The 72,089-nt window shown below is 38.1% G+C and overlaps 1 protein-coding gene and 1 pseudogene across 1 annotated transcript; both read right to left on the bottom strand.

Annotated features, from left to right (window-relative positions):
- Nucleotides 1–6,360: 6,360 nt before the first annotated feature.
- LOC131400340 (uncharacterized) lies at nucleotides 6,361–16,785 on the bottom strand (annotated as a pseudogene).
- A 7,262-nt stretch (nucleotides 16,786–24,047) lies between these two features.
- AGTR2 (angiotensin II receptor type 2) lies at nucleotides 24,048–46,435 on the bottom strand. Its single transcript, XM_058536560.1, has 4 exons — nucleotides 46,311–46,435; nucleotides 26,894–27,147; nucleotides 26,681–26,742; nucleotides 24,048–25,422 (listed from the first exon to the last, which is right to left on the bottom strand). Exon 4 carries the CDS (start codon nucleotides 25,385–25,387, stop codon nucleotides 24,299–24,301), a length of 1,089 nt encoding a protein of 362 aa, XP_058392543.1. The 5' UTR covers nucleotides 25,388–25,422; nucleotides 26,681–26,742; nucleotides 26,894–27,147; nucleotides 46,311–46,435; the 3' UTR covers nucleotides 24,048–24,298.
- Between the last annotated feature and the right edge of the window lie 25,654 nt (nucleotides 46,436–72,089).

Raw genomic sequence — 72,089 nt, 5'->3', positions numbered from 1 at the left:
GATCAGTTGATCATATACATGAGAATTTATTTCTGGGCTCTCTATTCTATTCCATTGGTCTGTATGTCTGTCTTTATGCCAATATCATACTGTTTTGATTATTGTAGCTTTGTAATATAATTTGAATTTAGGAAGTGTGAAGCCTCAGTTTTCTTCTTCTTTCTCAGGATTGTTTTGTCTATTTGAGGCCATTTGAGATTTTATATAAATTTTAGGATTTTTTAAAATATATCTGTAAAAACTGTGATTGTGGTTTTGATAGGGATTTTATTGAGTCTATAGATTGCTTTGGGTAGCATGAACATTTTAAAAGTATTAAGACTTCCAATCCATGAACATGGGGTATATTTCCATTTATTTATGTTTTCTTTAATTTTTTCAGCAATATTTTGTAGTTTTCTGGATACAGGTATTTCGTTATTTAAATTTATTCCTAGTACTTTGATAGTTTGATTATAATGTGTCTTGGAGTGGACCTCTTTGGTTTCATCCTACCTTGATCCTTTTAGCTTCTTGAATTTGAATGTCCATTTTCTTTCTCCGATTTGGGAAATATTCAGCCATCATTTCTCTAAATAAAATCTCTGTCCCTTTATCTCCCTCTTCTCCTTCTGGAACTCCCATAATGCAGATATCAATCTGCTTATGATGTCTCATAAATTCCTTAGGCTTTCTTCACTTATTCATTCTTTTTTACTCCTCTGATTTGCTCATTTCAAATGACTTCTCTTCAAAGTCACTGATTCTTCTCCTTGATCAAGTCTGCTATTGAACCCCTCTAGTGAATTTTTCAATTCATTTTTTGTATTACTCAGCTGCAGACTTGCTCTTTTTTTTTAATAGTTTCTATTTCTTTGTTGATATTCTCATTTTGATCATGCATTGTTCCCTGATTTGTTTAGTTGTTTGTATGTGTTCTTTTGTAGATTATTGAGCTTTTTTAAGAGAAGTATTTTGAATTCTCAGTCAGATAATTTATAGATCTCCGTTTCTTTGGGGTTGGTTTCTAGAGATTTGTTTTGTTCCATTGATTGGACCATCTTTCTTTGTTTCTTCAAGTGCCTTCTAATTTTTTATTGAGTTTTATGCATTTGAAAAAACAGCCACCTCTACCAGTCTTTACCTACTGGCTTCATACTGGGAAAGACTTTCAACTATCTGCCTGACTAGAAATTCTGAGAGGACTCTTAAATGTGCCCCCAAAAAGGCAAGACAGGTACCAGTCCCTCTGGCAGCTCTCTGAAAAGCTGGAATACAGATGCCCACTCCATTCTTTTCCCTCTCTCCTGTGAAAGAAACCACAAGTTGGATACCTTCTCTCGATTACACTAAGCCACACGAGTCTCTGTCTGTGGCTCTGTAGTCCCTCTAGTGCTACAGCAAGCCTCTGCTCTCCGTTGCTTTCAGCAGCCCCCGGGCATCCAAACTATGCCACTTCTGTTAGCACTCCAAGTCAAGTGAGAAAGAAACCAGTCCCTCAGGTAGCTCTCCAAAAAGCCAGAACATTGGACATATATCCCACTATTCTCTTCCTCTACCCCTGCCCCAAGAAAGAAGCCAGGAACCAAGCTGAGCTATGCCAGCTAAGGGGAGGGGTAATTGTGGTAATGTGAAGTGGTTCTTCTTACCCATTTCAAGCAACTGTTTTGACTTTACACTAGCTAAGGGTATTACAATTCCTTAACTGTTTTCTGAAGTTCTCCTAAAGGTATTTTGGTTCATATATTGTTGTTAAGTTGGTATCTCTGTGAGGGAATGAGTGCAAAAATGTCTTACTCCCCTATCTTGCTTGTATCACCACCATATTGATGTTTTTATAGACTATATTAAAGGTATGATTAATTTAGGGAGAAATTACATCATTATAATGAGTCTTTTATCTGAAAGCAAGGAATGCCTTTTCATTTATTCAATAACTATTCTTTTGTGGTCATCATTAATATTTTTAAATTGTCTTATATAAAGTTCATGAATATTCTTGTTAAATTTTTTCTTAGGCATTTAACTTTTGTTATCATTGTTTTTATTGTAAATGAGATTTGTTGTCCATTATATTTTAGCTGGTTGTTTATTTTACTTTATGGGAAGTTTATGGATTTTTGCATATTGATTCATTGCTCAGAACCCTTACTAAATTCTCTAATTATTGAGTCATTTGTTAAATTTCAGTAATTTCTAAGTACTCAGGTTTTTCCTCTTTTTTTCAGAGAAATCTGACCTGCATTAAACATTGAAACTCAAGTTTCTCTGAAGTTGTTAAGTTTTTATATGAGACCACTTAGAATCTAGTCTCCTAGCAAATTTCAAGTATATAATACAGTATTATTAACTATAGTCACCATGCTGTACATTGGATCCCTAAAACTTATTCATCTTATATTTGAAAGTTTGTACCCTTTGACCAACATCTCCCCTTTTCTCCTACCTCCCAGCCCCTGGTAATCACCATTCTTCTCCGTTTCTATGAGTTTGACGAGTTTTTTTTAGATTCCACATATAAAAGTAGATCATACAATATTTGTCTTTCTCTCTCTGGCTTATTTCACTTAATGTAATGGATGTGTTAATTAATTTGACTTCACAATGTATACTGATATCAAATCACCATGTTGTACACTTGAAATGTACACAATTTTTTTTGCCAATTATACCTCAATAAAGCTGGGAGAAAAAACACACTAAAGCTAATAGGTAGTCTTATTTATTTTTTTCTATGTTCTGTATTAATTGTTTCCTTGAGATGTTGGTTCTTAGTTTTTGTTGAGTTTAGTTCCTCTTTTTCATGACATTTCTTTTCCTCAAGTGTTTAGTCACTTCCTAATTGTTCGTATTTGTAGATGCAGCTCTAAATTAAATTAAACTAATTGCTAGAGTGTATTTCATGAGAACCCTTGTCCTTTTGTTCTACTAATACAAATTTCAATTGTACAAGCCAGCATTCCAATAGTTGTGATGTGGAGAAGAAAGGGTTTTGTACATCTGGCAGGCTTTCCTAAGGCATGTAAAAGTCATTTATTTTTCTACATGGGGGTGTCTCATCCACTTGGAACTTAAATATTACCTAGAGTAACCCTTCTCTGAAATTAACACTTATTCTGAAAGTTTTTCACATCTCAATGCCCTTTTAAAGAGCTATACTCATGGCATTAGCCTGTATGCAAATTCCTGATTCATTCTTTCTAAGAGCCAGGATTGGCGCAAGTGTTCTAATCTAAAATTAACTAGTAGACCCATTATCCATGAACCGTTTCTTCTAGTCTGAAATTCCTTTGACCTTGAGGTTATTTGGAGTTCTGGGGATAATCAACTTTTGTATGTCCACTTGTCCACCTCTTTGGGGTGGCTGGATGTGAAGCTACAATGTACTACATCACTTATTTATTTCCATCTACTTTATACTGTCCAGATATTCCTCTCTATGATGGCATGTCTCCTGGATTTCCAGGTGCAACAGATTTTATTTTTGTATTTCACTTGTCATTTCATTGGGATGTTGGGATAGAGAGTCTATAAATGGATGTGTTCAAGAAATAATCTGGAACTTGAAATTTTTTCATCTACCTTGCTATGCAAATACTTTGAAAAACACTGACTTATGGCCAGCATTGATCTCCAACAGGAACAGATTTTGGTGTTGTTCCAAGTAGTTAAAAGCAGTGGTCACTCATGTTGGCTGAAAAAGCATATAAACTTATAGGATGAGGTAAGCCAAAGCTTGGAGCATATAAATTTAAGAAAAGCTTTAAATTTGTGCATTTTGAGCAACATGCACTTTCCTAAACTTCTGGTCTGAATGTGAATTCATATATCCTTTGTGTTGGGCAGTGTAGCAAATTATTCAAAAAAAATAATAATAATCCAATCCCTTGGTATAGCAATTCTATTCTTAGAAATGTATCTTAGAGAACTAAACAGAGGAATATGTAAAATTTAGCTACAAGGATGTCAACCATAGTGTTATTTATTAAAATGAAAAAATTAGAAAGAATGTCCATTTAATAATTAGATATTTATTTTGTTTTTTCTTTAACCTTAATAGACTTTATTATTTAAAATATTTTTATATTCACAGAAAAATTGAGCAGAATATACAGAAAGTTCCCATATATATCCCCTGCACTCCTCCCCCAACACGCACAGGCTCCCCCACAATCAACATCCTTCACCAGAGTGGTACATTTGTTATAATTGATTAACCTATATTGATACAACGTTATCACTCAAAGTGCATAGTTTACATTAAGTTTCATTCTTGATGCTGTACATTCTATGAGTTTTGACAAATACATAATTTCATATATCCCACCTTTATAGTAGTTTTACTGCCCTAAAAAATCCTCTGTGCTCTGGCTATTCATCCCTTCCTCCCCACTAACTCCTGGCAACCACTGATCTGATACTGTCTCCTTTGGTTTGTGTTTTCCAGAATGTCATGTAGTTGGAATTATACAGTATGCAGGCTTTTCAAATTGGCTTCTTTCACTTAGTAATACAAATTTAAGTTTCCTCCATGTTTTTTCATGGCTTGATAACTCATTTCTTTTTAGCACTAAATAATATTCCATTGTCTGGATGTACCACAGTTTATTTATCCATTCACTTACTGAAGGACATCTTGGATGCTTCCAAGTTTGGACTATTATGAATAAAGCTGCAATAAACATCTGTGAGCATGCTTTTGTGAGGACATAAGTTTTCATTTCATTTGGGTAAACATCAAGGAGCACAATTGCTGGATCAGGTGGTAATGCCATGTTCAGTTTTGTGAGTATCTGCCAAATTGTCTTCCAAAGTAGCTACATCATATTGCATTCCCACCAGCAATAAATGAGAGTTCCTGTTGCTCTATATCCTCGACAACATTTGGTGTTGTCATTGTTTTGGATTTTCACCATTTTAATAGGTATGAAATTGTATCTCGTTGTTTTAATTTGCAATTTCATTTACAATTCCCTAATGACATATAAGTTGAGCATTTTTTATGTACTTACTTTCCATCTGTATATCTTCTTTAATGTCATATCTGTCCAGACATTTTGCCCATTTTTAATTGGGCTGTTCATTTTCTTATTTTTGAGTTTTAAGAGTTCTTTGTACATTTTGGATAACAGTCTTTTATCAGATATGTGTTTTTCAAATAGTTTCTCCTAGTCTGTGACTTGTCTTTGCAGTCTCTTGACAGTGTCTTTCACAGAGGATACTTGTTTAAAAAAAAGTTATAGCACTTCTGTGAGATAAAATACAACCATTTCAAACGATACTATAGAAGAATATTAGCATAAATGTGTCCTCACAGTGTCTTGAGTGAAGCACTCAGATATAATGTGTGTGTGTTTCTGTGTGTGTGTGTGTGTGTATTAGATGGATAGACAGATATAGATAGCTAGATAGATACATGTATTATTCAAGGTTCTCCAGAGAAACAGGACTAACAGGAGATGTATATACATATGTATCCTATAAGGAATATATATATATATATATGTATTATAAGGGATATATACATATATTATGAGGAATTGGCTCACATTATTATAGAGGCTAAGTCCCAAGATGTGCAATCGGCAAGCTCGAGACTCAGGAAAGCCAACATATAGTTCTAGTCTGAGTCCAAAGGCCTGAGAACCAGGAGAGCCAATGGTGTAAGTTCCAGTCCAAAAACTGGCAGCCTTGAGACACAAAAAGAGCTGATGTTTCAGTTCAAGTCTAAAGGCAGGAAAAGACCAATGTCCCAGCTCAAGCCAGTCAGGCAGGAAGAGTTTTTTCTTATTTGCATATGGATCAGATTTCTTGTTCTAGTTAGGACATCAACTGATTGGATGAGAACCACCCACATTAGAGAGAGCAATTTGCTTTACTCAGTCTATGATTCAAATGTCAATCACATCTGAAAATACCCTCGCAGACACACCCAAAATAATGTTTGATCAAATATCTGACTGCCTTGTGGCCCAGTCATGTTAGCGCATAAGATTAACTATCATAAGTCCACCCCTTGTCAACATGGCACCAATACAAATCTCCTTAAGCCATAATAAATCACCAAATAAAGACAATAACATGGTCATAATTCCACCTAACATGATATAACTATCCTGTGTACAACTGAAAACACACTAATCTCTTCTCCAGAAGAGGAGGTAAAGTCCTTGATTGTTGCTTACTCTTTTTCTTGATATTTCCTAACTTAAATACTATGATGTAAAATTAGCAATACTTAAATATTGTGACGTAAAGTCAATACATCTAATATTACATGACCAGGGAATAAAAGAAACAAAATGAAAAAAATATATATATACACACAAACAAATGTATTCACAACAAAATAAGGAAGAAATACTCATGACAATTATAGTCCTATGTATATAACTGGTCATGCAGTTGTAGTTGGTATTTATAACTACCTTCTCCTACTACCCATTCTGTACTCCCTTTGCCTTCAGCAAGCACCTCAACTGGTCATAGTTGTTTACCTGGTGGGTGACCTAAATTTTCATTCCTGAAAAGTCTGGGCCATTAGTATTCCTGCCTACATTGAGTTGTTGTAGTTTTCCATTGACCTTAATCGCTGTGGATGGTAATACTAAGAGAAACCCTAAGGGATCTCCTGTATTCCAGACATACTCTGCCTTACTCCACCATGGAATAGTAGTTCAAATTCCCTATGGCAATCAAGATCAATCACCCCAACCAGCACAGTAATTCCCTCCTTTGCCTCTTGATTCAGAGGCATGAGGAGCCCAAAGTTGACAAGTGGCAGTCTTAACTTCCAGTTCAATGGAATCATGGTTGTGTTTCTTATTGGAATCATTCTTCTCTTTGGAATTAAGACCTCTAGGCCAACAGAGCATACAGTCGTGGAAACAGGGAGCAAAAATTTTGGTAGAGAGTAACTAGGGATAATAACGAGTGGTGCCACTGCCATTTCCACCTATTTGTTCCTAAAACTGTGAATCCTGGGTATGAAAGAAACAGCACCATATATTGGATGCTGATTTAACGCATATCCAATCTTCTGGAGAACTTCACCCCCACTTTACAAGGTATGGCAACAAGCTGGTGCTATAACTGAGTCTTCAAAATGCCATTATACCATTCTATCAAGCTACCTGCTTCAGGATGGTGGGGAACATGGTAAGACCAGTGAATTCCATGATCATAGGCTCATTGCCTCATCTCTTTTGCTATGAAGGGAGTTCCTGGATCAGAAACAATGCTGGGTGGAATATCATGATGATGGATAAGACATTCTATAAGTCCATGGATGGTGGTTTTGGCAGAAGCATTTCAAGCAGGGAAGACAAATAGATATCCACAGTGTCTATTCCAATAAGAACAAAATATTGCCACTTCCATCATGGAAGGAGTCCAATATAATCAATCTACCCCTAGATTACCCCAGGGAACGGTGCCATATCAAGACTTAGCATTGGTCTCTGCTGCTAGCAGATTGGGCACTCGGCAGTGGCCTTAGACAGGTTGTCCTAGGTGAGTGAAAGTCCATGTTGCTGAGTGCATGAACAACCTCCATCCCTGTCACCATGGCTACACTGTCCATGAGCCCATTGGGCAATGACAGGGGTGGCTAAGGAAAGAGACTGACTGGTATCCACAGAAACGGTCATCCTATCCATTTGATTATTAAAATTCTCCTCTGCTGAGGTCATCCTTTGGTGAACATTCATATCAGACACAAATATTTTCATGTTTTTTGCCCATTCAGAGAGTTCTATCCACATACTTCTTTCCCAATTTTCCAATCGTGTTCCTTCTAAGTCCCTGACCATGCAGCCAAACTATCGGCCATAGACAGTGAATCGGTATGTAATCACACATTTGGGCATTTCTTCTTTTAAGCAAAGTGAACAACCAGGTGTACTACTTGAAGTTCTTCCCAATGGGAAGATTTCCCTCTACTGCTATCCTTCAGGAATGTCCCAGAGAAGGGCTACAGTGCTGCAGCTGTCCACTTTTGGGTGGTGCCTGCATATTGTGCCGAACCATCTGTAAATCAGGCCTGAATCTTCTCTTCCTCTGTCAACTGATTGTAGAGAACTCCCCATGATGCCATAGGTGCAGGCTGGGAGAGAGAAGGCTGTGTAACAAGAATGGGGACCAATGACATTTGGACCACTTATTCATGCAACTTACTTGTGCTTTCAGGGCCTGTTTGCGCATGATCATATATTTAACAATTCCAATTGATGATGGAGTGCTGCTGTGCACATCCAATTTTACTGCTTGGTGGGTCAGATAACATCCAGCTCAGGTCACACAGTAAATTTGTGGCCCATGGTTAAGCATTCAATCTTTATTAAGGTCCAGTAGCTGGTCAAGAGCTGTTTCTCAAAAGGAGCGAAGTTATATGCAGAGGATGACACGGCTTTGCTCCCAAATCCTAACGGCTTGTGCTGCACGATTGATTCTGCTGGATCACATGACTGAAGTGGCAGAGCACCTTGCCTGACAGCCCAGACCTATTGCAGAGCTTTGTCTTGTTCTGGGTCTCACTCAAAACTAGGAGTTTTTGAGGTCACTCAGTAAGTGGGCCAGAATAACACACCCAAATGAGGGATATGTTGCCTCCAAATCCAGTGAGGCCTACTAGAAATTGCGCCTCTGTTTTGGTTGTAGTGTTGGATTCCCAAGGGGAAGGGGAGGGAAATCCCAACTCACCAGGTCTCGGGATGACGCGGGCCCACAGACACAGAAGACCGAACTTGATGCAAACGCAAGAGGTTTATTGAGCGGAGCTCCGGGTCGACTCGTGTCCCTCGCAGGAGACAGAGGGGTCGACCCCGAGCCTTAGGGGGCAAGTTCTTTTATAGGATTTGGGAGCATAAAGCAGGAAAAGGTTGGCGCGGTTTTACATGATTGGTTAATTCAAAACATTCAGACAGTTACATTTTATGGCGCGAATTGCTACGGCGCGAAACAGCTATCAAGGTGCACACACATGTCCCCACCTGGCCCCCCTCCACCCCGACCCTCCCAAACTTATCCCTCTGTAGCACTCCCTTGTTCTCAATTTTCTCTGAACAGTTTAGGGTGAGTCTTCCACGAACAGAGTCAGTTGGGATCGATAGACTCTATTCATAGAAGACTCGCCCCAACTGCCCCTTAAGGTGTTAACATATTAAATTTTTAACATAATTTACATCCTTCATTTCCCACTTCTTCTTTTGTCCCTAGTTCTAATCTTAGAACTTAGTTTTCGGTGTCTACTATTAGTGGCTCATTGCGTGGGAGAGCTTGGTAATGGCGTTGGAGCATCATAGCATGTACTGCATTGACTCTTTTCCTTATGAAAGCAGTAATTCTATTGAAAACACACGGTCCAAAAACCAAAAGTAAACAAAGAATCAACAAGGGCCCTGCCAGGGAGGACAATAAGCTTGTCATCCAGGGGGACTTACTGAACCAGGATTCAAACCAGCTTTGTTGGGCTTCCCTACTTAGCTGCCTCATGTCTAATCTTTTCTTTAATTTTTGCATAGAATCTCGGACTACCCCGGTATGATCTGCATAGAAGCAACAGTCTTCTTTAAGGGCTGCACAAAGGCCCCCTTCTTTTAAAAACAGCAGATCTAATCCCCTTCTATTCTGGAGCACTACTTCAGATAGGGAGGTGAGGGATTCTTCTAACTTAAAGATGGACTGTTTTAAGAGTCTAAGATCTTCATCTATAGCATTGAAGGTCAGGCCATCATCGTACCGCTCTTTGTATAGTCTTATTCCCCAAGAATGGCCATTACCGGTCCAGGTTTTAACTGTAACTGAATGGTTAAGGGGTGGCACCAGGTGTTGCACTCTGGTACCTTGATCCATTCTGCATTCCCTTGGCTTCCTGTCTTCTGATGACTATAGTTCGCCTTAACCTCAATTAAATCCCAAGAGGAGGAGGGCTTCCAATAGGTGCTCCCACTAGTCTTACATCCCCAGTTTCTGCAGTAGAAATCCCCCTTGCCCCCGCACGTGGGGTTAAGTGAGCGAGCTCGGTGGTAGCCGGGGCACACATAAAAGGGCAATGCCCTTAACATACTCCGGCGGTCAGTGGTGCCATATCCTCCCCAGGGGTCCAACCCATGGCGTCCCTGAGGGGATGGGGAGGAAGGGGCCTTGCCGTTATCAGTGTACCCCTCTAGGTCCCAATTAGCGGGGGCGCCAATAGCTAGTTTACAAAGGTCAGGGTGTAAGTCCGGCCACCAAGTCCAAGGGGGGGCAGTTTTTTGGGTTGACCAGGTGATGTCTCCTACCTGGGAGACGACTTGCCACGTAAGCAGCTGGGGGGCGTGGGGGTTAGGATTGGATGACCTGCGCGTCGTTCCCACGGCGCAAACGCAGCTTAAGAGGGTTATCAGTCCTTTCCACCTTCCAGAGATCTGCTGCATTCTGGGGTGCCTTCTTCACGTGTGTAGCGTGAACCCAGGAAGTTATACCGTCCACCTTGACTGCTGTGGGTGTAGTGAGGAGCACCACGTAGGGCCCCTTCCAACGTGGCTCTAATGACCCCGTCCGATGTCGTCTCACAAGGACAGAGTCCCCAACCTGGAATTGGTGCGGGATGAGCAGATCACCAGGCTGGTAAGCCTCTTTTAGCTGGTTCCAGATGTCGCGCCTGACAGCCTCGAGTGCTTTCAAGCGGGCTGACAAAGGTATAGAAGGTACAATGTCAGGGTCATGTATCCCTATTTGTGCCAAAGGGGGAGGGGTTCCATAGAGGATCTCAAAGGGTGTAAGTTTTAAGGGTCCCTGTGGGGTGTTCCGGACGCGGAACAGGGCAAAGGGCAGGAGGGCTGTCCAGTCACTATCGCCGGTCTCTATGGACAATTTGGTTAGGGTCTCCTTAATTGTCCTATTCATCCTTTCTACCTGCCCTGAACTCTGGGGTCTATAAGCACAATGCAATTTCCAATTGATCCCCAGTTGACTGGCCAATCCCTGACTTACCTGGGCAACGAATGCAGGACCATTGTCAGATCCAATTACCTTTGGGATCCCGAATCTCGGGAAGATTTCTTCCAATATCTTCTTGGCTACTACAGAGGCAGTCTCTTTTCGGGTGGGGAAAGCCTCTACTCATCCCGAGAAGGTATCTACAAATACTAGGAGATATTTATTTCCATACCGGGCCGGTCTGATTTCAGTAAAGTCTATCTCCCAAAAGGCTCCTGGCCTATTTCCCCGGAGTCTGTGTCCCGTGCTGCATTTGGAAACTGCAGCGTTTGTGAGAGCGCAGGCTCTACAATTTTTATAAACTTCTTCAGCCGTTTTCTTCAAATCTGGTACCTGGTACGGGGAGGCCTGGATAATTTCAATTAGTTTCTGAGGGCTCAAGTGGGTTAGCCGATGTAAATGTGATAGGTATTCTCGCCCTTCTACAACGGAAAGGACCTTTTCTTCTTTAGTCAATTCCTCCCTAGAGGCGGTTTTGTTGGTTTTAGTTCCCTGGAGGGTCAGAACCATGGGTCCTAGTGCCGCCCGCTTGGCTTCTAGATCCGCCAAGCGGTTCCCTCGAGCTATGGGGTCGGTGCCTTTCTGATGTCCCGGGCAATGGATGATTGCCACCTTTTTGGGCAAGTGTATAGCCTCTAGGAGGCCCAAAATCTCCTCTTTATTTTTGATATCTTTTCCGGCTGAGGTAAGCAGCCCCCTTTGTTTATAAATAGCCCCATGGACATGGGCAGTAGCAAATGCATACCTGCTGTCTGTATATATATTTACAGTCTTGTTTTCAGCTAGCCTTAACGCCTGTGTCAGGGCGATAAGCTCAGCCTTCTGTGCAGAAGTCCCTTCCGGCAAGCTGCTTGCCCATAGAGTCTTTTTCCCGTCTACCACAGCAGCCCCAGCCATTCTCTTACCTTCTGCCAAAAAGCTGCTGCCATCGGTCCAAGATGTCGCCGCATTGGTGAACCGGCACTCTGTCGTCGGCTTCGGGCAGCAGCGTGGCTGGGTTTAGGATAGCCGGTGGGGCGAAGGTAATTCTTTCAGTTAGGAGCAGGCTTTGGTAGTGAGTCATCCGGGCGTTAGTCATCCATCGGTCTGGCGGTTGTCTGATAATGCTCGCTAAAGCATGGGGGGCTACTATGGTTATCTGTTGGCCCAGGGTCAACTTGTCTGCATCCTTTACCAGCTGGGCAGTGGCGGCAATTGCCCTTAAGCAGGAGGGCCACCCTCTGGCTACCGGATCCAATTTCTTTGATAGGTATGCGACTGGGCGCTTCCAGGGCCCAAGGGCTTGAGTCAGGACTCCCCTGGCTATTCCCTTTCTTTCATCTACATACAAGGTGAAGGGTTTAGTCAAATCAGGTAGGGCTAACGCGGGTGCCTCTAATAGTGCCCGCTTTAGAGTCTCGAAAGCCCTCTGGTGCTCTAGAGTCCAGACAAAGTTCCCATTCTCCTTAGTTAACGGGTACAGCGGAGCAGCCAGGGTAGCAAACCCAGGGATCCACAATCGGCAGAAGCCGGCTGTCCCCAAGAACTCTCTTACCTGGCGAGCGGAGGTTGGGGCCGGGATCTGGATCACAGTCTTTTTCCGTGCGTCGGTCAGCCACCTGTGGCCGTCCTTTAGTGTGTAGCCTAAATAGACTACTTTTTCCTGGCACAGCTGTGCCTTCTTCCTCGACGCCCGGTACCCCAACTCACCCAACTCGGCCAGGAGGCGCTTGGTCCCTTCTTCATAGTCTTCCGGGGTCTCCGCCGCCAACAGTAGATCATCTACATACTGTAAAAGAGTCACTTGAGGGTTTTTAACCCTATAGTCAGTCAAATCCCTGTGGAGGGCCTCATCGAACAGGGTGGGGGAGTTTTTAAACCCTTGAGGCAGTCTTGTCCAAGTCAGTTGTCCAGCGACCCCCATGTCAGGGTCGCGCCACTCGAAAGCAAAAAGTAATTGGCTCTTTGGGTGCAGCCGCAGACAGAAGAATGCATCTTTCAGGTCCAGGACAGTATACCATTTCCGTGATGGGGGGAGGGAGCTGAGTAGGTTATATGGGTTTGGCACAGTAGGGTGTAAGTCCTGCACTCTCTTGTTCACTTCCCTCAAATCCTGGACCGGCCTATAATCAGCAGTTCCAGGCTTTTTTACAGGCAGGAGAGGGGTGTTCCAAGGAGACCGGCAAGGAACCAGGCATTCCCTTGCCCAGTGTCCTCTCTCCTTACAATAGGCACATTGGTCCTTGTCTTAGGGCTGTCGTCTGCGCGAGCCTGGTCGTGGGGCGTTGCCCAGGTTCCCTGACTGCCTATGATCTGGCCCTGTCGCCTTTATCACTGCGGCCAGTATTTTGGTCAGTTTCTTCTCTTGTCTCTTATCTCTCTTATCTTCCCTCTCTTCAGCCTCCCTTCTCTCTCTCTCTCGCTTTTCCTCCTCACTCTCTCTTTTATGATACACCTTTTCAGCCTCCTTTACCACGTCCCGCAAGTCGTAGTCCTGCAGCCCCTCTAGCCTTTGTAATCTCCTTTTTATATCTGGGGCAGACTGTCCAATAAAGGCCATAATGACAGAGGCCTTTTGCCCTTCCGAGGATGGGTCGAAGGGCGTATACCTGCGGTAAGCCTCCATCAATCGTTCTAGGAAAACGGAGGGAGGTTCAGTGGGCCCCTGCTGGATCTCTCTTACCTTAGCCAAATTGGTGGGCCGCCTTGCGGCCCCTCGGAGACCCGCCACTAGAGCCCGGCGATAAACGGACAGCGCCTCCCTACCTTCAGCCGTGTTATAGTCCCAATTGGGCCGGTTGTGCGGAAACCCTTCTTCCGCTTCCGCTATCGTTGCCGGCTGCCCGTTGGTGCCTCGGATATTCTTTCTTGCTTCCTGTGTGATTCTTTCTCTCTCCTCCGTGGTGAAGAGTGCCTGTAAGAGCTGTTGACAGTCATCCCAAGTGGGCTGATGGGAAAACATTAGGGACTCTATCAGGGCGGTTAATCCGGCGGGGTTTTCTGAAAAGGGGGGATGGTTATTTTTCCAGTTATACAGGTCTGAGGAAGAGAAAGGCCAGTACTGGAGGGGTGACAGCTGGTTGGGCCCCGCAGGGGCTCCATACTCTCTTAGCGGGAGCGCCACCGTGGTATCAGGCCCGTCCGGAGTGGCTCCGTGGCGGCTTCGGGTTCCAGCAGAGGGACCCGAGCCAGTCGCCCTCCGTCCTGATTGCGATCCTGGAGCGGGGGAGGGGTAAGGGGGAGGCGAGAAAGGGGGCCATTCGGGAGGAGGCTCAATCTCAGGGTAGACCCCGGGGGGGGGGGGGGGGGGGCCGAAGGGGTCTCCGACTCCGCTGTTCGAGTTGATTTCGATTTTTGTCGTGTCTCCGCATCCTGCAGCGCCAGGACTCGGGGGCTTAGTTTTTCTGCTTTTACCCATGGCTTAACCCACGGGAGTGGGTTCTGCACCAGATCCTGCCACACTGTAATATATGGTCGTTGGTCAGGATGGGACCCCGGTCTCTCCTGGAAAACAATAGCCCTCACCGCGAGGATAATAGTTAGATTAAACGTCCCCTCAGGGGGCCAACCCACATTGAGGGAGGGCCACTCAGAGGTGCAAAAAGTCTGCCAGCGCCCTTTCTTTATTTCTACCAATAAGTCGTGCGCTCTCGCTCGCACTTCAGTCCAGTGGTCTAGGGTCAAGGAAAGGGGGGTCGTCACAGTCTGTCCCATCCCGTCAAAGGAAGTCCACGTAACGAACAAAAACAGAACAATAAACACTAAAGACACACTAAAACACAGACAACCCTGCCCGGAAGGCGTCTCTACAAGCCAGCCGAAGGCAGCTTCAGACGGGAGGGGTTTCCGAGTCCTCCCCGGGAAAAGGTATCGCTCCTTTTCCCACCTGGAAGGGGGGTTGGTCAGGCTTTCCTGACTCCCCTTATCCCTTGGGGCGTCCCCCAGGGTTGCAGCCTGCAGTCCCTAGCACGTCTGCCACTGCAGCCGCTCGGTCCTCACGGGCCGAAGCGGCGGCTGCCCGATACTGAAACCAAAACAATAAAACAATACTTTGCGGCGCCGCACACACTCACACACTCAGTCACTCAGGCCTACCTCCAAGGGGTCTTCGGAGTCTGGGGTTACCGCGTGGATCCCGGACGAGCCCCCAAATGTTGGATTCCCAAGGGGAAGGGGAGGGAAATCCCAACTCACCAGGTCTCGGGATGACGCGGGCCCACAGACACAGAAGACCGAACTTGATGCAAACGCAAGAGGTTTATTGAGCGGAGCTCCGGGTCGACTCGTGTCCCTCGCAGGAGACAGAGGGGTCGACCCCGAGCCTTAGGGGGCAAGTTCTTTTATAGGATTTGGGAGCATAAAGCGGGAAAAGGTTGGCGCGGTTTTACATGATTGGTTAATTCAAAACATTCAGACAGTTACATTTTATGGCGCGAATTGCTACGGCGCGAAACAGCTATCAAGGTGCACACACATGTCCCCACCTGGCCCCCCTCCACCCCGACCCTCCCAAACTTATCCCTCTGTAGCACTCCCTTGTTCTCAATTTTCTCTGAACAGTTTAGGGTGAGTCTTCCACGAACAGAGTCAGTTGGGATCGATAGACTCTATTCATAGAAGACTCGCCCCAACTGCCCCTTAAGGTGTTAACATATTAAATTTTTAACATAATTTACATCCTTCAGTAGGAGGGGTCAGATGCAGCAACTTATCTTTCACCTTAGAAGGAATATGTCTACATACCCCACAGCACTGGATCTCTAGAAATTTCACTGAAATAGAAGGTGTCTGAACTTTTGTTGGATTTATTTATCACCATCTGACATCCAAAAGTCTTACAAATAAGTTTAAACTAGTTGCCACTTCTTAATTACCAGGTCCAATCAGCATACTGTCATCAACATAATGGACCAGTGTGCTATCTTGTAGAATGAGAAGGTGATCAAGATCTCTATGAATGAAATTATGAGATAGAGTGGAGAATTAATATACCCCCGAGGTAGGGCAGTGAAAGTGTATTGCTGGCCTTGCCAGCTGAAAGGAAACTGTTCCTGGTGCTCTTTACTAAAAGGTATAGAGAAAAAAGCATTTGTCAGATCACTAGCTGCGTATCAGGTATTGTGCTGCATACTAGGGGATGTGTTAATTTGCTTAAGAAAGGAAACCTCATTTGGTATAGCAGGTCCAATTGGAGTCACCTCCTGGTTAAGCTTACAATAATCCACTGTCATTCTCCAAAATTCATCTGTTTTCTGCACAGGCTAAACATGTGAGTTGAATGAAGATGTGTTGGGAATCACCACCCTTGCTTCTTTCAGGTCTTTGATTGTAGCATTAATCTTTGCCATCCCCCCAGGAATGCAGTGTTGATTTGGTTTACTATTTTTCTAAGTAGAGGTAGTTCCAGTGGCTTCCACTTGGCCTTTCTCACCATAATAGCCCTCACTCCACAGATCAGGGAACCAATGTGAGGATTCTGCCAGCTTCTGAGTATGTCTATTCAAATTACGCATTCTGGAACTGGAGGAATAACCACAGGATGGGCTTGGGAACCCACTGGGCCTATTGTGAGACAGACCAGAGCTAAAACTCAACGGATCATCTGACCTCCATAAATCCCTACAGTGATAGACCACAGTGACTTTTTGGGTCTTGTGAAATTAGTGCCAGTTTAGAGCCAATGTCTATTAGTTCCTGAAAGGTCTGATTATTTACTTTTCCCCAATGCACAGTTACCCTGGTAAAAGACCATAGGTATTTTTAGGGAAGGCTGGGAGAAAGATTAATGGCAGAAATTTTTTGTAGTGTGCTGAGGTCTTCCCCCAAGGAACATGACCTCCCCTTCATTCTGGGTCTGTAAATTGGCTCAAGACTGGAATCAATGGCAGGCCATGACTGTTTTTATGATTCAGGTTAGACATTTGTTCACTTGAACTAGAACTTTTCGGCTTATGAAGATTAAGTAAGAATTTAGTAAGTTTCCTATCTATTTCACTTCTAGGAACACCATAATCAATTAGCCAATGCCATAGGTCTGTCAGTCAGACTATTCTGATTGCTGCTTTGACCCTGCTGTTCATTATGGTAACTATACCCACCTTGCCTTTGGCAGTTGAGTGCTGCCGCTTGGCCCCTGCCACCCCAGAATCCAATTACTCCCATTGCATTTAGGCTTCCCAATTTAAAATGCAGTTCCCACTGTAAGTTCTGGCCTATAGAGAAGAGTGAACACAGAGCTCTTCAAGGATGTCAGGGCTCACCTCATGTGTTTATTTCTTACCCAGGGTGGGTGAGTAGGTCTAAAACAACACTTTAAAATTCCAGTTTCTCTAAGCCTTTGAATCTCTTCCTCTGCATTAAATCAAGGCAGGTCTAGAATTTCTAACTTGCTCACTTTGGTCTACCTTTTGGTCCATGTTTCAGCCAACCGATCAAACAAACTGTTAGAGACTTTTCTAACTCCCCAAGCTGCAACATTAAACGCAGAGTCTCTGATTAGTGAGTACGTATCAATAAATGTGGCCTGATCCAACTTTATGTACTTTCCACTGTTATCCCACACCCTTAATACCCATTCCCACACGTTTCCCCCAAATTTCTGTCTGCATGAGTTAAAAAACTCAAGTAATTCTTTTGTAGTGTAGTGCATCTCCTCATGGGTCATACTTTGTGCATCACCTTTGGGCGCCTGCTGAAACTTGAATGTATTTACAGATCTAGAAGTAAAGATGGGTGATGAAGAGACTCAGAATTCAAAAGTATGACAACTACCTCAGGAGAGTCCATTACAATTTCCTCTGGCAATGCAAGATTAATCCCCTCAAATAGGGGTAGAGAGGCTACTACCACCAAGGATGAAAAAGCCTCTTCCGCTGGCAAGGAATAGTCATCAGAATTTAGGGGCTCAATGTCCTTAGCTTCATCAAGGTCTTCCCATACAGCCCCATTCCAACTTGCAGGATCTCATTCTTTTCTAATCAATGCCCTCACTTTAACCACAGACACCCTGTGGGGCTGGGAGTTCAATTTGCATTGTAATTCAGCCAATTGCAGGAAGCGATTATGCATTTGACTTTCAGCAACCTCAGCAGGGGATAAGGGTTTCATTCAGGGCCCAAATAGAAGCTTTCAGGTGATTTACGCAGCGCTCGAAATGGGAATTCCAATCTCTCAGCTCACCCTTTTCTTTCCCCACTTTGTCCAACAACATTAGGAACAACTAACCAATCTCATTATATTCATTACTTTGCCAAAAATTTTAGAAAGTGTTGTATACACAGTCACCCGGCTCCTTGCTTCTTATAAGTGGTTGATTAGGAATATCCATGGTGATATTATGTATATATACAGTGCTAGATCATGCCATGGACTATGACTGCTCTCTTTACTACTAGAAATAAAGTCATTAGCTTCTTTAACCAGATTAGAGAGCCAATTCCAGAAACCCCAGAACCAATTCCAAAAACCCATCCTTAAAATTCTATTCCTCTAGAACCAATCTCAGTCCCAAAATCTGTATTAATCTTCTGGGGCTGCCATAACAAAATATGATAGACTTGGTGATTTAAACAACACAAACTTATTTTCTCATAGTGCTGGAGGCTGGAAGTCTGAGATCAGGGTGCCATCATGGTCGAGTTCTAATGAGAACATTCTTCCTGGCTTGCAGATGGCCACCTTTTCACTGTGCACTCATACAACCTTTCCTTGGTGTGTGCATGTGGGGAGAGAGAGAGAGAGAGAAAGAGAGAGAGATCCTCCTCTTCTTATAAAGCCACCAGTTCTATGGGATTAGGACTCTATCCTTATGACCTCATTTAATCTTAATTACTTCCTAAATGCTGTATCTCCAAATACAGCCACATTCAGGGTTAGGGCTTGATAGGCTTTTAATATGATATTAGCATACCCAGTGAGACAATTGCAAATTATTATCCACATATATTTCAAATTTTTAAGACATCAAGAAACACAAGTAGATTTTTTTGTTATGGGAGTGATCATTTCAGCGGTAATGAATGTTGAGTAAGTAGGGATCCATTATTCAGAGAGAAGGCTATAACTGGAAATTTGGGACGTGGCAATGGTCTGAGGGTTTCATCTTTTCAGGCAAATGGAGCTGTGACAACTGAATCTCATTCATATTTGTACATAGAGCTTGGGATTTTTTGTGAATAGGCAGTTGGCGAATGGGCCTTCTGAGAGAAAGGGAATCAAGTACTAGACCCTTTTTCTAAGAAGTTCAAAGTTATCACGATATACGACGTTATGCACTTAAGTCTCACTTACTAACGTCATCAATCAAGAAGCACCGTTGGCCCCACTACCACCCTCTCCCCCATGCAAGGATATTCATTTTTGTTGAGAAGGAGTTTGAACTGTGACTCCAACTACACAGGATAGCTTCATTTAAGAAAGGACAGGACTGGTTCCTGGTATGGCATGCTCCTCCTGCTGGATTTCTCCTGATCCCTCCTGGGTCCATGGATATGCCAAAAGAAATAAAGATGTGTGTGAGACTTGGTCTGCTGTGCAGATATAGATGAGTGTAACACTATGGGAAGAGGCTTCCTTTTTCTTTCTCTTCCCTTAACAGATGGCTTGTGCATAGATCACTTAGAAACTCTTTAAAGTGGACAGGAGTCTGCACCAGGCTACTGAACCATCTGTTTTCATGTGGACCAATTGATAAATAATGTAGCAACAACAGCTGCAGAAAGTGGGCCAGTGGTCTTATCAGATTTTCCAATATTTTCCCCCCACTGGGCAAGGGTAATCAGGTGTAATATTTTGGCTTGCTTAAAGTCCTGAGTATTTGAGATTTGTCGTAGGAAAGGAGGACTCAACAAAGGAAAAAGAATATTTTCTAGTAAATCAAATGGGAGTTTGGGGTCAAAATATTTTTAATATTAAAAGATATGTACCACCGGGTGGTGAAAGATATATCCAATAGATAATAGATGAAAAGAGAAAGAACTATGGATACGGATAAAGAGATTAAAAAAGAGTATATATATGTATCTGTGTCTCTATTTATATCTATAATCTTACCCCAGGCTACTAACAGTGATTATCTCTGTGGCTGATTTTTATCTATATAGTTAGATTTTTTAACAATGAGAAAGCATTAATTCTTAATAAGAAACACGTATCAATTATTTCTAATTTTAAAAAGAATTCTCTCATCCCAGAAGGAAAAATTTTGAAAAGAAAGAATTTTCTTTCTGAAAATGTTAACCCTTTGTAGGTATGTTTGTGCAAGTGAGCATCAATGTCTAGAAAGCTAGTCAATTCTAGGCCACTGGTCTTTTGCAGGGGAAGTGATTATTTTTAATGATTGATAGCATATGAATTTCTGTTATTTTATGTGAATCATCATTGCTGATGTAGTTTATCTAGGAATTAACAAAATAATTGCTACATTTTTCTTATTACCACAATCCTTTCTTGTTTCAGTCACCTCAAGTATTAATTCAGCTTGTCAAGTTTGGATTTTTCTTCTGTTGATATGTGAGGCCACCAGACAGTTTCCCGCTCTCAGATTCCTGTGGGGCGGTGAGTGGGGGGAGTCAAAATAGAATGTGCTTTCCTTCAGATTGTCCTCTCATTTTGATATAGACTTCAAAAGTTCAGAAGGAAAGATTTTTCCAAAACATTCCATTTAATAGATCTAATTTAGGGATATAAAGTGTAGAAATAATAAATACCTTTCCAGAATAAAAATGCATATTCCTTCTGCAAACTGCAACAGATGAGTTTCTCTGCTAATCCTGTATAATCTTTTTTCACAGAGCTAAAGTTCATGACAACGTTTTTGTTCCTCAAAAGAAATGTTTGAGATGTCTGTCTTGCTTTGTGTATGGGGCAGAGGGGGCACCAAGGGGTAGTGGTTACTTCATGTAGCTCTGTACAGCATGGAGCACAAGAAAAGGGCAATGGGAATCAGGGAGAAAGCCTCATCCACCTGCCTCCTCTCTTTTTCTCCATAGGTGCAAATACACCACCTGCTCAGAGCTCTTTTATTGCTGTGGTCAGAGATGTGCCAGCAGTGAGGTTTGGAAGGAAGGCTGAAGAACTATGCAAGACCCTCTCTAAAATATTTGCGTGGTAGCCTAGGATTCATATTTAAACTACTAAATACTGCTGTTGGGATAACCCATATTATCTGTCAGAGCCAAATGTAAAGATTAGTAGAAACTCATTTGTGCCTCAGTTTCCTCATTTGTAAAACGAGAATAATTGAGCCATTGTGGGAATAAAATGAAATAATGCATATAAAATACTTAGTATATAGACTATAATGCTTACTTAACAGCAGCAATTGTTGTATTATTATGTGGTTCTTGGGCATTGTGTAGGTGAGGTGAAAAAAGGTGTGATCATGGAAAATAAAGGGGATTAGTTAATACCCAAAAATGTGGCCAAATCAGAAGAATACAGTTTCATTTGCTATCTGAGAAGCATACCTGGGATTTACATTTTCAAAGAGAAAAGAGGACATTTGTACCTCTGTACATTCCTGCAGTCAGAGTTCACATGTTCATGCACCATCTTCTCAAGTGACATTTTTTCTTAGTCCCAGGAAAGACCACTCTAATCCAAGCCTCAGAGAATCACTCAGGGCTCAATACTGGGCTCCTATAAAAGTGGAGGCCAAGGGCCGGCCTGGCAGCGTAGTTGTTGGGTTCACAAGCTCCACTTCGGCAGCCCGGGTTCGCAGGTTTGGATCACAGGCATGGACCTACACACTGCTCATCAAGCCATGCTGTGGTGGCATCCCACATACAAAACAGAGGAGGATTGGCACAGATGTTAGCCCAGGGCCAAGCTTCCTCACCAAAAAAAAAAAAAAAAATGGTGGAGGCCCAACTTAAAATCCCAAGTACTAGAGAAACAATTCTCTTCATTAAGGGAACTCCCAGGGTGCGGGGGGGTGGGGTAAGTATTATAATTAGTATAATAATAATTATTGTGGTAGAAGAATTGACATGAGCTGGATGTTGAAATCTGAATAGGTGTTCATCAATTGAATGAGAGACCCTGGGGGTTGAGGAGGGAGATTGGAGGGATGTTCAGGGAGACAGAGTTGTGTGAACAAAAGCAGAGAGGCGTAAAAGAGCATTAGGCCTTAAAAAAGCAGTAACTCTTTTTGTGATGCTTGAACACAGAGAGCAAGAGAGAGATGGCAGAGAGATACCGTATGATCTCCTTCATTAAGTAGTAGATAATAACAACAACAAACAAACACATAGAGACAGAGATTGGATTGGTGGTTACCAGAGGGGAAGGGAGGAGGGAGGAGGGCAAAAGGGATGATTCGGCACATGTGTGTGGTGATGGGTTGTAATTAGTATTTGGGTGGTGAACATGATGTTATCTATGCAGAAATAGAAGTATAATGATGTACACCTGAAATTTTTACAATGTTATAAACCAATGTTACTGCAATAAACAAAAAATTAAAAACAAAAAAATAAATAAAAGAAGAAAAAAATAAAAGAAAAAAGAAAAAGCCAGAGAGGCTGGGAAGGATCAGCTCTCCTACGGTCTTGCAGATTATGATAAGAAATCTGGACTTTCCTTTCATAATTAGTAGGAAATTACAGCTAAAGACTCAAGAGAAGGAGACTAGAAGAGTATAGCAAGAAGCCAGAGAAGGAATGATGGGAGCTGAAACTGAGAAGAGTCAGTGAGGATTGTAAGGAGGAACAGATACAAGAGAAGGTAAGGATCTATACTTAGAGGCAGTTAAAATAAAAAAGTAAACACACATGATCTTCCAATTAAAGATTTTATTTATATGAGATTTTAATAAAATTATTTAAAATATGAAGTCATAGTTGGTTATACATTTAGCTATTTGTTTTTATTGATAATAATAGATTACATGATATTAAGATTTTCCCAGAAAGTGGAGCGAGAGGATTCTTCAATCTATAGCCTTGGAACCTGGCAGAGACACTCAGCCTCCAAAACTTTATGTCCCCCTCAGAGGTCAGCACTGGTCTGGGAAGATCCTAGATAACCTGGTACTAACGGGGCTGGTGCAGAATGAAAGCTCTAACTTCTAAAACTAGGATTCATACTCTAAGTAAATTCTAGGTAACTCAATTTTGGGTACTCCTCTAACTTAGGAGTTCTGATAGTGTTGATAAAGAGATCTATAGACCAGAGATTGGTTTAAAAGAGTTTTACAGAATCCTATAAATTCTAGAACAAACAGCATCTATAGATATAGGTTAATGGTCTATATTTTCAAAGCCACATTGCAGTGCTCTGACAGGTAGGTTTTTTGCGTGACACCAAACTTGTCATTTGCTGATCTCTTTGTCCTCCTGGGGTATCAAAATTCTATTCTGGCATAACCTTTTCCTATGCCAATTAAAGGTTTATTACAAGTTAAAGAGTTATAGAAGCCACACAGATATTTTGGGAAGCAACCAGAACCAAAGCATCAATAATAAAAGTCAAGTAAACTTATTATATATCAAAGCACCACAAACGAAAGGTCAAGGATGTAAAAAGTGACCTTTACATTTTATAACACGACACAGTGTCTAGTAATTGTTTTCCAAAAATTATCGGAGAACATAGAAACCTTTAAACAATAGTTAAAATGGATAGAAAGTTTTAAAAAGTGCTTATTCAGAGTTTAGTGAACACTCAATATTTGTTAATTATAAATCTGTTACTATACATCTTACATTCAATAACTGTAAAAATAAGCTAAAATGTAGGCGTACATGTGCTGTTACCTATATTCCTAGCCCTACTCAACATGTAGCTATATCTTAAATATAAACCTATGCTCAAGTGAAATGTAAAAGGATTATTATTTATAATATTTTTTTAAAGTAGAAGGTATAAGACTAGAGCCTGAATAATCTGGTACCAATCTACTGTAGCAAACTTCACTTAGAAGTGCTCGTGTCTCTTTGCATGATGTCTTGTAAATAATGCAACAAGTTAAGAGACTGGCCTTGGTTCAAGAGGAAAGTCTGATGAAAATGGATATAAAAATCAACAAAAAGCATTTGTCAAGGAGAAATCTGAAACCCCAAATCATAATTCACAATTTGTTATTAATTATAATTTTAGATAAACCCCTGGTTATTTCTAGGTTATGAATATGCCTCCCCGATGACAGTCTTGTACTGATAGATCAGAAAAAAAAATAGGCAATTCCTGAAAGTCACCAGAGGATAAAACTTATAGTTACATTTGGTTTTCTGTTCTAGAAGAGTGAGAAAAGATTACATTAGGGGAAAAAAAACATTATTTTACTAAAGCCATTAAAAGATATTTCAAGGGGAGCTCAAACCAAGTTGCCATGTTGACAACATGCCATCCACTCTCATGTTTAAGACACAAAGGTCTCCATTTCTCTAAGGGAACTGCTTTTTCGGCATGACACTCTCTCTCTCTTGCCTTGGAGCCAAGTAATTGGAACTCTAAACATACGGCGGAGCTTCTGTTGGAACCGGTTTCCAACAAAACAATACAAAAAGGGATTAATGCAGCTGTTGGTGAATCCCAGGAGGATGGCAAAAGGAAGTGCCAGGTCAATGACTGCTATAACTTCACAGCTATTAATGACACCCATCCAGGCCAGAGCATCCAGGAAGGTCAGAACATGGAAGGGAAGCCAGCAAATGATGAACGCCAGAACAACAGCAGCTGCCATCTTGAGGACTTGGTCACGAGTTATTCTGTTCTTCCCATAGCTATTGGTCTTCAGTAAGTGTTTTCTGATTCCGAAATAGCACGTTGCTATGAATATTAAAGGAATAATAAAACCAAGGATATTTTTCATTAAGGCAATCCCAGCTGACCATTCAGCATATTTCTCAGGTGGGAAAGCCATAATGCAAGCATTCACTCCTAAATATTCAATGGTTCTGACATCTCGGAAATAAAACGTTGGCAATGAGGACAGACAGGCCATACACCAAACAAGGGGAACTATGTAAGATGCTTGCCAGGGATTTCTTCTCTGAGACAGAAAGGGATAGATGACAGACTGGTACCTATCAACACTCATACAGGTGATAAAAAAAATGCTTGCAAACATGTTTAGGGTCAGGAAAGAACCAAAAACTTTACACATCATAGGTCCAAAGAGCCAGTCATATCTGTAAGAATAATAGGTTGCCCAGAGAGGAAGAGTAGCCAGAAGCAGTAAGTCAGCCACAGCCAGATTGAAGATGTAAATGCTGGAAACCTTTTTAGGACCCTTTTGACAACAAAACAGTGTAACCACAACAGTATTGACAAGAAATCCAATCACAAAAATAATGTAGTAGAGAACAGGAATTGCATCTAAATGCTTATCTGATGGCTTATGTGAGCAGTTAAAGGTAGACTCATTGCCAGAGATGGTCACAAGTGCAAAATGAAGACTGCTGGTAATGTTTTTGCTGATGGTGGCAAGAGTGAAGTTGCCCTTCATGTTGAAATGTCAGGAGCTCCTAATTCTTACACCTTCTGTGAAAAAAAAAAATGGAACTCTCAGAAGACATCCAGAGTTTAGGACCTCATTGAGTCATTAGCATTTTGAAAGTTTGTCAAAAGCAAAAAAGGTGGGTGATTATAGAAAACATTATGAAACAGAACCTTGCCTTATGAGATAAGAATGAATTTTACTTCTTGAAGAAGAAAAGAGAATTTTCTCAGTAGTACCAACAAGTTAAGACATTTCAGCATCAGAGACTGAAAATTCTAAACAAAACTACATTTTGCCCATCTTTCTATCATATTTTCAAAAGGTTTAAAGAAAATTAATATATCAAAAGGTTAGCCAAGGTAGGACATATGTGAAACAAATAAGAATGAACCAAAAAATAAGAAAAGTTAATATTTCAAAAACACTTGAGCACATATCTCAGTCTGTATACTTTCTAGAAACCACCCTGCTGCCTGCTATTGCACAGAGAAATGCCTTATTCAAGTAACTAATTATACACAAATCATTACAGCTATGGAAAATATAAGTAACATAAGCTGTGGAAAAAATAAGTATACAAAAGACTGAAAGAGAATATGCAAAAGGAACATATTGGGATGGGGGATTATGGTTGGTTTTTACTAATTAAAAATAATTCCTTTAGTTCTACTTTTCCATTGTTTTCACAACAATAATATAATTAAGAGGAAGTTAGGGAATATGTGTGTATTTCTAAAAGCCCCCGTTCACATTTTAATAGAAACTATTAGTTTTAGACATAAATATTTAAGTTTAATCTATTTTAAAGAAAATCCATTTTCTTTTTCAATTAGGAAAAGAAAAAGAAAAAATAGCCAAATCTGATTTAGGGTCAAGTAGAAATAGTTTTCTTTGCGCAATGAAATAAGAATTGAACATCAACGATTAATCATCATATAACTGTATCATTTTTCCTTTGCTATCTTTTCAATTTAACACAACTAAGTAGTAACATTGCTACATGGCTCTCAAATGTTATAATTAATATTCAGGTTTTTGTGATACTGGTTTTTTTTTAGTAGCAGCATTATTTTAAAACAAAAGAAAATTAGCTGAAGATAAACACAGCAAGGGAAAGACTATTACTTTAGATAGTTTCAAAAATACATACAAATAAACTACTCAATGAAAAACATAATCACCAAAGAATCTCTTAATAAACAGCAAAGGTATCATTTTTGTCTAAAGCTCATTCTCTCATAATCTTGACCTAACAAATTAGCATGAAAGAATCTAAAATAAACCCACTTGAAGACTTACTGGTTGTTGGAGTTTAAAACTTAGTTATCATAAATCAGCTTGCCTAGTTTCTAAGTGCACCCCTGTAAGAGAAACAGCAGTTAAATAATTTAGGAGTTTTGCAAAATACAGTGTTAAAATACAGGAAAAGGGAAAGTTCATCCATTAAAAATATTTTTATTTAATGTATGTTCTACTTTCCAAATAGAGTATATATAAATTGTACAGACCTACCTTAAAAATTCAGGCTGAAGAATGCTTTTAATTCTGTGCTTATTTGTTCCCTTAGACTCAGGGACGTAATAGCACCAGATCTCTGGTTTCCTTCTTATATATTCGGTTTGTCCACTGGGAGCCTTCAACCTACATAATTCTAGGGCTGACTTATGAACACTTGCCAGCTTTCCAGAGGTTTTTTTTTTTTTGGCTGCAAAACATTAATCTGAAATTCTCACTGTCTCCAATCATAACAGCTCATTCAAATAAATCTAAAACAAAAAAAAAGAAGTTTCCACAAATGTGTTAGAGAATTTTGAACTCAGTGGCTTACTTTCAAAGAAGAATATAATAATTTGCAGAAGTTTTTCTTTCTTTTTCCCTAATACTGGCATTCTAAAACAAGTTAAGGAGTGTGGACTAGGGAATTTATTCTAGTAGCAGAGTCTTTGTCTGCAAACATCTTTTGCAACCTTCATTATTTTTAAAAATTTTGCCCCTACGTATTAAAGAACAGTAGCAATGTTACTTGTCTACAATTTCTAAAATTTCTTCCTTGCTTTAAGCAATTTTTGTTGGCTTGTTGCTGGAGGGGTGGTGATAGTAGGGATGTAATTTTCATGTCTTAGAAAAGAGGTATTAACATTTAGTGTCTCCTTTCATAGGTCTCTGTCATATTTCCAGTCTAAATACAAAGCATGCAAGGTAAAGAAGAATTAGGTAGCTACTGCAGCCTAGATCACTGTTGTTATTTCTTTTTGTGGGGGTTGGCGTGATCAACCTTACACAACCAGTCCAGTAGAAGCAAGAGTGACAAAAGGAAAAATGATAAGAACAGGTGATGGTAGTGATAACACTAGCTGACTATAAATGCTATGTGCCAAACACTGTGCTAAGAGCTTTATACTCAATAATGCAATAGAGAGGCAATAGAGCATACTGGTAGGTACATGGCCTGTGGGATCCAACTACCTGGCTTCACAAGATCGGCATACCACTTACTAATTCTATGACCTTGGACAAGATACTTTTTTCTTTGTGTCTCAGTTTTCTCATCTGAGAAATGGAGGTGATGTTAACTACCTACATCATGGAGTTATGAAATTTAAATGAGCTAATATATTTAAAGTGCTTAAAACTGTGCCTAGCACATGGTAGGTGCTATTATAAACTATTAATAGTACTTCCATTTTATAGATCAGGAAACTAGGGCTCACAGAGTTCATATAACTTTTCTGAGGTCACATAGCTATGAAACAAGGACATTTGAATTCAAAGTGAGGCAATCTAATGTCAGAGCCCATGCTCCTAACCTCCACACTATAGGAGGGAGCACTAGCTAGTCCTTTAATCTCACCCTTTGTCCTAGAAAAAGAAAACATGCAACATTTACAGCAAGTTATTGCTGACCATTCATAAGCTGTTACAAAAGCACTAAAGAAGGAGATAAGAGTTTAAAGGATTGTTATATGGGAGAAAATATTTTTCTTAATTTTGTTCCCAAAATGGAGACCACAAATAGGCGAAATGTGTGACTAGATAGTTTACTACAGTGACAGAAAACCAGAGAACACAGGACACTTAAATGGGTATAAGGATTCCAGTTATTTCTATGGATCATATTTTTCTGATAGCGGTAAGAGTGTGACTATCCATGCTGCGGGCTGCCGGTGGAGGAGGGCAGGCTCTGAGGAATTAGCTGGGGACCTAAGTCATGAGTCCAGCAGAAGGAAAGCAACGGAGAAGAAGCGAGGGTGGGTGACAGAAGACAAAATTACTAATGACATGAGACAAAACAGATGGCTTTCAACATTTGTCTGTTTCTCCATTAATATTGAAGTCAATCCTATAGCACACAGGCAGACTGGACCAGTAAAAAGAGGTGACCATTGCCTGAAAAATATAGTAGGATTCAAAGGTTTGCACACCACCATTTTAATGTTTCTTTTGGTAGACTGAGTTTGAACATTGAGAAAATGCTCCTAATATACATACACATCATTTTATTAAATCTCAAAATATTTGTTTCCTATGCTCTGGATAGATTCAGGTTGAGGCTCTGTCCAAATGATGGAAAACTGATGTTTGGGAAACAAATGAGCGGGCACATCTGGTTATCGGCAGGAGACTTGAAATGAGAACTGGTTTCACTCTTTGTTTAAGCCTGGTTTCTCCCTCCACTTCAGATGTTTGTTTTTGCCACATACAGGGGAATTTTCCAGGCCAGAACCTCCTGAGTGGTCACGATGGGTCAGATTCCCACCCTGCTCTATTTCTAGCCCCCTCTCATGCCCCTTGCAAAGAAACAGCCGGGAGGTGAGCTATAAAATTCTGAGAACAAACTGCAGGCTGGCCTCCGGGAGACCTAGCCTTGAACACCCCCAAGGAGCAAGGGACCTTGTCTAGAGCTTTTGTCCTTCATTACAGTAACTTCTGACGTAAATAAAGTTTAAAGAGGCACACATTTCCCAGAAGATTAAAAAGATATTTGCTCTGTTTCTTCATAATTTTAGGAGTAAAAATTTTCACAAGTCAAAGAAAAACTTTGTAACTGCAGGGAATTAAGGGAAAAAAGCAAAAAAAAAGAAAGAACAATAATATTGACACCACTTGAAGCAAGAAATAAAGCGTATTATTGATTCAGCAAAGGACTCCAAGTTAAGCCAACAATGTAAATACACTTGAGAGTCAAAGAAATGTCAGTCATGGGAAGCAGTACAACACAAAACAATTCACTCTCCTAGGGGCAGGGGGTAATTTTTCTGCTAAAAGATTGACTTAAAAAGCCTCAGGTCATTTGAATAAATTATGTAGCTCTTGAGGACAAGTGCAGCTTGGTTAGCAAAATTAAACAGTAGAAAATCACATTAAACTAAACTTTTTCTAATGAATACCTGTTATTTATTGTGAGATTACTTAACAGTAAAATTTAAAGGACCAGGTTAAAAAGAAAAAGGATGTCCTTAAGAGGAATTTCTCCTCTGCTAGAAGGATACGGGGTTCAGAAAAAATCTTATTTGTCTCTCTCACCCCCACTCACACACAGAAATGAGGTTTGAAGGAGAAAAGGAATTATTAAATGCAAAAATCTGAATATGCATGCCCTGGTTATAAAGGTGAGAATTAGAAGTGCAGATCATGGAATGATTAAAGATGTATGGGCTTTCCTTTTTAATTTAAGTTTTTCAGAGTCATTTTAATTTTCCCACACTCCAGCCTCCTCTCTGAGTCCCTCTGTCCAGACCACTAGCATTTCCACTTCTCCTGACTTCAACACACACCCACCCACACACACACACACAAATATACTTAACACCAATCTTTCTTCAATTCACTTACCCATAGGGAAGCCTTACTTTAATTGTCACTGGACTTTTCCAAACCTGGGAGTCCCTAAAAGGAGAATAGCTAAGAGATTACCCATTATTGATACCTCTTTGCAGATTCTTTTTGTGCCTCTCTTTAGTTTCCAATATAATGAGAATAGAAACTTCAGGATGAAAGCAAGTGAGAAAAAAATAAGGTCCTCTATTCAGAACTAGCAATCAGATTGATCATTTTGTAGAAACCAGCCTAAAAATTCAGTAAAATGGCCAACATGAGTGATTATTTGCAACAAATTAACAGTCTGCCTAGGCATCACATAGAGAGTGACTGAGAGGACTATTAAATCAATTAACAGGATGGAATCCATGTAGGGAAATAAATAGATGTCTGACTCAGTACATTCCTGAGACCAGTTGCTTCCAGCTGAATCTGGTCCCAAAAACATAAGGAGAAGGAAGAGTTCCAATTTCCCTTTGCCCCAAAGGCATCTGCAGGCCTGAGCATCATGCTCAGACCAGGATCTCACAGAAGGCACCCTAGTTCTACCAAATAGCATCTCACTGCTATGTATCCCAACCGGTAGAAAAGTAAAAAATTGAAAATTGTCTATATTTTTGTTTCACATTCAAAATATCAGCTAATTGATCTAACATTTTCCCCTACTTATCTGACTAAATTGATTATCTAGGGTATCGGCATATGCCACCCCAGAATCTGCCACTTTGGTGTAAAGATAATCAAGAAGAAGCAACTGCAAGAAAAACTCTCTGCCCTCCCCCTATTTGCCTAAAAGCAGGACACAAATTTGTAAAAGTGTCTCCCTTCCCTTTACCAGGAAGGACAAAACTCTTAATCTACATAACAAATCTTACTAAAAAATACTTATCTTCTATTAGTTTCCCCCGTATATTTGCCTCCCCACAGTTTGCCACTCTAAAAGCCCTAATCCCTCTTTTTTTTGTCTTGTCACTTTGCTACAAATTTATTGTTCTTTGTTAAGATGCTATACAAGCCCCTTTGAGTTACTCATCACTGAGTTCTCACATGTGTATACATGAAGCACATGTTGATAAACTCTGTTTTTTTCTACTTAATCTGTCTTTTGTCAGTTAATTTTACAGTCCCAGCCACTGAACCTAAGAGGGTAGAGGAATTTTTTCCTCTCCTACAATTAGCTTGGCTAAATTATCCCAAATGGTCAATTAATTAAATTGACCAAACCAACCAGTTGTCTTGGCAATATTTAAATACCACTGTTAGGTAATAAGGATGTTTTGAAAGAGATGTGCCAGGTTGGGTCTCTCATTGGCCAGTGGATCAACAAATTATTAAGTCTAGAGTTTGGTCCTCAGTCTTGAGGTCCAGAAACTGAACTTTCTCAAGATACCAAGGCTCTCAGCAATGGACTCATGCCAACAAAATACTCACAAAACTGATATACCACATTCATTGCTAATGTATTATTTTACAATAGGGATATACTACTTTCCAGTGGCGTAAAGCTTGTGTTCCTTATCTAAAGCACCCTCTCCATCTCCTTCCCAATATCAATAAAGAGAGGAAATCTGGCTTGGTGGCTACATAATCAGACCACGAAAGCTGGTAATTAACTGGGAGCATATTTCACTTCGGCTCTGGGAAATTCCATAGCAGAGATTATCATTCTAGAAGCCAAACTGATGAGTCCTCCAAACCATCCTTTCCACTAGTTTTGCCTCTATGAACCCTAATTTCTGGTAGCCACCCAATTCTATTAGTACATTATTTTAGATATTACTATTACTGATGAAGCTATAGTCAAGTCTCCGCTCCAGGCAGTCTAAAAAACATTCAAGCTCTTGTTTGATTAATTAGACAAACTCTCAAAGTTGGAGAATGGGGGTAGGGGGGAAGAAAAGTCTCACTTGTGTTTACAACAAAGAGAGGGAAAGAGGCAAAATAACATCTCTCCAAAACTGGCCATCAGTTCAGAGCAAATAATGAGAACGAATGGTTATTTGACTTTGTTCAAGGAGCTCATTTGCCCCAATCTCTCCCTCAGGCCCCTAAAAGGACAGAAAAACCACAAAACATTGTACAGCTTCAGATATATTTCGCTTTTGAGGTATAAAACAATTTAAGATTAGAAGATAGAACAAGATGACAGGAAGTTTGGGGGTGGGGTTCTGTGAGGATTCTAGGGTCTTTACTCCAAGGAAATGAAAAACAGGAGACTTACCATTGGAAATTCTGAGACTGCTTGAGCTTTTAGATATTTATCCTACAGCTATTTGGATTCATGGTGTTCAATATGGATTTGTAAAATTTATAACTGAATCCAGAATTTTTATTGTAAGTAATTTCCAACGTATCCCCCCCAAATAGTTCATGTTCAGATATCTAGAAGTTGATAAAATTCCTTACAATTATGTTATGGTATATTATTTCAGTATTAACACTCCTATTTTATATTAGTCCTATTATATATTGGTCACATGATTGAAATTATTCACCTTTTATTTTTTTAAATTGAAATATAATTCACATACAATAAAACATACCCTTTTAAAATGGATAGTTTAGTGGGTTTTGGTAGATTCACAAAGTTGTGCAACTACAACCACTATATAAGTCTAGAACATTTCATCACCTCTAAAAGAAACCTAACACCCATTAGCAGTCATTCCCCATTCCTGTCTCTCCCCAGCATCTATTCTCCTTATATTTTAAGCTTAAAAGATGATCTGTAGGGGCCCGCCCAGTGGTGTAGCGGTTAATTTCGCACGCTCTGCTTTGGTGGCCCAGGGTTTGCGAAGGCCCGGATCCCGGGGGCGGACCAACGCACCACTTGTCAAGCCACACTGTGGCGGCGTCTCATATAAAGTAGTGGAAGATGGGCAGGGATGTTAGCCCAGGGCCAGTTTTCCTCAGCAAAATGAGGAGGATTGGCAACAGATGTTAGCTCAGGGCTAATCTTCCTCACAAAACAAAACAGAAAAAGAGATTATCTGTAGCCTAGAAATTCCAAAAGACATTGTCTAGAGAAAAACATAACAAATCAATACATAAATGAACGAACTTTAAGAACGACATTGTATTAGTATTTTCATTGTGCTTTAGTTATTTTCAGTGGCATGAATCTGTGGCCCCACAGGTTGCAGTAAGCTAAACATTCATTCAGTGAACATTTAGTGCTGTTAGTGTAAGTCTACTTCCCCCTAACTGTATACATTCTTGTTATTTGTACTAAACTCCTAGTCAGAAGGTTTCTTTGGCAAAAGAATAAATGTCATGTAAATAGCCTCCAGGGTTTATTTCCATCTCAAGGTCCCCAACCTTTCTGCGAAGAGAAGTAACTCTTCATTTCCCCAGACATGAAGTCCCCCGGGGGTTGTTGGGGAGGTGCTGACGTTAAAGAATGTGAACAGAGTACAGGAGAGGGCACCAGGCACTGTGCTGGGCCCTCAACACACATTTCACGTATACTTTGCAACAATCCCGAGAGACAGTTAGCATCCTAGTTTTATAAATTAGGAGACGAAGCACAAAGGTTAAATAACTTGCCCGAGGTCAAACAGCTAGTCAATTATAGAACTGAGGCTCAAATCCCAGCCATTATTTCCACTATCATTCTATTACATATGAGGCACAAGATGAATTAATTTCCCCAATTCAAGAGGGACTTCTAAGCATTCTGGAAATCTCTGGCTTAAAGTCAATCTGAAAAATAATTTAAAAGATTAGCAGCATAACTCAGCAAATGAGAATAATTGGTAAATATAATAGACTTAGAGCAAATCTCACAGGTGAAATGTTGTAAAAAGAAGATTTTTCTTTACTGACTCTTATCTGAAAGGTAAATGCCTGCAGCTAAAATGAAGTCAATACGGTGAAAAGAGCTTGAATCGCAGCAGTTTAGGTCTTTGTTATAATTTAATTGACTGTTCAAATCTTTCTGGAGTACTGAGAAAGCTTTTCAAAGAAATCTAAAACTGTATAAATATATAAAATAAAAAAAAATGCACACATAACTTGTCCTACACTTTCAAAATAAATTTTTTTATCAGATTGTAAATTTCTAAAAATCTTTATTTTTCCCCTTGAAATTTTGCTAAATTTCTGAGAAGCTCCAGCCCCTACAGGCACTCCTATGTAAAACTTAGAATGAATAATAGAGTTAAAGAGAGATGTGAGCTCCATTAAGTATCCAGCTAGCTAACCTAATAATGCCTTCCCACTGCACAAGACAGCAAACGCTAGGCAGGAAAGGACAGTAGAAGAGATGGGTGAGGAGGATCCAAGTTCATTGCTTCAGTCGTCAAAAAGTAAATCTTTGAAAATAATTAATTGATTTGGGCCAGTAGGTTAATTATGGCAGTTCTGTCCTTGTTTGGAAGTTGAAGCATAGAAGCTAGAGGAGAATGGTGCTCCTCTCTCCGGGTAGGAAGTACATGGAGAATGAAGGAATGAAAGGATTATCCCCTTCACCAGCCACTTGAGCAAAATCTGGTGAGTACTGGAAAAGTTGGGTTCAACTCTTCATAATGCTATCCTTCTGTGTGCTCATGTAGGATACTATTAACATTATCCACACTGTCTTTATAGCCTGACCTTCATTGAGGCACTCATTTTTTAAACAAACATTTTCTCAAGGCCTGCCACGTACCAGGCCTTGGGCCAGGTGCTGAAAATACAGAGATAAATAAAACCTTCCCCCTGGTTTCCAGGAGCTTCCAGTCTAATTTATTTCAAAGAATAAAATTTTCATAACAATTTCTTCTTTCTCTTTTTGACTTTGTTCATATGAGCAAGGGGTAGTTCTTAAGATAAGAAGAAGAGCAGAGGAAAGAAAAATGAGGTTCATCCATCCTCTAGAGTGTTTTCTACTAGCAGAGAGGAATGAAAGCATTATCTTTCAGAATCCATAGTAGACTGGTGGCTATTGGGAGACTGATGTTGGTAATATGTTGCCAGTTTGTCACTGGCAGAGTTCTCTCTCTCTCGTGCTCTCTCTCTCTCATCCCCTTTCTTCTCCTTGCCCTTCCCCTCCCTCTCTCTCATTTCTCTTTCAGCAATTCATCTTCACATTTTGTCCTTGTTACTGTTTTTGTAACTTGTGTTGGGTAGACTGAAATGACAAACATATTTTTCAACGTGTTACATATTCAAAGTGATAAGCATGCCACAGCCATTATTGGTCTCAAGGACCAGACAGTACAAATAAACAACATACGGAGCATGTGGACAGATCAAGGCATTAATGTGGTTGATTGTCACCGACACTGACCTAGAAGGAACAGTACAGTTGTGCTATAGGTTTATAGGAACTTAGGTTATATTACCACTCCAAATGGACTTAAACATCCAACTGCTGATGAGTCTACGTTCAAAGATTAAAAATAAAATGAATAAACAGCGTTTTGAAATATGTTACACCAAGTACACGTTAAAAGATTTTGAATGTATCGATCTATTTTCACCCATATTTAGTCATATAGCACAGTAGTTAAAAACACAAGCCCTGGAGTCAGATGGTCTGGTCTCTGTTCTACCATTTACTAGCTGTGTGACCTTGCATATGTCACTTCATATCTCTGAATTCCAGTCTTCTTGTCTGGGTTATTGTAAAGATTAAATGAGATAACGCATATAAAGCATTTAGTATGGAACCTGGAATATATAGCATATTCAATTAACATTTGCCATTTGTATTGAACCACTGTTATTACTTGCCAAAAGCAAGTAAGCCAAATAAATCAGTCATGCACTATATTATTCTGTGTTGCTTTATACCAAAACAAGATAAATACAGCTTTGCATAAGATACATGGCTGCATAAATAAAATATTTTCTAAAGAATAAGTGATTCTTGTTCATGTTTCTGCAAATGTAAAATGGAGAGAATAACAGTACCTCCTCATAGGTAGTTGTGAGAATTGTGTGAAATAATGTGTATATAGAGTACACAGAGCAGGCACTAAGTAAGTGGTAGCATCTATACACCTTGTTGCTGTTGTTGCTGCTGTTGTTCTTTTTATGAGAATGCTTAAAATTAATAACTATTATTATTATTAAACATGATCACTGTTATTAATAATTATCTAAAACTGCCTAAACTGTTCTGTCATGTTCTTTGACTTCTAAACAAGGTAATGAACGAAAGTATAGCCTAGTAATGACTAATGAAAAATTTAGAATGAAAGACACAGCTTATGTAGACAATAATAAATAAATGTCAGATCATGTCACCCCTCTACTGAAAACTCTGCAGTGGCTTGTCTTATCTTAAGAAGGCTTACTAGGCCTTACATGATATCGCCCCCAACCTTACATGCATCGCCCCCAACCCACATACACACCACCATCAGCACTACTTCTAAGACCTCAGCTCCTACCTCTTTCTTCCAGTTTACTCCACTCCAGTCACACTGGCTTCCTTGGTATGCCTCCTATTCCCCAAGCACACTCTGCCTTCAAGGCCTTCACAAATGCTTTCCCTACTATGTGAAATTCTCTTTCCCCAGATAGCCACATGACCTACTCTCTCACTTCTTTCAGATCTCTGCTTAAATGTCATCTTATTAAAGAAGCTTTTCCATCCCTCCTTAACTGAAATACCCCCCATACCCTGCTTTATCTTACATCATAGCCCTTATCACCATCTGACATAGCATTCACACACACACACACACATACACACACACATACACATATGTATATAGTTATATTTTGTTTACTGACTTTCTTCTCATACAAGAAAGTGATTCTTATTAACAGGAACTTTGCCTCTTTGGTTCACTAATGTATCCTTAGGTTCTAGAGCCAAATCTGACACAATATAGGAGCTCAATAAATATTTGTTGAATCAACAACTGTCGCTTAAACAAATTTGTCCTTTAATTGGAAGTGCTCTTTTTGAGTTTGAAACAAAGGACCAGAAGGAAAATTCTCATATCAGTTACACCTAGATTTCTGACAACTCTTTATTCAAAAATGTATCCCAAATATGGATTTTTTTAAACTGCTATGGATCTAAAGATTTCTTTCCTACTCGTTTTCATTGCTGTTGTTGTTCCTAGGTTCAAAATAATGCCACTTGTTATGGCAAACATTTGTCAGCATTGTGCTTTGATATATTAACATTTCAAAGTCTATCTAGATTCATGTAATTGAAACGCAATCTGAAGCTCTCCTTTGCTAAATAAATTCATCAGCTGTAGGACATAGATTTATTTGTACTACTCAATTTTTAGAAAATTTCATACCAATTACAATAGTAAAACTGGATTTTAATTATTCAACTACTAATAAAAGAAATAAAACCTTATGTTATGAACTGTTTGGCAAAATTCCTAATTATTCTTATTGGCTAAGGAAAATTGCTTAATATCTATGTCCCAAGGCAGCATCTAACCAAATCATTTCTCAACTACAATATTTATTTCATCTGATGTTGAATATAAAAGCCAAGGATCTCCATCAACTCACTTACTCATTCAAAAAGCATTTCTTGGGCATCTATTTTTACGTGTTAGACACTGTGCCAAGCTCTAGAGTATGACACAAAAATGACCAAGAAGATCTCAGCCCTTAGAAGAAAGTCTAAATTGATTAAGGAAGATTAATACAAATATCAGCATTCAACATGCATGCAAAGTGTGGAAGGAACACTAACTCTGTTCGAGCAAAGCTTTCAAAGAGGGAACAGCTTTGAGCCAGGTCATGAAGAATTGGTAGAAAATCAGTCAGGCAGAAAAAAAGGAAGAAGGGAATTAAAAAGAAGGATGCAAAGGCGGGGAGGTACAAACTGAGATGGACTTTCAAAGGAATGAGAAGACATTTGGTAGAACAGAGTTTAGGCCACTGTTTCTCAAACTGAGATCTATCAACTGCTTTGCGTGTAAAAATCTCCAATTCCTAGAGGCCACTGCTGGACTTCAAGGGATATGACCCAAGAATCTGCAGTTTTTGTGAGCTTCTGACCTAATTCTGATGCACACTAAATGTAAGGACCAGATGTATGGCACGGGTTATGGTTAGAGGAAAGACAAGGATGTAGGAGTAGAGAACAATAAACTGGACGATATGTCAAAGCATTATTATAAAGGGCATTTATAACCCTACTATGGAGTTTAGATTTAATCTACTCATGATGGGGAAATTTTAGGCAGAAAATTAGCACAATTAGGTCCTTTTTTAATGATCAGACAACAAAGGGCAAAATGAGTGGGTGTGAAAGAAATTAGAGCTATGCAAACATATTAGGATGTTTTGCATAAAATTCCACACTCTGTGCTCCTCACCAACCTCAAATATGACTTGAAATTCATCATAAAAGAAGAGTTTAAAAAAACCTATGGTCATGGCATGTACAGAATTTGTTGTTTGGTTTGAAGGAAAGGCTGGTTAGGTTAATAATCCACTTGCTGTCACTTCCTAAAAATGTCTGACATTTTCTCCTGTTATGCTGCAATCTGTAGAAAAGCAGTGTTGATCTGTGGAAATAAACTGATTTTAGTTATGCATTTGGATTTATTTTGTGACTGTAACTGACCAGAAATAACTTCTGATTTACATTTTTTATTGATGACTCTTTAAGGCTAATCACTTTAACAGGCTCTCTCAAATCTCCTCATCATTGTTCTGAATTACCTCAAGTTTAGCATATTTCTAACCAATGTCCACTTGTAAGTAACTTTCATTCCTCCCAAATTTCTGAAGCTTCATGTTTTCTGCCCGTGTGAAGGTACCTCTGTGAAGTTTGAGAGAAAGTTTACTTTTCCTCTCTAGGTTGATCCAGTTCTACTGGCTAACGTCCTCAGACTTTGCATTTATGACGTTCCTTTTAAAAAGTATTGTTCAGGGTAATGTTACTCAGTAAAAGAGGTAACTATCATGGTTACTTCTATTCACACAAACACATGCAAATTTTTTTCATTATGCTAATTAATTGATATATTATTACTACTGCTAATAATAATTGTGTTAATAATAGCTACTATTTCTTCAGTACTTACTGTGTGCTAGGAACTGTACTAAGCAAGCACGTTACAAGCACCATTGTCTGTCATTTAACCCTGATAATAACACTTTGAGGTAGGAACTATTACGAGTCCCACTTTACAGTAAACTGAAATAACTTGACCAATGTCACTCAGTTGATAAGTGACAAACACAGGATTGGCATTCAGGTCTGCTTGCCTCAAGAAATGACATTCTTTTTTTTTTAATTTTATTTATTTATTTTTCCCCCAAAGCCCTAGTAGATAGTTGTATGTCATAGCTGCACATCCCTCTAGCTGCTGTATGTGGGACGCGGCCCCAGCATGGCCGCAGAAGCGATGCGTCGGTGCGCGCCTGGGATCTGAACCCGGGCCGCCAGCAGCAGAGTGCACGCACTTAACCGCTAAGCCACGGGGCCAGCTCAAGAAATGACATTCTTGACCCCCATGCTCCACCATCCTGGCTCAGTTTAACTGTATGCAGTTTCCTTTATGGATATATTACTATGATAATAAGTCATTGCCATACTTCTTCCATTCAATTGTTCTAAGGCATCAAAAGATCTTGTAATCCTGACTTCCAAAAGTCTAGGGATTAGGGATTTCCAGTGAGACTACCTTGGCCTGTTATGAATTATTCAAAAATATATGCAAACTTTAATTTCCTGTAAGTGTCCTAAATTACTTCATGTATCTGTTCTTTCTCTAGGGATACCCTATGTCAAAAGTAAAACCCTGTTCCCCTCCTCCATTAAATCACTGCTGACATGGAGAGTTCTCTAACAGAACCATAGTCCAAGCTGATAGCATCTCAGAATTCAAGATATTAGGGAAAGAGATAGTAGGTTTTGGATGCCAGTCTTAGCTATAGGGATTTTGAGCATCCACTTTTCCTCATCATAATAGTAATAGTAAAAGTACTTTACGTTAACGTTTTTCAAGTTCTGTCGCATCTGTTATCTTATTCAATACTCACAAAAACAAAGTGGGCAAGATAGAAATTATCTTGATTTTTACACAGAAATTAACACTTAAGAGAAGTTAAGTGATTTGGTCAAGGTCTTATGGCTAGCAAGTCTCCTGCCCCTATTCCAGTGTTCATCCAGCCTCTTTAGTATTTCTGCACAATGTAATTTTTTTACAAAGAATATGATAGACAATTCACACAAAGGGAAATAATAATAATAGATATTATTCATTAAATCAGTCCTCAAGTTAGGTTTTTTACATGTCACATATATGACCATCAAAAACTCTTGCACATAACGTGTTATTATACACATTTTTCAGCTGAGATACCAAAGCTAGAAGTGGCAGAGCTGAAATTTAAAACCAGACCTGTTTGGCCCCAAAGCCCGTGGTCTTTCCACTAAGTGAAAAGAGTAAATGAACACACAAGAAAGTATTTGTACCCCCTAATAATCAAATAAATGCCAATTAAGGCAAGGTTGGATTTCCATTTTTTCAGCTTACTATTATAGTCAAAAAAATAACACTCCAAACTGATGAGATTCCATTAATCAACGGGATTAATAACTGCAACACTTTTGGAAAGCAATATGACCATACTTAGCAAAATTCAATTATTCCACTCTTAATAATGTATCCCAGAGAACTAATTCATCAAAAACAAGAATATATACATGAAGAAGGCCACTTTAGCATAATATATAATAACAAAAACTGGAAACTACTAACAATGTTTCAATATGATATTACTATTACAATATTGATCTAATGAAATATTATTACTAAAAAGCTATGTAGGGAATAAGAAAATGTTTAAGTATTTTGTTAAAATAGTATAACACAAAATTGGGTCTACTAAGTAACCACCTGAAAAAATAATACTAAATCAAGTTGGTTCCCTAATTCTCAACTTATACCAACACAAATTCCAGATGAATGAAAAATTTAAACATAAAAAGCAAAAATATAGGGCCGGCTCCATGGCTTAGCAGTTAAGTGCGCGCGCTCTGATGCTTGCGGCCCGGGTTCGGATCCCAGGCACGCCCCAAGGCACCACTTCTCTGTCCAACCCAAGGCCGAGTCCCATGTACAGCAACTAGAAGGATGTGAACCTATGACATACAGCTATCTACTGGGGCTTTGGGGGGAAAAAAATGAATAAATAAAATCTTTAAAAAAAAAAAAAAGCAAAAATATAAAAACAATAAAGAAAAGTCTTTCTAAGCATAATGCAAAATCCAGAAGCCATCAAATGAAAAACTAATAAATTTAACTACATAAATGTTTTTAAAATTCTGCATGCCAAGAAAATACTGTTAAAAAGTCAAAAGAAAATTACACACTGGAAAAACGGATATATGCAATACACATGACAAAGAGTTAATTTCCTTAATATATAAAGAGCTCCTGTAAATCAATAAGAAAAAGCTAAACAAACCAATAGAAACATGGGGGAAAGACACGAACAGAGAGTTCACAGAAAAAGAAAAAATAAATGGCAATTAAACAAATAAAAAATGGTCAAATTCTTTTATTATTAGAGAATCACACATCAAAATTATAACAAGATAGCATTTCTCAACTATAATGTTTGAGATTTTTTAAATGTTTGATAATATACCACATTGGTGAGAATGTACAGAATTGGGCACTCACATTCAATGTTGGTAAGAGTCTAAATTGGTGTAATTTCTATAGAGGAAGAATTAGCAATGATGTCTACATCCTTTGCACCAACAAGTTATCCTATAGATCTATTTGCATATATTTGCAAACAAGCACGTACAAGGATATTCATTATAGCATTGTTTATAGCAAAAAATTGAAAAGAATCTAAGTACTTATCTATAGGGGAGAGTTAAATGATAAGATAGAGTCGGCCCTCTGTATCCACAGATGTGGAACCTGCAGATATGGAGGGCCGACTAAAGAACTTGAGCATCCACAGATTTTGGTACCTGCAGGGGTCCTGGAACCAATCCCCCACAGATACTGAGGACAACTGTATTCATATGATAGAATGCTACACACCTATTAAAAAGCACAAAGAAGTGCTGTATTGTGATATGAAACAATTTCCAAGACAAATTATTAACTGAAAAATACATGGTGCAGATACTGCTGGTTTCTGGTTCAGCATGTAAGGAGCTTGGAAGTTGTCACTTCATTCCAACCACAAGTAAAAAGCTGAATAAACTGAAAAATCAACAACTTTTCTTAAATCTGTCAGAGAAGTGAGGGCAAATCACTGCCCCCAAAATTGGAGAGACAGACAGGTAGATACAGAGAATCACAACTTACTGGCGCAGGAACCCACAAGCAGAAACCCTCATGGGAACTGGTACAAGGGGTAGGAACACTTAAACTATAATTGATGAATTGCTGGAGGCTTAGTGTGGATACCTCCGACAGTTAAAAACCCCAGGGAGGGCCAAGTCATAGGGAGGTCACCACACTTGTGTGAGTTTAACCTCTAAGAGTTCTACCAGGTTCTCACAGTGAATATAACAGAAAAATCCCCTTGTGTTTCCTTCGGGGAAAGGGGAAATATAACCACTATAAAATACATCAGAGCATTTTGTTCTTTTTAACAAGGCCTGCCCTTAAGAGAAACTATTTTACCAGAGCCTAAACTCATGGGATTTTATCAGGGCCTAACTGACCCAGAGGAAGGGAAATACCCAACTCCAGCACCTTCTAGCCATCCTGTCCCACCTAAGGAGAAGATAAAACTGAGAAACATAAAGTTCACAGCCCAGGAGCACTGACTCACTAAAAGACTGAGACCTAATCATAGAACTACAGAATGCTTTCTCTTCTCACCACACCTTACCACCACATCACTAAAAGTCTGTTTATCAGAGTTCCTTTTGCACAGTATATTATGCCCAGCTTTCAACAAAAGATTACAAGGCATACTAAAAGGCAAAAAAAACATAGTTTGAAGAGACAGAGTAAACATCAGAACTAGACTCAGATATGGCAGGGATGTTGAAATTATTAGACTGGGAATTTGAAACAACTATGATTAATATGCTAAGGGCCCTAATGCAAAATGTAGACAACATGAAAGAATAGATGGGTAATGCAAGCATAAAGATGGAAATTCTAAGAAAGAACCAAAAAGAAACACTAGAGATCAAAAACACTGTAACAGAAATGAAGAATGCCTTTGATGAGTTCATTAGTAGAGTGAACACAGCTGAGGAAAGAATTTCTGAGATTGAGGATGTGTCAACAGAAACTTCCAAAACGAAAAAGGAAAGAGAAAAAATACTGAAAAAAAAACCCAGAACAGGGTCCAGCCTGGTGGCATAGTGGTTAAGTTCACACGGTCTGCTTCGGTGGCCTGGGGTTTCTGGGTTTGGATCCCAGGCGTGGACCTACATACGGCTCATCAAGCCACATTGTGGCGTCATCCCACATACAAAATAGAGGAAGATGGGCACAGATGTTAGCTCAGGGCTAATCTCCCTCAGCAAAAAGAGGAAGATTGGCAATGGATGTTAGCTCAGGGCCAATCTTCCTCACCAAAAAAAAAAAAAAAACCCAGAACATAATATCCAAGAACAGTGGGACAACTACAAAAGGTGAAACTTATACATAATGGGAATACCAGAAGGAGAAGAAAGAGAGAAAGAAACAGAAGAAATATTTGAAGAAATAAGGACTGAGAATTTCCCCCAAATTAATGTCAGACACCAAACCACAGAGCCAGGAAGCTCAGAGAACACCAAGCAGGATAAACGCAAAGAAAAACCTACATCTTGGCATATCATGCAGCCAGCCCTGGTGGTCTAGTGGTTAAGATTCAGTGCTCTCACTGCCATGCCCATGTTTGTTTCCTGTTCAGGGAACCACAATCATCCATCTGTCTGTTGGTTATCATACTGTGGTGGCCGCGTGTTGCTGTGATGCTATGCCACAGGTATTTCAAATACCAGCAGGGTCACCCATGGCAGAAAGGTTTCAGTGGAGCTTCCAGACTAAGACAGATGAGAAAGAAGGACCTGGCCACCCACTTCCAAAAATGTTGGCCATGAAAACCCTATGAATAGAGCAAAGCATTGTTTAATATACTGCTGGAAGTGAGAGGAAGGCACAAAAAAACACAGATAGGATTCTGCTGTCCTGTACACAGGGTCGCTAGGAGTCGGAATTGACCAGACAGCACTTAAAAATATCAAGAGGCATATCATATTCAAACTTAGGAAAATCAAAGATAAAGAAAAAATCTTGAAAGAAGTCAGAGGGAAAAATCCGTTATCTATAGAGAAACAAAAATAATAATTACATCTGACTACTCCTCAGAACTATAGGAACGAGAAGAGAGTGGAGAGAAATAAAATGTTGGGAGAAAAAAAACACCCAACCTAGAATTCTGTACCCTGAGAGATTATTCTTCAAAAGTGAAAGAGAAATAAGGACTTTCTCAGGCAAACAAAAATTGAGGGAATTTTCTGCCAGTAAACCTACTTTGCAACAAATGTTAAAAGAAGTTTTTCAGAGAGAAGGAAAATGATATAAGTCAAAAACTCAAATCTACATAAAGATAGGAAGAGCATTAAAGAAGGAATAAATGAAGATAAAACAAAAACTTTTATTTTTCTTATTCTTAATTGATCTAACAGATAACAGCTTGTTCAAAGTAATAATAGCAACAATGTATTCAATTATGTATGCTTAGTACATATATGTATATATACATATGCTTATGTATGCTTGTGTATCATGAAATGAATGACAGCAATGATACAAGGGATGAGAAGGAGAAATTAGGATTTGTTTGTTATTACAAAGTGCTTGTACTACCTATGAAGCAGTATAATCTTATTTGAAGGTGGACTTGGATGCGTTGTAAATATATACTGCAAACTCTAGGGCAACCACTAAAAATAGTAAAGAAAGAAGTATAACTGATATGCTAAGAAAGGAGGGAAAATTGAATCATACAAAATGCTCGATTAAAACCACAAAGGCAGAAAAAGAGTGGAAGACAAAAATAGGAACAAAGAACAAGGGCAAATAATAGAAAAAAATAAAAAATATGGCAGATATTAATCCAACCATATTAATAATTTACATGCTATATAATTCATCCATTGAAAGGGCACAAGTCAATGTTTTGGGGTATATTATATTATTAATTTTTAAAATTTTGGTAAAATATATATAACATAAAATTTTGCAGTTTTAAAAATACGTGGTGCAGAAAATACATGTATTATGCTCCAATTAGTGTAAAAAGTAGATATTTATACAGAAATGCTTTTAAAAGCATAGAATGTCTCTGAGAGAAATTGCAACAATAATTGCCTCTAAGACGTGGCACTGGGGGATAGAGGGAGAAGTATGGAAAGGAAAATAATTTCCTGTATATTCTATTGTACCATTTTCATGGTTTACCATGTTAATATATTATCTAATCAAAAAAACAAAAAATTAGAAAAAAATGAATTTCTCAAGTGTATTAAATATGTGGCATTTTTTCATTGTTCTCCCTTTTCACAGTAATGCCAAAATCAGTAATCATTCAGGGTACTCTTTCCCACTGAGAACTCTGATGAAACTTCAGAATCCTTCTCAACACAGTGTTCCAGGCTTTCCCTACCATTGAACCAGAGCAATCCCCCAAAATATAACTGCAATTATGTAAAGAGATGTACACACTGAAAATATGTTACATTAGAGATCACTCTATATACAAGATTTTCCAGGCAACTTGGCTATTACATTAAACAATGTATCTTTTTTGTGTGTGTGTGAGGAGGATCGGCCCTGAGCTAACATCTGCCAATCCTCCTCTTTTTGCTGAGGAAGACTGGCCGTGGGCTAACATCCATGCTCATCTTCCTCCACTTTGTATGGGACGCTGCCACAGCATGGCTTAACAAGCGGTGCGTCCATGCGCGCCCGGGATCCGAACCGGCGAAACCCGGGCCGCCGCAGCGGAGGGGGCGCACTTAACCACTTGCGCCATGGGGCCAGCCCCCAACAATGTATCTTTTAAATGGTACTTTCCCAGAAAATATGATTAAAACAAAGATGAATAAATATGCTAAATATGAACCATGTTGCTATAACTTCTGATTGTATGTTTACACTTCTCCACCAGATTAAAGATAAGAAAAACAGCATTTAAGGACTTATATACTTACCCATCTGTGGGCTATTCCAAACTATGCACCATTTTAACATATTCTGGCAGGTTATCTAACAATACTGCAACATTTTTAAAGCAGTCCGACTGCCAAGTCTCACAGTGTGGAATCCAGATGTGGAAGGTATTTGGAAGCGTGTATTTCTTCTAGGCAAATCCAGGATCAGTCCACGTGAAAGAATTCCAACCTCCTCACCCCTGGAGTGTAGGCTAGTAACCATGACTGGTAAGCATTGCTGATGGCTCTGAAACAAGAATGATTCTATCTTGCATTTGCCTCTAGCCAAAAACTTGCAGAGAGCTTTTCTTGGCAGAAAGTCATTTCCAACCTGAGTCATATGCTCAAGTCCATGGTATTTCTTTATCAAAGCCAGTAGCGGTTTTAGTTTTGCAATCTCCAACACGCACACACACATCCAAGTGCACACACACACACACATACACACACACCCTCCATTGCTCTAACCCCACCTTCTCTTTAGGAGAAGCAGAGAGGGAGTACTTTCTCAGATTTCATGGGCTAGAGTTGAAATTTTCTTGACATAATTTTAATTTAAACTGCCAGTATTATCCTCAGAAGGAAAAACCCCATAGCATAATTCAACGATAGGCGTGGTCTTACAACAACACGTGTGGCTTCAGTTTCCTGATCTGCAAAATGAAATAATTTCATTGGACAATCTCTTTTGATCCTGTCTAGTTCAGACATTCCTAAATAAGAAGGATCATTTAAATATAAATAGCTTTACATGAAGAATAGGAGCAATATTCACCCCCTCACGCCCGCCCCCCCTTAACAATTATACTTTGAGGCTGGGATGGAAGGGCTAAGCTGGGTCGTATTTCATCTCTTAAGGTCTTTAAATTCCAAGATTCTATTGGCACTCTGAGCATCAGTCTGTAAACGAATGTATCTGCATTTTTTTTTTGGAACACTGAAAACAAACAACTCATTGGAGTTAAACATGTCAGTCTTTGCTCTATTAAACAAAACATGAATAGAAATCTAAGGTATTTATATTACTAGTGGTAAACACCAAAGCTGTCTGCTGACAGGAGTGTATCGGTACATTCCTAATAAAATCAGAGCTTTACCATGAGATAATCCCAAAATTTCTATCCCTGCCTCATCCAGATCAGGATATACCTGCCAACCTTTGGCCTCCTTCCAAGTCAGATCAATATCAGCTGTCCCAGGGCCACCTACACCCAGAGAATAATATAAAATAGTATAGAGAACAAATCATTTGTCTGATGGGATCAAAATTCACAAATCCTATTTATTATGTGAGGCAGTAAAATGGCTTTAAAGGAAGAAAGAGGAGGTTCGGTTTCCAGATCTACCACTTATTAGCTGCATCATCCTAGATAAGGTATCTAATCGCTCTAAGTTTCAATTTCCTCATTAATTCAATGGGCATAACAATACCTCATTCTTAAGGCAACACTGAAGGCACTCAAGAAATAGTAGCTATCATAACAGTCAATGTCTCCTTCTAGACTCTAGACCACACATCTTGTCCTACCTTAGCAAGTCTCCTGGTTCCATTCAGGCATTTCTCTTTCTCTCTCTCTGTCTGTCTCTCTGTCTGTCTCTCTCTATCTCTGTGTGTATGCCTCTCTCTTCCCCTCTCTCACTGGTATTTGAGTTTTGCAACCTACCCAGCCAGGGAATATTTTGTAGATCACTTCTACTTAGCTAAATCATGAAGCCTAACCCTTTCTGGCTAGTCCACGGCCCAGACTGACGCAATAGAGAAGTTCAAAACTGTCCATTGTACTATTTCTTCCATTTGAGATGACTGTATGTTATTTTATTTTCAATCACTATTATGAATGCTGGCCCTTAAGTAACGTGAAAATTGACCACTCAGAACACAAACATTTATGGAAGAAACCTAAGAATGGACAGGGCATTTATCCTAATGACTCAGCCTATCAGTTGTGCCAATGGAAAGCAGATCTGATGCCTAGAACAAAGATTAAAACTTACAAGTTGTGTGTGAGAAAACATCTGCCTTCCCTCCAGCATCAACTTCTCTTGTGGCAAAAGAGGTATTTATAGACCTGAATTCTATAGTTTTATTTGGAATTGTAGACTTCGGTTTTGGAAAGTTGGAAGGATATGAGTGGTGAGCTTTGAAAGTGCAAGCTTTGTACAGAGGAGAAAACAACCCTCCTCTAATATCTTGCTTACCTCGAAGAATCTCTGGACAACTTCTAAAAATCAATTGAATACAGCAAACCCTTATTGTTAGAAATAAGCATAAAGACGATGACAGATTTTAAAATGAACATGATGCAGAATCTATCTGACAACTACACTTTCTCTCTGTGACTCTGCCATTGCTTTATAAAGAAAATGCTGGAAGGTTGGTGGGGGACTCTATTTTAGTTCACAGGGGGATAGTTAACATATCTAAACCTCTAAGTAAGCTGGATAATCTGCAGCTATAAATTTTTTTAATATTTTCTGGATATAATTCCATTGTGACATATATGTATTGCATATATTTTGCTCCTGGTCTTTGACTGACCATTTCATTCTCTTAATAGTACCTTTCAAAAAGCAGAGATTTGCTGTTCTTATTAATGTGTTGAAATTATTGTTGGAGTCCAACTTACCTTTTTTTCCTGGCCCTGGCTAAAGGTTTTTATATTCTAAGATATATTTGCCTAACCCATGGTTACAAAGATCTTTTTTATGTTTTCTTATAAAATTTTTATAATTTTATCTTTTACTTTTATGTCTATATTCCATTTTGTGTTGGTTTGGTGTGTGTTGTGAAGCAAGGATAGCAGTAAATTTTTTCCTAACAGATATCCAGTTGGTTCAGCACAATTGTTACAGACTGTCCATTCCTCATTGAGTTACATTAGCACATTTGTATAAAATCAATTGGACTGTACATCTTGTTCTATTTCTAAAGTCTCTATAATGTATTTTTACAATAAGTGCTGTAACTTGGAGATGTAAATTCTCCAATGCTCTTCTTTTTCAAAATTCTTTTGGGTACTGTGAGGCCCTGGCATTTCCACATAAGATTTGCAATCATCTTGTTAATTCCTACAAAAAATGTTTCCTGGGATTTTGTGTTGAATCTATAGGTCAATTTGAGGAGCATTAACATCTCAACCAAACTGACTCTTCTATATATGAACATACTATATATTTCCATTATTTAGATTTTTTAAAATAATTTATTTCAATAATGTTTTGTAGTTTTCAGTATACAGATCTGGAACATATTTTTTTGAATTTGTCTTACATATATCATGGTTTTTGATGCTATTATAAATGGTTATTTGAAATTTCATTTTTCAATTATTTGTTTCAAGTGTATAGAAATACAATTGATTTTTGTGTGTTGATTTTGTATACAACATTCTTGCTAAATTTATTTATGATTTCCAGTAGAGTTTTAAAAAAAAATTCTATGCGAGATTCTATGTCTACAATCCTGTTTTCTGTAAGTAATAAGAGTATACATTTTTGTTTTTAATTTTATGCCTTTTATTTGTTTTTCTTGCCTTATTGCACTGGCTGTGACATCAAGTACAATACTAAATAGGTGTGTTGAGAGCACATATACTTATCTTGTTCTCAGTCTTAAGGGGAAACCATTCAGTCTTTCAGGATAAGGCAAAATGCTAGCTAAAGTGTTTGGGGTTTGGGTTTTTTTGGGGGGGGCCTTATTTTGTTTATATATGCTTTTTATCATGTTGAGGAAGATGATTTCTATTCCTAAATAACTAAGAGTATTTATCATAAATATGTGCTGAATTTTGTTGTGTTTTTTCTGCACCTTTTCTGAACATAATGTTTTTATTCTTTATTGTCATATGGTGGACTGAATTGACTTTTTTTTTTCTAGTGAGGAAGATTAGCCCTGAGCTAACATCTGTGCTCATCTTCCTCTACCTTATATGTGGGATGCCTGCCACAGCATGGCTTGATAAGCAGTGCATAGGAAGATTAGCCCCGAGCTAACAGCTGTGCCCATCTCCCTCTATTTTATATGTGGGACGCCTGCCACAGCATGGCTTGACAAGTGGTGCATAGGTCTATTCCCAGGATCCGAACCTGTGAATCCTGGGCCACCAAAGCAGAGCACACGAACTTAACCACTACGCCACTGGGTCGGCCCCTGAATTGATTTTTTATTCTTGTAAAATACACATAACATAAAATTTACCATTTTAAACATTTTTAATTGTACAGTTCAATGACATTAAGTACATTCACATTGTTGTGCAACCATCACCACTATCCATATCCAGAATTTTTTATCTTCACAAGCTGAAATTCTGTTCCCATTAAAGCATTAACTGCCCACTCCTCCCTCCACTTAGTCCCTAGCAATCACTATTCTACCTCCTGTCACTATGAATTTGACTACTCTAGGTACCTCATATATAGAATCACACAATATTTGTCCTTTTGTGTCTGGCTTGTTTCACATAGCAAAATATCTTCAAGGTTTATTCATTTTGTGCCATTTGTCAAAATTTCCTTTCCTTTTTAAAGCTAATTAATATTCCATTGTATGTATATACCACATTTGCTTATCCATTCATCCACTGATGGACATTTGTGTTGTTTCCACCTTCTCGCTATTGTGAATAATGTTACTATGAATGTGCATGTACAAATATCTGTTCAAATCTCTGCTATTAATTCTTTTGGGTGTATACTCAGAAGTGAAATTGCTTGATCATATGGTAATTCTATTTTTAATTTTTTGAGGAACCACAATACTGTTTTCCGATAGCTGCACCATTTTACAGTCCCACCAACAATGCACAAGCATTCTAATTTCTCCTCATCCTTACCAACACTTGTTATTTTCTGTTTTTATGACAATAGCCATCCTAATGGGTGTGAAGTTGTGTCTCATTGTGGTTTCGATTTTCATTTCCCTGATGATTAGTGATGTTGAGCATCTTTTCATGGACTTGTTGGCCATCTGTATATCTTCTTTGAAGAAATGACTACTCAATTCTTTTGCCCACTTTTAAATTGAGTTGTTTGGCTTTTTGTTGTTTAGTTGAAGAACTTCTTTATATACTGCGGCTATTAATCCCGTATCAGACATATGATTTGCAAATACTTTCTCCCATTCCTTGGGTTGTCTTTTCATTTTGTTGATAATGTCCTTTGATGCACAAAAGTTCTTAATTTTGATAAAGTCCAACTTATCTATTGTTTGTTCTGTTTGTGTGCTTTTGGTGTCATATCCAAGAAATCATTACCAAATCCAACATCATAAAGTATTTCCCTATATTTTCTTCAAAGAGTTCTATAGTTTTAACTGTTACATTTGGGTCTTCAATTTTTGTATATGGTAGAAGGTAAGGATCCAAATTCATTCTTTTTCATATAATAACCAGTTTCTCCATCACCATTTATTGAAAAGATTGTCCTTTCCTCATTGTATGGTTGTGGAATTTTTATCAAAAATCATTTGAGCATATATGTGAGGGTTTATTTCGAGGCTCTTTATTCTATTCCATTGGTCTGCCTGTCTGTCTTTATGCTGGTATCACACCGTTTTGATTATTATAGCTATGTAGTATGTTTTGAGATCAGGAAGTGTGAGACTTCCAACTTTGTTCTTTTTCAAGATTGTTTTGGCTATTCAGGCTCCTTTGAGATTCCATATAAATTTTAAGATGGATTTTTCCATTTCTGCAAAAAAACTATCATTGTGATTTTGATAGGGATTGCGTTGTATCTGTAGAGCGCTTTGGGTGCTGTTGATATCTTAACAACAGGAAGTCTTCCAATACATGAACACAGGATGTCTTTTCACTTATTTGTGTCTTCTTTAATTTTTTCCAGCAATTTTACACTGAAATTATTACATTATATTACACTGAAATTATACATTTCACTGTACAAGTCTTTTACCTCCTTGGTTAAGTTTATTCCTAAATATTTGATTTTCAGATGCTACTGTAAGTGGAATTGTTTTCTAAATTTCCTGTTCAGATTACTCATTGTTCATGTATAGAAATGCAGCTAATTTTTGCATGTTGATTTTGTATCCTCAATAAATCTCAAGGTTTATTAGGTCTAAGTTTTTTTGTATTTGGAATCTTTAGGGTTTTCTATATATAAGATCATGTTATTTGTTAACAGACAGAATTTTATTACTTCATTTCCAAATTGGATTCCTTTTATTTCTATTTTTTGCTCTGGCTAGAACCTCCAATACAATGTTGAAAAGAAGTGGAAGCAAGCATCTTTGCCTTCTTCCTGATCTTAGAGGAAAAGTTTTCAATCTTTCACCATTGAGTATGATGTTGGCTGTGGGGTTTTTTATATATAGCCTTTATTATGTTGAGGTATTTTCCATCTATTCCTGGTTTGTTGAGTTTTTTATTACTATTATTATTATGAAAGGGTGTTAAATTTTGTCAAATGCTTTTCCTGTGTTGATTGAGATGACCATGTGGTTTTTTCCTTCATTCTATTAATGTGATGTATCACATTGATTGATTCTTGTATGTTGAACCATCCTTGCATTCTACGAATAAATACCACTTGGTCATTGTGTATAATCCTTTAAATATGCTGTTGAATTTGGTTTGCTAGTCTATTGTTGAGGATTTTTGCATCAATGTTCAGAAGGGATATTGATCTGTAGTTTTCTTTTCTTGTAGTGTCTTTGTCTGGTTTTGATATCAGGATAATGCTGGCCTCACAGAATGAGTTAGGAAGTGTTCCCTCTTCTTTGAATTATAGAAACTTTTAAGAAGGATTGGTGTTAATTCTTCTTTAAATATTTGGTAGAATTAACTAGTGAAGCCACTAGTCAAGGGCTTTTCCTCTGGGGACATTTTTGATTCCTGATTCATCTCTTTACTAGTTACAGATCTATTCTTATTTTCTATTTCTTCATGATTCAGTCTTGGTGGGTTGTGTGTTTCTAGGGAATTTCCATGTCCTCTAGGTTACTCAATTTGTTGGTATACCTTTGTTTATAGCACTCTCTTATAATCCTTTTTATTTCTGAAAATCATTAGTAATGTTCTCTCTTTCATTTCTGATTTTAGTTAATTTGAGTATTTTCTTTTTTTGTCATTTTAGCTAAAAGTTCACCAATTTTGTTGATCTTTTCAAAGAACCAACCCTTGGTTTCATTTACTTTCACAGTGTTTGTCTATTCACTATCTTATTTGTCTCTGCTCTGAATTTTATTATTTCCCTCCTTCTGCAAGCTTTGGGTTTAGTTTGTTCTCTTTTTCTTGTTCCTTGAGGTGTAAAGTTGGGTTACTAATTTGAGATCTTTCTTCTTTTTTAATGTTAGCATTTACAGTTATAAATTTTCTTCGAAATTTACTACATTTGCTTTTACTACCTTCCATGAGTTTGGGTATGTCGTGTTTTCATTTTCACTTTTCTCAAGATATTTTCTAATTTCCCTTGTGATTTCTTCTTGGACCCATTGGTTGTTTAAGAATTAAATTGATTACCTTTCTAATGAAAAACTAACCTAGAATTCTTGGAGTAAATCCCACTTGACTATGATGCATTATCTTTATATATAGCTAGATTCTATTTGATAATATTCTGTAAGAACTTTTGCACCTATATTCATGAGATATATTGTTCTGAGGTTTCATTTCTTTTAATGTCTTTGATTTTTTTCTTAGTTATTTTTATGCATTTTCAATTGAGGTATAATTGACCTACAATAAATGCACATATCTAAATTATACAAATTGGTACATTGTAATATATATATATATATGTGTAAAACCACCACCACAATCATGACAGTGAATATATCCATTACCTGTAAATGTTTCCTTATTCACTTCTGTGATCACACCTTCTTGCCTTTCCCAGTCCCTCTCATCCTCAAGCTACCACTGATCTGTTTTCTATTACTATAGATTAGTTTGCATTTTCTATAATTTTATATCAATGGAATCATACAATATCTACTTTCTCATCTGGCTTCTTTTGCTCAGCATATGTGCTTAGATGTTCATCCATATTATTGCATATATTGATAGTGCATTCCTTTTTTATGGACAAATAATATTGCATTGAATTTCTATACCACAAACTATATGTTCATTCCCTGTTCATGGACAATTGGGCTGTTTCTGGCTTCTGGCTATTAAAAATAACACTGCTATAAACATTAGTCTACACATTTTTGTGTGGATATGTGTTTTTGTTCCCCTTGAATTGGAATAGTTGGATCATATGGTAGGTATATGATTAGCGTTTTAAGAACTGCCAAGCAATTTTCCAAAATGGTTGTACCATTTTACATTCTGACAAGCAGTATTTGAGAATTCCTGTTTCTCTTTATCTTCACCACTTGATATGATCAGCCATGCTAATAGGTGTGCAGTGATAGCTCATTTTGGTTTTAATTTGCATTTCCCCAATGAGTAATGATGTTGAGCACCTTTCCATATGCTTGTCATTCGTATATATTCTTTAGTGACATATCTGTTCAAATGTTTGACTCTTTTTTAAATTAGATTGCTCATTTTCTTATTACTGTGTTTTGAAGGTTCTTTATATATTCTGAATATATTCAGCCAAAGACTCTGGGAGACCACCAATGGAGATTCTGAGAACTCATTTTCTGGATGGCTCCTTTTTCTCCAGTACTCTGCCTTGAAAGTTATAGTCACATCAACATCCCCAAACTCCAATCTCTGTCTCTTCAACTCAGCAAGATGCTTTGCTATGTTTGGGAGCTCCTCCACACACAGAGTGCAGAAATACCTCCAGGCAAAAAGACAGGGAAATTGCAGGGCCCACCTTGTTTGTTTCCCTTCTCTCAAGATTCACTGTCCTGTACTGCATATTTCCCAATATATGAAAATGATTAATTCATATAGCTTGTCTAGTTTTCTAGTTGTTTACAGTGGAAGGACAAGTCTGCTACCAGAGTCTGCGTCATAGCCAGAAATGTAAGTGTGTTCCACTTATTTTCTTTTATTCTTTTCCTCTATTACCACTTTATCTTCAAGGTAAAATTTTCAGCTACTGCTTTAAGCTTTTGTGTCTTTCCGAATTTCCATCAGTCCATGGGGTCTTTGCATGATATCTAAGTAATTTCACTCTTACCTCCTTGCCTCCTCCCTCACCTCTGTCCCCTCTAGAATTATTTTCCCACTTTTTTATATAAATAATTTTCCCAGTGCATTCAGATATATAGTATAAGAGTTTTCTGCAATTGTACAATTACAGATCAGGTGGGGTTTTTTCCCCTTTGCCTCACTTTTATCTTAAACAAGTGAGTGATTTAAATCTTATAACTTTTATTTTGGTTTCAAGTAATAATTTACTATTTAATTTATATTTAGTTAATTTTGACAGCTAATTTATGATAATTTACTATTTATCTTATTATAGTTTACAATTGTGAACTTTCAGTTATTTCTAATCTTCTCTTGAAATATTTCTTTATACATAGATTGTCTATTGTTACTTTTCAAGACTTGTTTTTTTAAAAGAATGTTTTTCTCTGAAAAAATTCCACATCATTTGCTGATATCTCTTATTTTGAGATACTCATTTTAGACCTGTTTACCAAGTAAAGTAAAAAATCTGCATTTATGATTTCTAAGCCCCTTCTTTCAATGCATAAGTATTTCACTTATCTTCTGCTTGTAAAGTCTCAATGGATTTCCTAATAAATGGTGGCATTGATAACAATATGCACTCTGCTGGTAGAAACCAGAAATAACAAACAGAGAGGAAATAATTTCCTTTTAGTCTTACTTCTTAGAACAGGGCTTAGTTTATGGTAAGCAATCAATAAATGTTATCAAATAATTTTATTATTACTACTAATAATATGCTAATCCATAATGTTTCCTCTATTGTTTATTTTTATTTCCAATTCACTTTTGCGTAATGCCATGGAATAAGTCAAATAGATCTTCATTTGAAACTAGATTTGCTACTTACTTTCTCTTACTGACGTTTAAAAGGAGATTAAAACATGCATTACAAGATTTTTGTGTGTCCAGCACAAGGCTCAGCACATAGTGGGCATTCAAGAAATGTGTCAAACTTTTTAAATGTCAGTTTTCAAAAAAAAAAGGTCATTTTTTTCTTATTTTTCTCCTTCTAGTTTTTCCCTACGATAAGTAAACATAAACTCTACTGAGTAGTCCTCATTCTTTTTTCCCACAATTTTGACTTCTTCAGTGACTCATCTTTCTGTCTTTGTATCTTCAATCCCTAACTTTAAATAGTAGCATACGGGATGAGTAAACTAAATTAATACTCATGATTTCTTTTGTTTTCACAATTGTTACTGTAATGTATGCAGTAATAATGAAAATAATGATAATCTAGAAAACACAGAAATAGTAAAAAGTTTGAGGTAGTTAGAGCAAGGATGCAGGGGATGGGACAGGAAGTGATTTTAAAATGTCTATAACAATATGTGGGGATCAAACCTCAAGTGGCCTCATATTCCAAGCTATTTTGTGATTTAATCAATGGGTGAGCATTTCCCAAAATGTGTTTCAGCTAACACTAACTTGAGAGGATTTTAATAAACATTCTGTGAAAAAATTCCATGGGCAAATACGTGTGGAAAATGCTGTATCAAATGACAAGAGCAGGACTTCTCAGAGCCTTGAATATAATAATATATTAATCTCGTAGAAGAAAACAGCATGCAGAATTTCTAAAGTTATTTGACCTCAGAATTCTTTATTTTAGGTGGACCATGCAGTACTGCCCTTCATCAGAACAACAACACTTTTATGTAAGGGAATGACACATATTAATTTTAAGAAAGCAACTCTGGCTGTCCTGGTGAGGCTGACCTGTAGGGCAAAGAGTTTGGTTGCTAGGAGATTAGTGAGGGGGCTACTGTAACAGCCTAGATTGATGATGGACTGAACTAAAGTAATGACATAAATATAGAGCAACTAGAGATCCTTCAAATGTAGTAGAAGTAGATGATGATTGAAGGGAAAGTGTTAAAATACTCTCACATTTTCAGTTCGGGCAATAGATAGATAGTGATATCATTAACAAGGATAGAAAACAAAGAAATAGAAATGGTTACGTGGGAAAAGATAATTAGTGACTCACAAAACTATATATCCAACCCCAATCTGTATTCCAAGTTTCGGATTCATATTTTCGACTGTCTTTCTGAGAATCTACAAGTAGCATACTACAGACACTTCAACCTTAACATGTTATAAACCAACATCGTCCAAAAAGGAAACATTCTATTCCTCCAGAGATCCTACACATCAAAGGCATTCTCCTCATTCTACTTACTTGTGTCTCTGGGGGATGTTCTTTCTTGAAATAAGAAGTTACAGATTCTGATTATTCTAGGAAGTCCTAGGTCCTAGATACCTTTTGGGAAAAGTCTACCTCTCCTGTTGACTATCGAACATGAATGCAGGGAATTTATTACCTTGTAGTCATCACAGAACTTCCTCTAAGGAATTTGTCAGTATGCCAAGATTCTTGAATATGAATTGAAGTGTAGTTAGAGCCATTTGTGGGCCTCTGGTCACCACTTGGAAGACATGACTCATCAATCAAAGTAATTCTATCCTTCTGAGCCTAAGGCTGCTTGGAAATCAGCAAGGTATACTCTCCTGCTAAGATTTAAAGAGCTCTCTGTCCATGCAGGAACTTCCAAGTGAGCAGATTCTCTAGGCCTCAGAACTAATATCTGCACAACATTGAGCTGTGAAATATCCTCTTATAAAGTGGATCGTCTCTTAAGAAGTTCAGATACCCTTAGAAGTTCCATGGGTGAACTGAAAGAGGGTCTTGAAATTCCTGGAATTAGTTATAAAAATTAAAATATGTATAGATAATGTATAATTTTCCCTGGAGAAAGTCCATAGTTTTCATCAAATTTTCACCAGGGACTATGATCCTTATAAGACTGATATTTATGAAAGTTAGGTAGCTAAGAGCTTTTCTCTGTCCTGAAATATCACAGCTTTAGGTCAATTTACTTTCAAGATAAATCTTGATGAATCTTAGCTAAGAGGTTACAGATTTTGGTTGTTCTTATGTGTGAAATGCAGGAGATGCACTAAAAAGATCTCAAATTTTACTTTCAGTTAACATCTCTTTTCTATTCATTCTATTTTCTTAAATAGAAATCAGAACCAACTTTCAGGTACTATTTCAAGGCACTACTTTTCTTTTGTCTTTAGATACTTTCCATCTAAAATTGGCATTGAATAAGCTCCATATCACAATGTCCTCTGAAATTGAGTTTTTCCTCCTTAATACTAGTACAGTGCTATGACAAGTGAAGTACTCAATAAGTCGTTGCTGAATGATTAGCAGTTTATAAACTTCATACCGTTTTCCTATTATTTTGGATCTTTTACTTTCTTGCACTCATGAGTCTCACCATTTTTCTACCCTAAAATACTTTCAGATATGACATGTTTCCATAGTTAACAATAGCTCATTATAGCAGTAGTGTGTACATATGTGGTCTGGATTCACGGATCAACACTTGTGTCAATTATGGGAAGTCAGAATTTCAAAAACATAATGCATAATCCTCAGTGGCTTTGTTATGCCCCTAAAGGCTCATGTCTCTCCACAACACATCCTACTGAGAACATCTTTGATTTTCTTTAATGAATTTATTGTTCATATACCAGATTGTCCCAAAGGCATGTGATTTGGTTCCCTCTTGAGATATTATAGGAATTAGAAACATAATCTACATTCTTATATTTGCCATGTGTGAATAGCAAGTAGACTTTCCCTGTTGCTCACTAAAGAAAGCTGTGCTTTACCTTATGCCTCTTTCTAAGCCCTCTTAGATTCAAAATTAGATTAAAACCTTTTTTTTGGAAGGCGTGCATCATTTCTGATGGCTGTTCAGGAGATTTACTGTCTTTTTCCGTTGTTTCCCATTCAGCTCTGTCTCCCCTATAGAGGTAATTCCTGAATGCTCAGCTAAAATAGCATAATGTCAACCTCTCAGCTATAGTGAGGTGAATTTCCGTTTGCTTCATACGGCTACTACTACCACTATTATTATTAATCTCATAACATAATGCAACACTCAAAATGTTTTTTTTTTTTTTTTTTGGCTGAGAAAGATTCCCCCTGAGCTAACATCTGCTGCCAATCTTCCTCTTCTTCTTTTTTTTGTATGTGAGCCGCCACCACAGCATGGCCACTGACAAATGAGTGGTGCAGGTCTGCGCCTGGGATCTGAACCCAGGCTGCCAAAGTGGAGCGCACCGAACTTAACCACTAGGCAACCAGGGCTGGCCCTCAAAATGTTTCTAAGCCTCAAGAGACCTACTTGTGATGGAGAGAAGAACAAGCCAGGAAAGCAGCTACCCAACCAGAGGACTAGGCTTGAAGGGCCATGGTCTTTTAGCTGCAATTAACAATGACTCTCTCAGATTCTCAGGCATTCCATACATGATATATATTCCTTTTCCTCTCTGAAATAAACAGTGTGTGTTTCAAGGCAGGATCCTCTAGCCCCCATACTCAGCTTTGAAAGATACAGTAATCAAATGTGGACAAAAGAAACAGAGAACTAGGAGAACTGTTTGTTTCTATATTAATTGCCTCTCTGAGCACAACTGGACATTTTCATGGTTTTGTGCTGTCTTTTATCTGCAGACAGCAGAAATGGAAAGAAAAGACAAAATTCTCGAGTACAGTTATTGGCCAGCTGGATGCCATGCCAACAGCATATGCCCCAGTTATTGAAGCTGAACAGATGGGATATTCACGATCATCCAGGGTAGGCTCTACATCCTCAACCTGGGAACATTAAACTTACAGGAAGAAAAACAGAAGCTGTCTTTAGAAGACCAAGATAGAACTGATTTTTATTCTGTTTCTAATTATCGCTAAAATCTAAGGGACTAAAACAAAATTAGATCCATGAAGTATGGAGTATTTAGGCACCAGTCCTGTTTTCACAAATCATCTCCTTGAATGAGTGTCATCTACGAAGTGTGACATTTAATTATTGAGATTCAAACGAGATGCAACATTTGTCACTTACCGTTTATTCCTATTGAAATGGAACATATGCCACGCATATGGTCATTTATTCATCACTTACATTTGCATCATGATTGCAACATATTGTGTCCACCCCTACACCTACCCCAATACAATGTATCCATAGGTAATACACTGTAAATTCACTCTAATACAGTCTTGCAGGTACTAACAAGGCAGATCTATCTTGGATCACATTTAATAAAGTCTACTTAATATGGTCCTGAAATACTCTCTTCTCTGGATACCTAAACACCCTCATAGAAAGTACCAGTGCAGCACAGGAAATAGTTGGATATTTGGGGAGACAGGATAGCAAAGGTGGTAAGAGTTCTGGTGTCAGAGTGAAGGGTGTTCAAATTGAGACTCCATCTTTCACTAACTATAAAAATTCAGACAAGTTACCAAATCTCCCTGAGCCTTAGTTACCTCATTCATTGAAAAATAATACCAACCTTGTAAGAATAATGTGAAATAATGTATGTAAAGCACCTAGCACTATATCTTGCACACAGCAGAAACAAAAAAACTTGGTACCTCCCTTCCTTTGTCCTTTGGGCAATCAGATCAAAATACAACTCCTATGTTAATGCACGAGCTAAGTGCAAATGTATTTTTCGACATGCACAAGATGATTTGGCTACTTGCATCACTGAAAGTGAATTTTCAGGACTCCGAAAGATTCTAAAAAGGTAGTAATATAATCACAGAGATTTTACTTGTGAATCAGGCTATTTATTAAAACAATATCCAAGAAGGAATGAACAATTCTGTAATTATATAATTGAGTGGGGTTAATTGTAAAACAGAAGCAACAATCTTAGTTTAACGCCGGGTCTAAAATAAATTACTGCTTTAAGGTTTTAGCAGTAGAATCCCAAAAGCCTTGAAAGTGGAGGTCTCTTTCACGAATGTCTCTTTATTAATAACAACAATAATAATTACTGATATTTACCGAGTGCTTACAATAAGCCAGGTACAGGGCTAAGTGCTCTACAGGAGCTATTTCTTGTCATTTTTACAATAGTCCTGAGAGGTATGTATGATCTACATTTTACAAGTTTCCTTAGGTCATCAAAGGCTCAGATTTAAAATAGAGTCGTATTGACAGTTTGACTATATTTCTTTGACACATCACTAGTTACTGTTGCAGGATCTCCAGTCCAGAAAAATCTCATCTCAATATTTGTCATTACTTCTAATAATAAAAGTTTATTATGTGAAAGGCATTATTTTAAGTACTTTGCATTCGTTCTATCTTGTAATCCTCACTATTTCCTTGGGAAATAAATTTTCTCAACCCATTATCACAGATAAAGAAATTCTAATAAGATGCAAGATCATGGGCCGGCCCCGTGGCTTAGCGGTTAAGTGCTCACGCTCTGCTGCTGGCAGCCCGGGTTCGGATCCCGGGCACGCACCAACACACCGCTTCTCTGGCCATGCTGAGGCCGCGTCCCACATACAGCAACTAGAAGGATGTGCAGCTATGACATACAACTATCTACTGGGGCTTTGGGGGAAAAAATAAAATAAAATAAGAAAATTAAAAAAATAAATAAATAAAAGATGCCGGATCAAAATTTGAACCCAGATGTGCTTGACCCTAAAGTACTTGCTCCTAACCACTATAATTTGTCTTGAGATATGTGTTTGTGTCTGTTAGAAAGTAGAGTGGATTGGGAGGTGATGAAATCACATTGTTGATTGCCTGTCTTTAAAAGGATCTGTACAAAAGAGAGAAAGAACATCACATAGCCAAGGACAAAAACAAAAGCATAGCACAAACATGCACAAACAGTATCAAAAAAGCTAAATCGCCACGTGAGCTGAAGCTAGAAAATGTGTTAAAGACCAAAAAGAACCTCTTTAATTGTTTTATCTACATTTGAGACAAAAAATCCAAAAATTGGCAAGGTAACCGCTTGGATCAAAGAGTGTAATATTACCAACTGACAAAATGTAAGCAAAATGACTTAACTCCTATTTGTCTTCTTCCTTTTCCATCAAAGAGAGTGGCCTTCAACTTGAAAGGGTAGGAGAAATGTGGTTTAAAAGGGCAATCTAAGACAGATAAATAGTAAGAAAATTCTGTGCCACTTTAAATCAGATACAATGTATGGACTCAAATGAATTCCATTTCAATGTGACAAAAAGTCTTATGGATGTAAACACAGGGCTATTCTGGAAATCTCTCAGTTCAATTAAACAAGGATTCATGTACCAGACGTCGCACTAGAATCTGTTTGGCAATACAAAGGATGAATATAACAAGGTCCCTTTCCTCTAGGGCTCATAACTTGGTTGAGATATTTTCAAAACTAAACTACAAAACCATTTATGATGTATATAGGTAAAACTTACGAGTTTTGGGTTAGGAGAGAGAGAAATCAATTTCTTCTATGAGATCTCAAGAGGGCTTATAGAGAAGGTCCTATCTAATCTGGTCTTTAACAATGGATACAAATTCAACAGGTAGAAATGGGTGGAAGGATACCCTAAGTCAATGAGAATGCCCCAGTCATGTCATTGAGTTCTGGAGTGGAAGAATTCAGGGTGTACTTGGGGAAGTGTAAATAGTGTAGATTTGGGAGAAATCAAGAAGAATGACAGAGATTATACAGGTCACTAGATAGTAGGATAAGAATTGTGTGTTTTGGGAGCCGGCCTGGTGGTGCAAGCGATTGAGTGCACACGCTCCACTGCCTCAGCCCAGGGTTCACTGGTTCGGATCCCAGGCGCCACTGGCGCACCGCTTGTCAGGCCATGCTGTGGTGGCGTCCCATGTAAAGTGGAGGAAGATGGACATGGACGTTAGCCCAGGGCCAGTCTTCCTTAGCAAAAAGAGGAGGATTGGCAGATGTTAGCTCAGGGCCGATCTTCCTCACAAAAAAAAAAAGAATTATGTGTTTTATTTATCACTGTTTACCCAGCATGGTGCCTGGTAAAGATTAGCACCTCATAAATAAAAGACAGGAAATATGAGTTTGAATATAGGCAAATGTCACCTAATTTTCAAAACTGGAGAAAAGTTGGATCTCAGAACAGTTATAATAGATTGATTTTCAAACACTTAAAAAATAAGCAGTATTCATTAGGAACCAGCATGGATGTATCAGTAGCTAATCCTATCAGATTTTCCTCACTTTTTTCCTCCCAACTTTTTTATTTTGAAAAATTACAGTTATAGAAAAAATGAAAGAATAATTCAATGAACATACATTTATCTTCACTTATATTTTCCAAATGTTAACCTTTTGCCATATTTGCTCCCTCTCTCTCTCTCTCTCTATATATATATATATTTATATATGTATAGCCACGCACTGCATAACGATGTTTCAGTCAACAACGGACCACATATATGACAGTGGTCCCATAAAATTAGTACCATCTAGCCTAGGTGTGTAGTAGGCCATACCACCTATGTTTGTTTAAGTACACTCTATGATGTTTGCACAATGACGAAATCACCTAATGACACATTTTTCAGAATGTAGCCCTGTCGTTAAGTGATGCATGACTGTGTGTGTGTATATATAGGTCATCCTTAACAATGGGATTATGTCCCAATAAACCCAAACCCATTGTAAGTTGAAAATACTGCAAGTCAAAAATGCATTTAATACACCTAACCTACCAAACACCATAGCTTAGCCTAGCCCACCTTAAACATGCTCAGAACACTTACATTAGCCTACAGTTGAGCAAAATCATCTAACACAAAGCCTATTTTATAATATAGTGTTGAATATATCATGTAATTTATTGAATATTGTACTGAAAGTGAACAACAGAATGATTGTGTGGGTACAGAATGGTTGTAAGTGTATCGGTTGTTCACCCTGGTAATTGGCGGCTGACTGGGAGCTGCGGCTAGCTGTTGAGAGGGTATTCGAGAGAGTATTGTATGCATATCACTAGCCCAGGAAAAGATCAAAATTCAAAGTACAGTTTCTATTGAATGCATATCGCTTTCCACCATCATAAAGTCAAAAAATTGTAAGTCGAACCATCGGGAGTTGGGGACCATCTGTGTTTTATACACACATTTTTCTTCTCTTTTTTATATATATAATTTTTTTCTTTTTCTTTCTGAACCATTTGAAAGTATATTACAGATATCATTACTTCCTTTTAAAATAAGGTTACTAAACTGGTATTAACAAATATATCCGGGTATTAATAAGTGTATCTGGGTTTCCAAAGCATTTGGCATAATTTTTCTTGATATCTTCATGAATGAAATGGAAAAATATGACTTAAATGATATGACTGGGTGATTTTGCAGTTAGTTAAATTAGCATGGTGAAGTGTTGATTAATGGAGCAATTTCACCCTGGAGGAAGGGCACCAGCACTCTGCTACCCGGTTCTGCACTTACTGCAGTTGTAGTAAATATTTTATCCCCTGCTGAAAGTTTGTCCCTGGATAATATCTAATTCAACTCTTTCCAGCTATCGTTTATAGAAGTCACATTTATAATTTTTAAAAATATATTTATTTTTGCCCACCCCCAGATTCTGACTTAGTATGACTGGGGAAGGGCTCCAGACATCCGTGGCAGACATCTATGACTCAGAATTATCGATTTACAGTAACTCTCTTCATCTGGTTGAATCTCTAATTATCCCTAACTCATTGCAGGTAATTTAGATTTATAAACCTTCAAGCATTTATATCACAAGGAATTGCCTGAGCCCAGTATACCTCCACCTGAAGGAAATAGATTTGCCAGTTTCAGGCCATCTCATTCAACCTGCAGCTACAGTTTCAGTTAAGACCAACAACTCATAGTTTTACCTTCTAGACAAAGTACAGGCCTTTTTTGTATCTTCTAATGGCTCAGATTTTGCTCCTCAAGTGTGGCTAAACTGGTCCTTAAAACATAAAAATTCTAAAGTGTAAGCTCTTCTTCTGAGTTTTAGTACCAGATGTTTGAAAGACACCTATATTTCATAAAATGAATCCTCATGTTTTCAAGGCTTTTAGGCATTTTACTTTCTACATATAAGACGAAAATATGTTAGTTGAGGGCCAGACGCTAAGCTTAGTGTCTTGACAACACTAAGGAGGAACATCATGGACTCATATAGCAAGAACATTTTCCTTCTGTGTCGTGATTTATCTCCTTAATAAAATAAATATATTTTAGGGTTTTTGTCTTCTCCTAAGGACTATGCTGTTTTTAAAGATCTGACCACAGTTTGAAAATCCTTTAATCTCTATGAACTCTGTAAATTATAAGATAATAATCAGACGACTTCAATGTTGTGGTGGGTGGGAGGTTATCAAGACCTTACACATGGACTTTCTTTGGACTGGGAGATTGATTTCCCTATAAATCCGTCATCTAGAGCTAGCTGTATAAATCATAACGGGACAAGGAAAAAACCTTCTAAATTTAATACTTTTAAAAGACAGTTTACGGAATAAATCTGGAACAAATTGTACACTTATCTATATGCATCAGGTCGGTATTATTGGATTACAGCTTGCCTTTCCCTTCCAAGGTAAAGAAAAATAGATCATAGTGGGAATAAATTGTGTAAACAAAACAAAACAAATTCCTGTCTCTTATACTATTAAGAAAGGGAAGTCATGTTAAGAAGAATATGTGCAAGGCAGTTTTCATTCACAGATAACTTTCCCATATTGTTTATAAAAAACTAAGAAAACTATCACCCCAACTTCTGAAAACTATGCTAATAACTAACACTTAGCAAATGCTTAATATTTGCCAGGTGCTCTTATAATTATTTTAGATCTAGGGTTTTTAACATTGGCTACAAATTTGAATCATCTGGGGAGCTATAAAATTCCAGATGATCAGGACTCAACAGAAACCAATTAAATTAGAATATCTGGGGGTGGTGTCAGTCCAAGCATTAGTAGTTTTTTAAGCTTGCCAGGTGATTGCAATATGTAGCTGAGGTTGAGAACTATTGTGTCTGATACAATAACTTATTTAATCCTCAAAACAGTCCTTTGATGTAGGGTACTTTTTATCCTCATCATCATCACCATCACCATCGATAAATTACAAGTGAGAAAATTGTGACAAAGAAATGTGAATTTCCCAAGGCCATCAGATCATAAGTGACAAAACTAGGACTTGAATCCAGGCAGTCTGACTCTACTATGCTATTATTATATTATTGCCACCCAAATTAAAAAAGATTAACAAAATTTTTGTCAACCTCCAAAGTACCAGTCATAAATGTTGCCCTAGTAGCCCTTAAATAATTTTAGTTTGTTTGGTTGAAAGTTAAATGTAGAGAAAATAATGTCTGCTGAGAAAATTATATTCCTCTTAGTCAACATTATAATGTAACCAAATTATCTGGTTTCTAAAGCGTATCTATTGTCATCCAGCAACGTAAAATACTAGCACTTCAGGCTTGCACTCTTTAATTCAGTCTCAAACTGAGTGCTATTTTTCTATTTTCAAAACACACCAGAAAAGTTGTACTTATAGAAGATTGAAGCAGGACCCATTCTCCTAGATATTCTATGTTGTAGCCTTCAATTAAGTGAATTCAGATGAAAGCTTATTAATTGGCCCGTTATTTTAGTCTCTTGCAGAATCACCTTCACTTTAGTATTTAAAGATTCCATATTTATGTATTAACATACTATTTCATGTTTTTTCACCGCCAGACGCTTCAAAATTTTTGAGGCAGGATTATAAATAAATAATCAGACATACCATTTATATCAATGACTTGGGTGAAGGCATACAAGGAGTATTATGAGTCACATGAATTTAGAAAGTATCTAAAATATGTGACAGAATCTGAACCGAAAACAACACTCAAAGATTTGAGCAATGTGCTGAACCAAATCAGATTAAAATTTAACAAGAGAATATTTAGCATCTTGTACTCAGTTTAAAAAAATACAAGACGCAAGTATAACACTTTACTCTATATTTACTCAATTTACTCTATATTTGCACAGAACTGGTTGTTAGAAAGTTCCTTCTTGTATTGAAATAACACAGCATCCTTGTAACTTTTTTCCACTGGTCTTAGCTTTTCCTACTCAAGCACACAGGAAAACACCAAATGACTTGGCAAGACATCAAATCACACCACATGACTTCAAATACTTGAATACATCCATCATCTTAGGAAAGCAATAAACTGCAGTAAATAAGAACCTGAGTTCAGACTACAGATATACTGGGTTCAGGTCTGGGTAGGATGACTAACCATCCCAGTTGACACAGGAATAAAAGGTTTCCTGGGGTACAATACTTTTAGTAGTAGACTTGGGAAACTCTCAGACTAACTGGGATAAACTGGTCACCCTAGATCCTAGCCCCACTATTTAATAGCTGTATGACCTTGGGCAAGTTATTAGACCTCTCAGTTTCTTCCTTTGCAAAATAGGGACAGTACTTTTCTCTGTTTCACAAGGTAAGTGATGTGAGGATAAAAGGAGAATGCGTATAGAGCACAGTACTAAATAAGTGTTAGTAACAGCAATGGTAGTAGTAGTAGAGGGGTAGTAATATAGGATGGGGAGATGTTCATGTGATGAAGTTCTGAAGATGTTAGCTATCTACAAAATTAATATGAGAGAACACTGTGACATGGCCACTAAAACATAAAAAGCCAAGGCAACATTAGGCTGCATTAATAGACCTACAGTATTCAGAATGAAGGAGCTGATTATCCTGTTCCACTGTTTTGATGAGCCAACATCAAAAATAATGTGATTAATTCTAATGTCCAGTGGAGGCAACCAGAATGGCAAATGGTTTTGAAATCATATCACTCGAGGTGAAAAAGAAATTGGAGTATTTAGTTTGGAAGAGACAAGTTTTGGAGAAAAAATAAAAGATATCTTCAACTTTGTGAAAGAACTTTTGTTATAATTGGGATGGAGTAACTGGCAGAGCCAGATAATTTTCTGAAATGATCTGAAAGAAGGCAGCAGAAAGATGCTGAGGTGTTTAGAAATAGAAAAGGTAAGACTCAGGAGATAGAAGAACCACAGAGATGTGAGATATTCTCTGCTGCCACATTTACCTGGGAACAATTGTTAATTCTGAGTGCAGGTAGAAGGCGGAAAATCCATTGCAAATCCTGGTGCAAATCCCAGAAGAGGGCCATGGCAGGGGGACACAGAAATCAGCATTGCTTTTGGTGGAGATTTGGAGAGGGTGGTTCAAGCATGCAGCCAAATTTCTCCTCAAGTATGTGCTACATACTGGGGATGCAAGGGCTAGGAGGCTAAAATCATGAGCAGAATGCCTCTGAAAATCATAGGAGTTTCTCAAGCAGTCATATAAGACCAAGTTTACAGTTCCATGGATAAAAAAAATACACTATGAAATCACTAACCAAAAGAAATATGCTATAGCTATATTAATATCAGACCAGTAGATTGGGAAGTTTCATAACACAAAAATGATCAATCTAAAAGTAGAATAACAAAATTGTAAATCTGTAAGCACTCCACGTAGTGAAGAATTAACTTTACCCAAATAAGAGTTCTGACCATTGCCCTTGGCTACTGTGAGGTAATCTCTAGGTTCCTGGAATGTTCTTCCTGATAGGAGTGCCTTTGTTTGCCTGTGGGCTTTAGTTACCAGACAGTCTAATAATGTGATTTATGATGGGGGCTATGAGCCACACCGTATCAGTTGTGACCTCTGGAGGAACTGAAGACTTAAGGTATTAGCCTGAAATGCTGGGAGGGGCTGGAGACTAAAAATCAGCTATGCAGAAAGTATGTGGTCAAGCCCCAGTAAAAACTCTGGACACCAAATGCTCAGGTCAGCTTCCCTGGTTAGCAATATTCTTTGAATATTGTGATACACTGGTGCCAGGAGGGTAAGATGCCCCTGAGGAAGACGGAAGCTTCATGTTTGGAACCGTCTCAGACTTCACCCTATGAATCTCTTCCTTTGGCTATTAAAAAAAAAACAAAAAAAACCCTGTAATCATAAGTATAGTGCTTTCCTGAGTTCTGTGAGTCATTCTAGTGACCTGAGAATGGTCATGGAACCCCCGAATTTATAGCCCTCAGGGTACCTGAACTTGTGGCTGGTGTCTGAAGTCAGGGCAGTCTTGTGGAAACTGTTCCCTCAGATTGTGCAGGTTTGCTTAATTCTTCACACACCCTATAACAGAGTTTTGAAATACAAAAAGCAACCATTGGCAAAATCAAGAAGAAAAATTGACGAATTCACAATCATCATTGTTGAACATTTTGAATACTACAATACATGTCTCAAAATAGCTCATAAGACAAGCTGGAAAACAATCTGTAAGGACATAGAAAACCTAAAAAACACAATTAATAAACTTTACCTAATATATAGATTTTATGTGAAAAAGAAATCAATTTAATTTACAGGGCATACAAACGACAATAGAATATACATTGGTTTTTTATTTTGCAGGGAAAGATTTGCCGTGAGCTAACATCTGCTGCCAGTCTTCCTCTTTTTTTTCTCTCCCCAAAGCCCCAGTACATAGTTGTATGTGCTAGTTGCAGATTGTTCTAGTTGTTCTATGTGAGCTGCCATTGCAGCATGGCAACCGACAGACAGGTGGTGTGGTTCCACCACCGGGAAGCGAACCTGGGCCGCTGAAGCGCTGAGCACTGAACTTTAACTACTAGGCCATCAGGGCTGGCTCTACATTGTTTTTAAGTACACATGGACTATTGTCCAAAATTGAAAAAAATGTGATTATAAAATGAATCTCAACAAATATAAAATGTTTGAAATCATTCAGAATGTGTTCTCTAAACACAGTGGAACTAAAGTAAAAACAATAAAAAGTTCAACTAGAATACGACCAAATGTTTGGAAATTAAGGAATACACTTCTAAATAGCTCATGAGTCAAAGAAGAAATCAAAATGGAAATTAGAAAATATTTTGAGCAGAAAAAAATATGATGGAAAGTTTGACGTATGCAGCTAAAGCTGTGTTTGGAAAGAAATATATAGCTATAAATGTGTATATTAAAAAAAAGACTGAACTTTAATTATCTAAGTTACCATCTAAAGACAGTAGAAAAAACAGCAAATCAACCATAAAAGAAAAGAGAAGAGAATAAATAATAAAGATAAGAACAAGCATAAATAAAATAGAAAAAATATATGCGATAGAGGAAGTCAACAAAGTTTAAAGTTCAATCTTTAAAGGATTAATAAATTGATGTACTCTATTAAGACTGATCAAGAGAAAAAAAAGAGAAACGGCAAATTACTAATGTCAGGAAAGTAATGGCAGAAACTAGCACAGAAACCAAACATTAAAGTGTGATAAGGGGACAATTCTACTTCCAGAATTTCAGCACGTGGGGAAAAAAAAAAACATAACTGGTGAAAAATATGTTTTTAAAAACAATCATTTAAAGTCTCTTGAAATTGTCCTAAGGGTATACATCAAATGAAGAAGGATTTATTCAAGAGAATCTACCAAATATCTACAAGAACAGTGAGAGTCTGTGGCACTTGAGCCACAACTCACTCCCTTCCTTCTCCCTCAAGATCTGCTTGACAGAAGCTCCATACCAGTAAGGTGTAGCCTAGAAGATAGGGCTCCCTCTCTCCACAGCTCCTAGTCAAGGGCTTACAGTACCTCTCCAGGAGAAGCAGGCCACCAGCATTTCTCATCCTCTCCATCTCTTAGTTGAAGAGGCTAAACCTGGTAAGTGTAGCTAAGAGGTTGGGGACAGGACTCCCACACTCCTAGCAGCCCCCACTCATTGATCAGAAGCTCTGACCCAGGCACAGCAGGCCAATAATACTGGATCAGGGTAGGAATACTTAATATTATTAAGATGTCCATACTACCCAAAACGAACTAACTGCAGATTCAACACAATACCTATCAAAATCCCAGTAGCCTTTTTGCAGAAATGGAAAAGGTGATCCTCAAATTCATATGAGATTCCAAGGGGCCCTGAAAAGCCAAAACAATCTTGAAAAAGAAGAATAAAGTCAGAGGACTCACAGTCCTCAAATTCAAAACTTATTACAAAGCTATAGTAATCAAAATCATGCAGTACTGGCATAAAGATAGACGTATAGACAAATGGAATAGAATAGGGAGCGCAGAAATAACTCCGTATATCTATGGCCAATTGATTTTTTTTGCATTTTAATTATTTTATTGAGGTCATATTGGCTTATAATATTGTGTAAATTTCAGGTGTACATTATTATATTTCAGCTTCTGTATAGACTGCATCATGTTCATCACCAATAATCTAGTTTTTACCTGTAACCACACATATGTTTATGGCCAATTGATTTTTGACAAGGTTGCCAAGTCCACTAAATGGGGAAAGAACAGTCTTTTTACAACTGGATGTCCACATGCAAAAGAATTAAGTTGGACCACTACCACACCATATACAAAAATTAACTCAAATGAATCAAAGACCTAAATGTAAAACTAAAACTATAAAAGTCTTAGGAGAAAATATAGGGGTAAAAGTTCATGACCTTAAATTGACCAATGAGTTTTTAAGTACAAAACCAAAAGCATGAGAACAAAAGAGAAAAATAGATAAACTCGGCTTCATCAAAATTAAAAACTTTGCTACACTAAGGATATTAAAAGAAAATGAAAAGATAACGTACAGAATGGGAAAATATATGCAAATCATATATCTGATAATTGTTTAATACTGAGAATCTACAACAAATTCCTACAACTCAACAACAAAAAGACAAACAACCCAAATAAAAAAATAGGGAAAGGATTTAAATGGACATTTCTCTA

This window comes from Diceros bicornis, chromosome X (genome assembly GCF_020826845.1).
Source record: "Diceros bicornis minor isolate mBicDic1 chromosome X, mDicBic1.mat.cur, whole genome shotgun sequence".
NCBI classification, from domain to species: Eukaryota; Metazoa; Chordata; class Mammalia; order Perissodactyla; family Rhinocerotidae; genus Diceros; species Diceros bicornis.
This window is presented reverse-complemented; position numbering and strand designations above follow the sequence as displayed.

Excerpts from the sequence above, each read along its gene's own strand:
- AGTR2 (XM_058536560.1), bottom strand. The coding sequence starts at position 25,387 with ATGAAGGGCAACTTCACTCTTGCCACCATCAGCAAAAACATTACCAGC.